At 37.1% G+C, this 72,089-nt stretch overlaps 3 long non-coding RNA genes across 3 annotated transcripts; 2 read left to right on the top strand and 1 right to left on the bottom strand.

Annotated features, from left to right (window-relative positions):
• Window positions 32,863-54,073, top strand: LOC110268072. The gene is made up of 3 exons (XR_002356117.1): window positions 32,863-32,876; window positions 37,483-37,489; window positions 53,891-54,073. It is a non-coding gene; the product is annotated as an uncharacterized LOC110268072 (long non-coding RNA).
• LOC110268071 lies at window positions 49,770-55,639 on the bottom strand. Its single transcript, XR_002356116.1, has 3 exons — window positions 55,447-55,639; window positions 53,104-53,109; window positions 49,770-49,781 (listed from the first exon to the last, which is right to left on the bottom strand). It is a non-coding gene; the product is annotated as an uncharacterized LOC110268071 (long non-coding RNA).
• LOC107624528 lies at window positions 61,156-64,514 on the top strand. Its single transcript, XR_001616922.2, has 3 exons — window positions 61,156-61,414; window positions 61,504-61,739; window positions 64,447-64,514. It is a non-coding gene; the product is annotated as an uncharacterized LOC107624528 (long non-coding RNA).

The raw sequence follows: 72,089 nt of genomic DNA, 5'->3' as shown, positions 1-72,089 counted from the left end.
TTCAGGTGTAATAGGTCAGAATGGCTTGATAAGAGTGAAAGAGAAGCATGCAATTGGGAGAAAACATGAAGAAAACAAAGGAGAAGGACACAGCCAAGTGTGCGTATGCACAACATCCTATGCATACACACAAGACCCTACGTATGACTTCATTAAAAAGTCACATGGCTCGCATTTTGGGAGGCTTTTTGGCCCATTTTTTAAGGCCTTGGAGCATATAAGGAGGGCTAGCAACACCATAGATACCATACAATAAACAACACACATAGGCATATTTTTAAGTAGTTTAGGGTAGTTTAGCTTAGGTTTTCTCTCAATGTTCCATAGGGTTTAGTTAGGGTTTATGCTATAAGTTTTCATTTTCCAATTTTGATTTTGGATTCTAGCTATTTCCATTGTAAGTATTTCTTAATTTTTCCTTTTATTATACTACTTGTTCTACACTTTCTTATAGTTTTAATTCACTTTATCATTACATATATACTTTTGCAATTTTGAGTTCTAGTTAATGAATTTGATGTTTAGCGGTTATTACATGTTATTTGAGTTGCCATTGTTGATTTTGTTCATTGGTTATTCATACTTTTAAGTATTTTTCTAATTTTGCCATGTTTCATGAATATGCCTACCATATGTTTGATGAAATGTCAATTTTAAATATGGAGTAGTGGAAGAAGGTTTTTGTCGGCTAGGAATTTTCACAAAATGATTCCGTTACAAGTATAATCCAAACCAACAAACAACCTTCAATCAAAGTTTAATTTTGTTTTTCACAAGTATAAATCCCAATAAAAATCGAGAGTATTTAAACCTTGGGTCGTCTCACAAGAAATTGCAATGAGGTTCTCAATTATTAGCTATGAAGGAACAAGGGGGGCTTGATTTAGTGATTGACAAGAAAAGTAAATAACAAGAAAGTAAATGACAATTAACTAATAAAGGAAAGGAAAAGAACTCTTGGCTAAGGCATAGAAATTGAGATCACTATCCTTGTCTAACAACCAAATATTGAAAATTATAAGGGACCAAACCCATTAAGTCTACTTCTATGCTTGAAGTATGTCAAATAGGCTTGATCAACACCAACCCATAAGTCCCAATCTAACTACTAATTGGCTTAGTAGTAGATTAGTGTCAATGGGTATCAAATTGACCAACAAGGGTTCTCAAATCACCAATTCAATTAGACCCAATGACTCAAGGTCACCCAAGTCCCTTAGCCTAGGACAAGAGTGTAGAAAACTACTCTATAACTAGTGAAAACATTTTATCAAACACCTAGAGTGTAGTAAAAGTAAACATCACAAAATGCAAGAATTAGTAGAAGCCATAACTAACATAAGCAAGAAATCAACAATAGCAACTAAGATAAACATAAAAAGACATGGATGCATAAAATTGCATTAAAGAAAATAAAAATCTAAAAGGGTTCATGAAAGTAAAAATGGAAACATAAAGAAATGAACAAGAAAACTAAGAAAATTAAGACAATAGAACAATAAAATATAAAGAGAGTTGAACTAAAAACAAGAATTAAAAGTTGGATCTAAGAAAATTTGACCTAAACTACCCTAAATTATAGAGAGAAGGGAGAGCTTCTCTCTCTAGAATTCTAACCTAAAACATGGTGAAAAACTAAACTATGACCACTCCCCCTATTCCCTTCCAATTCTTGGGTTTAAAAGCATTAGAAATGAGTTGGATTTGGGCCTCCTTGAGCTCAGAAATCGCCCAGCGTATTGCCTTTAATGAGGTTATGTGCCGCTTGTCATGCGTACGCATGGGTCACACGTACGCGTCACTGGCAACTTTCCTTGTCACGCGTACGCGTAGGCCACGTACACGCGTCGCTGGCAGATTTCCTTCCCACGCGCACGCGTGGGCCACGTACACGCGTCACTGACAGATTACCAAAATTTCATTTCTTCATGAATTCTCAATTTTTGCATGTATTTTCTTCATTTCTTCAACCCAATCTTTGCCTTCTAAACCTGAAATCACTTAACAAACATATCAAGGCATCGAATGGAATTAAAGTGAATTAAAATTAGGAAATTAAGAGCCTAAAAAGCATGTTTTTAACCATTAAGTACAATTAGGAGAATTTCATGAAACTATGCTATTTCATTGAATAAATGTGAGATAAGTTGATAAAATCTCCTAAATTCAACACAAGATAAACCACAAAATTGTGGTTTATCAAACCTCCCCACACTTAAACTAAGCATGTCCTCATGCTAAACCAAGAAAGACAAGAAATAGGGTATGAACATTTATTTAATGCAAATAAACTATATGCACCTATCTACATGCATGCAACTAAATGCAAAATGTTTCTACCTACTTGGTTAAAAGTAAATCAATCTCCAAGAACACATATGAATATGTAAGGCTAACGTAGTATGATGATTCATGAATTCCACCAATTCAAATATTAAAATGAAGTTCAAATAGACTTTCAAGAAGAAAGCTCATGAAAGCCGGGAAAAAGGAATTGAGCATCGAACCATCATCGGAAGTGTATCCGCTCTAGTCGCTCAAGTGTATAGGGTTGATTCACTCAATTCTCCTCTAATCATGCTTTCCAAGATTTATTTTTCATCTAACAATCAACAATTATTCAATGTATGCATACATTTATCATGAGGACTTATTTACAGGTTGTAATGGGGCTAGGGTAAAGGTAAGGATATATATATGGCTAAGTGAGGTTAAAATTTGCATCTTTGATTAGCCTAAGCTCTCACCAAACACATATAACAACCTATACAATTCTAATACACCAGCTAGCTACCAATGATTCCCACTTTTTTTTTCATATACTCATGCATTCTCTTCAATTCACATTCCATATGCATTGTCATTATTACTTTGCTTTGGGGTATTTTTGTCCCCTTTTTATTGCTTTTCTTTTTCTCTTTTTCTTTTCTTTTATTATTTTTTTCTTTTACTTTTCTTTTTTTTTATTTTTCATACTAAAGTGTATACAAGAGTTTCAATGCACATGGTTTACATAATTAATACATGAGTGTATACCCAATTCCCAAAATCTTCAACAAAAATACATACATACACTTTTATCTCACCCAATATTTCCAATTTTTCCAAACATGAATGATAAACACTCTCACTAGCCTAAGTTAATCAAAGATCCAAATTAAGGACATTTATTTATTTTTTACTTATGGGTAGTGATGTGCTAAAATTAAGAATAAAAGAGGTTTAGCATAGGCTCAAAATTGGCTAACAAAGGTGGATGAAAGGGTAAGGCCATTTGGGTAAGTGAGCTATTTGAAATGAGGGCCTCAATCATATAAATGCATTCATACACAAAATAATAGACATAAAGAATCAAACAAATCAAAAATTGCAATCATAGAAAGGGAATAATATACACAAGAATGAATATAGTAGTTATATGATGTAACCACACAATTAGGCTCAAAATCTCACATGCTTATGTGTTCTTAGCTCAAAAAATATGTTCCAAAATTAATTCTTTCAAGCAAGTTCAACAAATTTTTTTTAATTCAAATTGGTGGGGTGCCCTAAAACAGTTTTCTTGGAAAAGAAATCATCACTTCAACTAAGTAGTCCTAGCAAAAAAGAAGTGGTGGAATATATACAAACTTTAACTATCATGCAACCTATCATGCAATGCAACAACTAGATAACAAAGAAGATTAAGAATTGGTGTTGGAAAAAGAAGTAGTTACCCACGGAGGTCGGTCCTGGACCTCCCCACACTTAAAAAGTGCACCGTCCTCGGTGCATGAAAAGATGAGCAAGGAGTGAGTATGGAAAGTCGGACTCCTCCAAGGTGGGTATTCACAACTGATGAGATTCTACAAAGGATTGTGCAGAGGGACTTTTCGTTCACCCCATTTAGAAGCTTTTTCTTTCCCTCCTTGGTGGCTGACTTAAAAGAAGAGAAAAAGAAAGAAGATTAAGCCCACAAACAAAGATATCAAAACAAATAGAACACAAGTGGTGGCTAATACCAAATAAGAGTGAGGTTCTTAACTATATGGTAGCTACAACATGTGAGTGAGAAAGCAATATAAGCAAAGGGCATATCAACTAACACTTGATGCAAGAGTAAAGTTTAAGCATAAGTAAATGGCATGAAGAGAATACTCGGAAGCATCAAGTTCAAATGGGAAAGAATGGGTAATGAAAGACAATGAAAGAGTGGGTCATGAAAGACAATATGAGGTCATATCAATGCACAAAGAATACAAGAGTTATAAAAGATTAAGCATTGATTTTAAGGTTTCATCACCCAACAATATCAAACAAGTCAAGAAGCACCAAAATAATTCAAGAAATTCTCAACAATTGAGTAGGAAAATTCAACATCAATATTAAAATAAGAAACTTAGAAAAGAAAATAAGAACAAGTTACAAAAACAAAATTAAAATGTAATGAATGAATATATGCAAATGCAATAAACAAAAGAAAATGAAGGATGAGAAAAATAAGAAGTGAAAATTTAAAAAGAGGGAGAAGGAGAAGTGGAGAAAAATGATTGAAAAATGTTGAGAGAAGTGAAAAAAAGAGAGATAAAAGAAATGGGAGAAGGAAAGAAAATAGAAGAAGAAAGGAGAACGAAGAAAGAAGAAAGAAGAAAAAGGAGAGAAGAAAGGAAAAGAAAACAGGGCAGAAACAGGGCGCGAAGATGATGCGCACGCATGGGCTGCGTGTGCGCGCGAAAAGCAAGAAGGGCAAGCGACATGTAAGCGTCAACCACGCGTAAGGTGACGCGTACGCATGGGTGTAAATCGTGCTATTCGCACAAAAGCCCCGCAACTCTAGCACAACTCTATGGTTTTTGTACTAGGAGCTCCAACATTATCATACGACGCGTGCGCGTCATCCACGCTCACGTGTGGGCTACGAAAAACACCGTGACGCGTACACATTAGGCACGCGTACGTGTGAGAGGCCCCCCTTCCCCCGGTTTTTTTAACGCATAAAAAAAGAAATAGGGCACTCCAATCCACTATATATATACTTAAAACCAATCAAAATGCAAAATTAACAAAATCTCTAACTCTTTTTTTGAAAAATTTTTCAAATACTATACTAGGCAATTCAAATAAAAATGCAATTCAAACAACTAACCTACAACTTAAGGCATAAATCTAATCAAACAAACTAACAACCAAAACACTAAAACAAGAATATGCAAAGAAGAAAACTACCTAACAATGGCAACTCAATTCATTCATTGATTATATATATAAGAGAATGGAAAGAGTTTACCATGGTGGGGGTGTCTTCCACCTAGCACTTTTATTTATTGTCCTTAAGTTGGACAATTGGGAGGCTCCTTGTCAAGGTGGTTTATGCTTGTACTCATCCTTGAACTTCCAAGGATGCTTGCTCTTCAAACGGTTGTCAGAATTGCCAACTGACTTCACCAAGCTTGGGTGAAGTTGTTCACAAGATATGAGTTCCCAAAATTGGCATTCATGTTGTGATCCGGGATCCTATATCTTATTTTCACACCCATCTTCAAGTTGATCATCGTGATTCCATCCGGGTGGTAGGCACATAGAATTCTCATTGGAATACCAAATTCTCCTCCTAGATCCATACAATTTAGCATTCCTCCAACCATAGGATCTATGACTTGATGGTTCAACCTTGATGAGCCTAATATTATTCCGTCAACCACTATACAACTCTCCTTTACTCTCCAGTCCACAAAGAGCTCTAAGTTGACCATCCATTTCAAGCAAACCATATTCAAGTGGAAAATTAAAGCTTAGGGATAAGAGAGTTACCCACTTGAATGAAAGGATGGATGATAGTGACTTAGGAAGGGGTGATCCCAATGATCTTGCAAGTTTCACTCCCTTGTGCTCTTCTTTGACTACCTCCACCTCTTGGCAAGCTCCTTTAATTTCAATTCCTTGTTTACCAACTTCTTCTATACATTCTTCATTGTTCAAGTCATGTGTTGGAGGTTGTGCTTTATTCTCCTCAACATCAATTTCACAACATAACGAAAAAGGTTCAACAATCTCAATTAGCACATCAGTTGGTGTGGAATTATCTTCAATGGTATGACTTGTCGCTTGCTCAAACTCTTCTAATCTTTCATCTTCCACAATATGCCTAGGAGGTTGCACATTATCCTCATCAACATCGAATTCATGCTCAATGGAAGAAGGTTCAACAACTTCCACAAAATCATCAACAACATTACTTGGTGTGGAAGTGTTCTCAAGCTTGGAATCCACCTCTTGTTCAACTTCGCTTAGGTGTTCAACCACTTCTTTTTCATCAACAATTTCCATCCTTTCCACTTGTTGCACAACACACTCCATTTTCTTGTTCTCATGTTGAGATTCTAAAATCTCCTTCATGCTCCACTCTTCGGTTGATTTTTCACATTCATCTGTGGAGATGCTTTGTCCATGGTATGAATCCCATTAGTCCAAGTTGGCTTTGATTTTGGCAAGGTTAGCCTCGATAGCTTCGTTCATCCTTTGGGCTTTCTGTTGCTCTTTTTGGTGGATGATTACTTGAAGCCGGTCCATTGCTTCCTTGAAACAATCCCTTGGCTCTTGTTCCACTTGCCTAGCATAAGTAGGATCATGTTACTCTTGGATTGATGGACATGGACACTCTTCAATGGAAGATTGTGGTGGAAAGAAGAATTCATATTGTGGTTGAAAGTTCTTATACATTGGAGGTTGTTCATCTTGGTAGGAATAGTGAGGTGGTGTATATGGAGGTGGTTCTTGGGAGTAATTGTGCTGGAATTGTGATGGCTTTATGTATGGTTCATATGACTTATATGGTTAAGGTATACAAGGTTGGAAATATGATGGAGGTGGGTCATAGGAAGGTATTTGGTGGTATGAGGCTTGTGAGTATGGTAGTTGAGGGCAATGTTGAGGAGGGGGCTTGTAAGAACCAGCTTAACTGCTTTAATAAAATATTAATTTTTAAGTTCCTGGAGTAGATTCAAAATTTAGAAATTTTAATTTGAAAATTTAAAGGTGAAAATTGATTTCAATTAATTTTTCTGAGTTGAAAAATGTATCTTTTTCGAAAATTTTTTGTAAAAATGCGTACTGTTGCTTAAGCCAGTAGTACCGGCTATAGTCTGTTCAGTACCACGTATTTTGGAAAATAAAATTTTGGAAAATTAAATTTATTGTTTTGAAAAGACAAAAATAATTTAGAATCGAAAACCGGGCACTAATCTTAAAGGTTTTGGCCTAAAGTTGGCCAAACGAACCTAAAACGCTAACGAGTTAGACCGGGCCCAAACTGGGCCTAAGGTCCAACATATATAAGTGAGTTAATGAGCCAAATCAGCTCATTTTTCACCCTATATGAGAGAGAGCTGGGATTGAGAGAGAAGAGAGGTGAGGGTTGGTGACACTATTCATCATCACCTTCCGGGAGCCATAACTTGAGCTACGGAGCTCTGATTGACGAGCCGTTTACGGCCACGCAAATCTCTTGATAAGCTTTACGTTTCTTTCTAAGAAAACCTGGTAAGAAATTGTGTCTCAAGCTCCAGTTTCCTGCCCTAGTTTCTGTGCATTTTTGGTTATAGTTTTTGAGTAGATTTTATGATTTTGCTTGTTTAGGTGATCTCTAGTAGTGGGTAATTGTCGGGCTTTACCCCAATCACCATTGGATAAGGTAAGGGACCTCTATATCCTTGTGATTTACTGTAGTGTGAGCTTTAGTTGTTAATACATGGTTATGTTGTATGTATGAAGCTTATTTTTGGAGTTGGTGGTCGCTTTTGGTTTGGCTTTGGTGGTTTGGAGCTTGGTGGAAGCTTGTTGGAATCAAGTTTGGTGTTTGAGCATATTGAAAATCGGCCAAGGTATGGTTTCAGTTTTCTTTATGTAATATGTAATGTTTCTGGACACTTAGGCTAGTTGACCCTAAGATAGGATTGAACGATATTGGTGTATGAATAATTATATGTGAATTGATGTTAATTGTTGGTTGTATTGGATTATTGTGGTTGATGATGATTGTTGGGAATTATTGGTGTTGATGAGTATTGATGGTGATTAGTTATATTGATGAATAATGAGGATTATGAGAATTTAAGGTAATAAGTTAATGTAAAATGTTTGTGATGGTTTGGAATGAAGGATATTGATGATTATGATGTGTGATGACATATGTTGATGATGATTTTAGATTCTGAATCTTGTGGTTGATGTTGTGTTAAGGTTAGTGGATCATTGATGTTGTGTTAAGGTTGGTGTTGGGTGACTATTATGATAATGATGGATGGTAAGTGATGGACTTATGTATGAGAATTATTGATGTGTAATGTTGATGTGTAATGTTTGGAAGCTTAATGATTTGGTTGATGAATTTGGTATGGAAATGATGAAAATGTGAGTTTTAGGTTGTGGAATGAATTGGAGGATATGTGACTACGATTTAGGTACACTAGGGCTATTGAGAATGCAGAATAAGTGATTTTGGATTGAGAGTTTGGTAAAATTGAGGTTTAGACATTTTTGGTAAAAATAAACTTTTAGTAAACTTTGACGAATCATATCTTGAGCTACAATTTTTGAAATTGAATGAGTTTTATATCATATTAAAGATAATTCATAGATCTTTCAAACGGTATAGATTTTTTAGAAATCTAAATTTTGTAGAGAAAGATATGATCATTGAAAGTTGGTGTCTGAAATCTGAATTCTATGAATGCTGCAGAATTTGTGATTTTTGGTTTGTGTGCGCACGCACAGCCTTGTGCGCACGCACACCCTATGGAATTTTAAACCTGTGTGCACGCACGCATGGGGATGTGGCTGCTGTTGGGAGCGCTAGCATGCTCTGTGCGCACACACACCCAATGAAGTATTGCAAGCTGTGCGCACGCACAGTCTTGTGCGCGCGCACACGTTGGAAGATGCAATCTGTTGAGGGCATTCGCATGCATTGTGCGAGTGAACAGAATTGGAAAATTTTACTCCTGTGCGTACACACACCTCTATGCGTACGCACACATCTTGAAAATCCTCCTGGGCGTGCACACGCACACCCCTGTACATACGCACATTGCCCTGTTTTTCAACGAAAACCTTGTTTTTAACTGTTTTACCTTCTTGGAAAGCTTGCAAAATTTCGTAACACTTACTTAAAACCTTTTTACTCGTTTTAGGCTTTAAATCAAGGGAGAAAACAATAAGTGAATAAAAAGGGGGCATTTTAGTTATGAGTTTAGAAGACGGAGACTTAGGTTTACAAAGTTGTGGGTGAACTAGCGAAGTGTTTTATTGGCAATGGCTTGAGAACTAATAATGGTTATTAGTTGTGGAATTAAGAACTGATAATGGTTATTATGAGCTTGTTGGATATTGAAGGAAAGTGTGCCAGGCACTATATCCTTGGAATATTGAGAATTGATAATTGAAAGTGATTTAAGATGAGAAATGGTGATGACTGGTGATGATTTGAGGTGGATGGACTTGTTGGATGTGGAAAGTGTGCCAGGCACTATATCTTTGGAATGATAGTGTGCCAGGCACTATATCCTTGGAATGATTTATGATGAAATAGATGTTGTTGTCATTTCCCATCTCTGCCGCAAGAGTGTGCCTGGCACTATATCCTCGCAATGAATCTTTTCTCCTTTTATATCTAATCCTCATTGATCCAAAATTAAAATTCTAAAACCCTAAAAATTATATTTTATTAATTAAAAAATTAAATTTAAAAACTAAAAAGCCTTTCATGGAACTTGATGACACAGGCCTGGCGTGGCGTTTAGCGCGACCAAAAATAATGCTTTTCACACTTTTCAAGGCACCTGGCGCTAAACGCTGAGTAATGGTGTTTAGCGCCACCTTCGTCGACTTGTTGCATGCTTTATGAGGCTTTCAGTGCTAAACGTCAAGTCATGGCGTGTAGCGCCAGCTTGACAGCAATAATTTGATCCCTTTTCTTCTATCCAAACTCTGTCAAACTCGCCCAAATTTTACTTGTAATAAACAAGATGGCAATACAACTTAAAGTAGCATTCATGATGGTCTAAAATACCAAAATATCATAATAATTCATCAAATCCACATCTAAATTACTAGGAAAATATAGGAAATATGCTCACGTATCAAGGCCACGTTGAACGTGTAGCCTGGCAAGTTGGACGTGGGGCTGAGCATGTTGAACATGAGTACATGCACGTTGGACGTGGGACGGAAAGCAAGCCACTGGAGGTTCCACAAGTGGCACGTTGGATGTGCCTTCCCGTGTGTTGGACTTAGGGAAGAGGGCAGCCCCTAGAGAGTCCCTAGAATCACACGTTGGGCGTGCAAGAAGGCAACTTGAGTGTGGGAATGGAAGGTGGCCAATGGAGGTGTGTTGGAGTGTTCCTAAATTGAACTTAAGTGTTTTCATGTCAAACTTGAGTGTTCCCACGTTGAACTTGAGGTAGGGTCGAGCAATGAGAGTGGCTCCGTTCAATGAAGGAAAAGATGCATTGGACGCAGGTCCACTATAGATAATTATATATTGTCAGAAATCTTTGTACGTGAGCTTTCTGATGCAACTAGAACCACTTCATTTGGACTTTTGTAGCTCAAGTTATGCTTGCTAGAGTATGGAGAGGTTAGGGTTCACAGCATCACTAAGCTTACTAGAAGTTGGTTTTATGGTTGGATTTGAACAGAAGCTTCTTTATTTGGCTCTCTTTTCATCTTTGTTCTTGCTTATTTCCAACACTTTCCTACACATACCAAAGCTCAAATAAACTCCAAGAAACATTGATTAAAGCACAAAAATCTTAATTATAACAAGGAAATCACTAACTTTATTCAAAGAATTAATAAAGAAAACAACTAAAGATACTCATGCATCACAACACCAAACTTAAGATCTTGCTTGTTCTCAAGCAAGAAAAGAACTATGCAAAAAGAAATCCTTTAAATTGGAGTGGTTTGAAGAATTTCTTATCCTTTCAGTGAGTGAAGTGATCAAGTGGCAGTCGGGTGAACTCCGAATTGTGTGATCATGCATGGATTCCAGTGCTTGCTAGGTCTACAATTGAAAGTCTTAGAACCTAGGAATTTCATTCGGATGATATTATCGAGGTCTCTTTATATATTTTCACCTTGAAGACAGCTTTCTCTTTTCTTTTATTGGGTGCTTTGCACATTAAGCCTAGCTGTGACTCTAAATGTTTTGTCTCAAACTTTGCTCGACATAGAAACACCACAAGCACTTAACTGGGGAACTCTTTGGGTATGTGCTTCTTTTTATTCTTTTCAGTCAGTGGTACTCAGAGCCTTTGGCTTCTTTTTTATTTGCACTTGTCTTTGACTCTAAATATTCTATCTCAAGATTTTCTCAACATAGTCACACCACAAGTACTTAACTAGGAAAATAACTCTTTAAGTTTTGGTTCTTTTTACCTTCCTAGCCATGAGTGCTCAGAGCCTTGGGCTTTGCTTTTTGTTTTTGTTTTTCTTTTCTTTTCTTGCTGCTTCTTAGTTTTATAGACTTTTGAGAATTTTCATAATACATTTCTAAACGTCATTCCATATCTTAGAGCTCCCAATTTTCACAAACATGTAACCTCATGACATACTCACATTATTAGAACCTCCACTTTTCTTAATCTTACTTGCCCTAGATTTTAAAAATTTTCTTCAACTTTTTCCATTCAAAAACTCTTTGTTGCATGCTTAAAGATATTGAGTGCAAGTAATTTCAAAAGTCAGGTAGCATGAAATACGAATGAATCATGATTATCAAAACAGATACAAGATATAAGAAATAAAACTCAAGGATAGAGTTACTTCACTCTTCATCATTTTCTAGGCTATGTAGAGCTTCTACGCTAAACTTAGAATGGTTATTTGTCCTCAAGCAAAAATAAAAATAGTGGTGATAGAAATATGAATAATCATAATTATCTAGAGAAAGCAATTAAGTGATGCAAAAGATTATTCAAGTTAAACAAACAAAATTAAAAACAAAATGAAATTAAAGACAAAATAAAAGGTTATCGATGGTTAGGTTGCCTCCCAACAAGCACTCTTTTAACGTCACTAGCTTGACGGTTGGTTCTTGCTAAGGTGGAGGTTGATCATAATGCTTCAATGCCTCCCCTCTCACTGTGAATTTTCATCCTGCTTCTTCATTTATGAGCTCAATATGCTCAAGAGAAATAATTTTTTCACTGTATATGGTTGCAATAGATGAGAAGCCAACATCACTTTCTCCCCTGGTGAGAAGTCTTCAGTAGAGATCTTCTTGTTTCTTCACATCCTGGGATCCTTCTTGAGAGATTTCTTTTCTTCAGTTAGGGATGCATTCCCAACACCAAGTTAGATTTGATGTTAGGGAATTTTTGGAGGTTTGGATAACTTGATTCAACCTTTATACAGTTTTTCTTTTCACTTGAATGATGCATGATTTTGAAAACATGAAAAACCAAGTGTTGATCATGCACCCTCATCATTAATTCACCTTTTTCTACATTAATGAGAGCTCCTCCAGTAGCTAAGAATGATCTCCCTAGAATAATGGAGGCATTCTCATCCTGCTCCATGTCAAGAATTACAAAATCTACTGAGCGAAAAAACTTTTCCATTTTGATCAAAACATTCTTAATTACCCCATGTTTATGTTTTATTGACTGGTCTACAATTTGTAGAGCTATTCTTATGGGCTTTACCTCTTGAATGTGTAGCCTCTTTATCACAGGAAGGGGTATCAAATTGATAGTTGCCCCTAAATCACACAAGACTTTTTCAATGAGTGTGTTTCCAATTGTGTATGGAATTTGGAAGCTCCCTGGATCTTGCATTTTTCTTGGCAAATTTTTTTGAATTATGGCACTACATTCTTTGGTCATTACTATTGTTTTATCTCCTCTCAAAGATCTCTTCTTGGACAATAACTCCTTCAGGAATTTAGCATAAAGAGACATTTTTTCCAAGGCTTTTATGAATAGAATATTGATGTGAAGCTTCTTGAACATCTCCTAAAAATTAGAGAATTATCCATCAAGGTGATGTTGCTTGAACCTTTGAGGAAAAGAATTTCTTGGTTGATAAGAGGCCACTGTTTCTTTTTCTTTAGAGCTTGAATTGTTAGTGCATGAACAGTGCTATCCTTTTCTTGTTTTTTTCCTTTCCATGTGGGCTTCCTTAGATGCCTCTGTTTGAGCTTTGTTTTCTTTGTTAACCACTCTTCCACTTCTGAAACTAATGGCCTTGTATTTTTCTCGTGGATTTCGAATTGTATCACTTAAAAAAATGTTGGAATAGTCTCTCTGTGAGTTTCTTGGCAATTTGTCCTATTTGCACTTTCAAATTTTGAATAGATGCCCTTGATTTTGAAAGTTGGCTCTTGTCTCATCCATGAAACTTTGAGTTTGTTGCATGAATTTGGAGGTGGATTGGGCTATTGTGGTAGTGGCTTGAGATAGTTTTTCAATGGTGGTTTCAAGGAAAGAAAATTTAGTTTCCATAAAAGAGAATTTGGTTTCTAGAGAAGAAAGTATTTAGTGAATTTGTGGTTGTATGGGTTGGGATTGTTGTTGGTGAGGTGTTCTGAAGTTCTTTGGCTCTTGATTTCCCTAACTAAAATTGGGATAGTTCCTCCATCTAGGATTAAAAATTTTTGAGAAGGGGTCATTGGATAGTGGCGTTTGAAATTTTTTCATGTAATTTACTTGCTCCTCCTTGAACAACCCACATTCTTCCTCTTTGTGAGCTCCTCCACATAAGTTACAAACTCACTTGTATAGCCACTATTGAGACTTACATGTGTCCCATTTGCTTTGTGAGTGAGGCAATTCGTTAAAACATCACTTTATTTTGTTCCAAAATAGTATCCAATGTGTTTAGTTCCATCACTCCTCTCTTCATGGTTCTTTCAGAGGAATACAAGTATTGATTGTTGGCCACAATCTCAATCAATTTAAAGACTTCTTTAGTAGTCTTCATATGCATGGATCCTCCAGCTGAAAAATCCAATAAAGTTCTAGAAGCAGGAGTGAGTCCATCATAGGAGATTTGGAGTTACACTAAATCAGCAAATGTATTTTGGGGGTATTTTCTCAACATTTCTTTGTACCTTTCCTGAGCTTTGTAGAGAGATTCTACATCTTTTTGTGTGAAAGTTTGGATATCATGTCTCAGCTTTGCTAATCACTGTAGTGGAAAGAATTTAGTTAAAAATTTATTGACCAAATCATCCCATGCTTTCCTTTGGTTGAGTTTCAAGCCACTGCTTGGCTCGGTCCCTTATTGAGAATGGGAACAACATCAAGTGATAAGCCTCAGTATAGATGTTGTTAGTTTTGACTGTGACACATATATATAGGAAGCTAGATATGAACAAATTAGGATCTTCCTGAGGGCTCCCACTGAATTGGCATTTTTATTGCACCAAGGTGATGAGTTGAGCCTTCAATTCAAAGTTGTTTGCGTCCACAGTGGGTCTCACTATGCTATTCCCACAATTATTGCTTGTAGGGGTAACAAAATTTCCAAGAGTCCTCCTAGCATTGGCATTGTTATTTGCCATGCTTTCTTGCTCAAGCTTTTCTTGAATTTTAGATTTCTTCCTTAATTGATGAAGGATTCTCTCAATTTCTATATCAAATAAGAGAGGTTCCTTCTCTTTGTTTTCCTGGATACAAAAGTAAGGAAAAAACAAAGAGAAAAGATGGAATTTCCAATGTCATAGTGAAGGAAATTTCAGTGAGTAGCTGGTGCGTGAAATTGAACTCCGCACAACTGAACCGGCAAGTGCACCGGGCCGTCCAAGTAATACTTCAGGTGAGTGAGGGTCGAATCCCATGGAGGCTGTTGGATTGAGCAAGCAATGGCTATCTTGTAGATCTTAGTCAGGCGATTAGAAAAGATGGTTGTTTGTTAAGAAGCATAAATGAAAAGTAAAGAACAAAATACCAGATTAGTGTAAAAGCAATGATGGATAATTAGTTAAGGGTTCAGAGATACAAATTCTTTTCGGATTAACTTTTCTTACTGTCTACTTCAACAACTGACGATTCATTCAATGGCAGCCATAACTGACTAACTCATGTAGCATCCTCATCAAGTTAGCCTTTTCTAAACCATAGCAGTCAACAATATCCGAGCAACTCATGTAGCATCCTCATCAAGTTAACTCATGGCTTCCCACCAAAGTCGAAGGTGAAGACCTAAGCAATCCACTCTCCTTCGTGATCCTACTCAAAACGCCACAGAAAAGGTCGGATCTTCCGGATCAAGGAACGCTACATCTCATACTCTAGCCTTGATGCCACAGAAACCTCAGTAACCCACGGTCAATGGGATTATATGTCACATATCCAAAGTCACCCAGGTACGCTCTTGGAATCTGCAGTGCATTCTCTAGCTTGTGGTTCAATGCTATCCGGGCAGGACTCACATGGAACCCATGTAGAACAAGGATGATTGTTACGGGTTATCCTCACTTCATGAGATAAAGAACAAAAATGTACAAGAGAATGGAATCACACGTGTATTGAAATAGAACAGTAATATTATTAATCCATGAGAATCAGCAAAGCTCCTAACCCTAACTTAGGAGGTTTAGTTGCTCATGCTTTATAGAAAGTAATGTAAAAAGTGAAAAGGTAAAGATGAGGCAGAAGATCCTAAACATGGGTGATCTTCTCCTTTTAAATACTAATCTAATGACTAAGAAGTATAAAAAGTATGACAGACTAGACTAGAGGTGCAAAAATCTATCCTTGGGCCCACTTTGGTTTAGTACTTGGGCTGAGTTTGGCGTCCAACTTTGAGGAATGGGTGTTGAACGCCCATTAGGGGGTGATTGGCACTGCCTTGTGTCTTGGTGGGCATTAAACGCAAGGAATGGGGTGGTACTTGGGCGTTCAATGCTGGCTTGTCTCCTTTGGGCGTTGAACGCCATCCAGGGGGTAGCTCCTTGGCATTCAACGCCCAGTATGGGTAGGCTCCTTTGAAGAAAAGTATAGGCCATTATATATTTCTGGAAAGCTCTAGAAGTTAGCTTTCCAACACTGTTGAGAATGTGTTATTTATACCTCTGTAGCTCCAGAATTACTCGTTTGAATACACGAAGATCAGATTCTGACAGCATCTGCTACGCTTTCCTTGCCTCTGAATCAGACATTGCCAAAGCTCCTCAATTTTAGCCATAATTTACCTGAAATCACCATAAAACACAACAACTCAAAGTAGAATCCAAAAATGTGAATTTTTCACTAAAACCTATGAAAACATAATAAAACTTAAACAAAACGTAACTAAAACAGTATGAAATCGATGCCAAAAGTTGTATAAAATATCCGCTCATCAGAAGTAGTCCCTTGGTATGCGCCTGTAGCTAATTATCTAGTTAACCGCACTTTTCCTCCAAACTTTACTAAGCATCAAAGAGACAAGCTGAAAAGCGAGTCTAAATATTATATATGGGATGACCCATATTTATGGAGATGTGGCGCTGACCAGGTAATTAGGCGGTGTGTGCCTCAATCAGAATTCCAGTCCATTTTAGAGGCCTGCCACTCATCTGAGAGTGGAGGACATTTTGGCCCTCAAAGAACAGCTAGAAAAATCTTAGACTGTGGATTCTGGTGGCCTACTCTTTTTAAAGACGCTGCTGAATTTTGTAAATCTTGTTCCCCATGCCAAAGGTTTGGTAATATATCCAAGAGGGATGAGATGCCTCAACAGACTATGCTTTTCTGTGAAATTTTTGATGTTTGGGGCATCGACTTCATGGGTCCATTTCCAAATTCTAATGGTTATTTTTATATATTGTTAGCTGTAGATTACGTTTCTAAATGGGTGGAAGCAATTCCTACCCGCACTGATGATGCTAACACTGTTGTTTCCTTTGTGAGAAACCACATTATTTGTCGCTTTGGATCACCACGAGCAATCGTGAGCGATCAAGGCACCCATTTCTGTAACAGGAGACTAACAGGATTACTAAAGAAGCATGGGATAGTTCACAAAGTGGCAACAGCCTACCATTCCCAGACTAATGGGCAAGCTGAGGTGTCTAACATAGAGATAAAGCGTATATTGCAGAAGATAGTCAAACCTCATAGGAGAGACTGGAGCACCAGGCTACAAGATGCACTCTGGGCATACCGAACTGCATACAAGACGCCCATTGGGATAAGCCCCTTCCGCTTAGTTTATGGAAAGGCCTGCCACCTCCCAGTTAAGGTAGAGCATAAAGCCTTTTGGGAAATAAAGGAGTGCAACATGGGATTTGAAAAAGCCGGAACTGAAAGGAAGTTGCAACTGCAAGAATTGGAAAGCCTTCGCCTGGAAGCTTATGAGAACTCAAGGTTGTAAAAGGAAAAGATGAAGGCTGTACATGATAAGCACATCAAGAGGAGAGAGTTCCAACCTGGGGACTTAGTCCTCCCTTACAACTCTAGACTGAGGCTCATGCCAGGCAAGTTGAGATCAAAATGGGAAGGTCTATATAGAGTAGAGAAGGCTGAGCCATACAGAGTTTTCCACCTGAGTCATCCTTCAAGATCTGAATTCATCAAAGTTAATGGACATCGTTTGAAGCTATATCAAGGTGAGAAGGTGATGAAAAGCAAGGAGTTAGAAATATTCTTCTTGGAAGATCCACTCACAGCAGAAGACTGAGCTAGTGGAGCGTCCAACTTACGGACGTTAAAGTAAAGTGCTAGGTGGGAGACAACCCAACATGGTATGATCGTTCCTTTCTTTATTCTTAGTTTTCTTTTTCAATAACTCTTCTCCTTATTAGCACATTTAGTTTGCATCTGTATTTGCATATTTTTATTTTTATTTTTTTAAAAAAAAAGAGAGGGAGAGCACGCGACGCGACAGCGTCGCCGACGCGTCCGCGTCGCAGGTGGCTCAGAAAGAATAAGAAATCGAACAGAGAGTCACGCGGGAGCGTGGCTGGAGGCGTGCCTTTGGCACCAATCACCCCATGCGTCCACGTCACTCACGCGGACGCGTGACCTGAAATTCGACGTAAGAAAGGGTGCACGACCGAAAGTTGTGCTAGAGTGGTGCTGGACTGGTGCTGAACGCACAAGCCTTACCACGCGGACGCATGGCTCACGCGTCTGCGTCATATCCCAATAATGACCACTCACGCGATCGCGTCGACCACGTGACTGCGTCACCCTGGAATTTGGCAATAATGAGTTTTGAACAGAGAGTTGTGCGAGCGCGAGGCTACCCTCCCGCCAGTAGCACAAAATGCGTCACGCGTCCGCGTGACCGACACGACCGCGTCGATTCATTTAAGCGCCATCCGCGCGAATGCGTACCCCACGCGTCCGCGTCGCTTGCGCCACACAGCTTATCCTAATTTGCCAATATCTTATCTTTCTCTTCCCCAAATCCTACTTTTTCTTTTCCCTCCTCATTATTTTCTTCCCCTTTCTTCCTCCTTCCTTCTTTCTCACTTTTTACTTTCTCTCTCTCACCACCATTATCAAGGTTTTTCTTTTCTTCATCCCTCCTTACTTTTCTATTCTTCTTAATTTATGTTTTCTTCTCCTTTTCTTTTTTCTTTTTACTTGCATTATCCATATTTTCTTTTTCTTTCTTTTTCTTTTAATTGGTGTTAGACATTTCATAGGGTCATTATTATTCCTTATGGTTTGCTTGTGGATTGTTAAGGACTTGTTTGGCAATTATATATTAATTTTTCAGGGTTGCTTGCATGTTCAATTTATTATTTTTATTAGCTTTTTATCATGCATGCTATGTGTTTGTGAAAACGCCCGTATGGCATTGTGCACTATTTTTGGATTTCTTTTAATCTACTACTCTATATGCCTGTTTTTCACAAAACTTTTTTTTATATTTTATTACTTAAATATAATTGTCATTACAAACAAATTATCAGTTCGAAAGGCTTGGTAATCTAACTTGGACATTGAATGCTTGATCTATGCTACTCATGCCTTTGCCTGCATGCCAATAAACACCCAGCATTTAATTGTCCCAATATGCACTTGCTATATTTCCATTGATGATTTTCCACATGTAGTCATGACCATGTGTTAACATCATTCATCTTTTGATGTGCATTGAATACCACTTTTTCCGCCCTCGTCCTTGCTCCAACCCTTGACCTTTTAACATACTTTTCCTTTCTTTCTTTTAGGATGGCCACCAAGAAAGACAAGGAGAAAGCTGCTCCCAAATCAACAGCAAGAAGAGGAACAAAACGAGCATTAGTGGCAGAGCCATCTTCAACTGCAGTTAAACACTCAACAAAAAGAATTAAGAGGATTATAAAGGTTGATGATAAAGAGAAAGCCTTCCCAGCAAAGGACACTGCGCGATTTACCAATCGCTACTGTGAGCAGATGTTCTCCATCCTGGCAGAAAGGAGTTACAACAACGAATACCTTCTTATCCTCCCAAACCATATTGCTGAATTTGTTGAGCCGCTAATTGCACGAAGACAATGGGGTTTCCTACAGAGACAGCCACGGCAGGTTAATCTTTCCTGGGTAGTCGAGTTCTACTCCAATTTCCACCTGCCGATCCTGCAGTCTGTCTATGTCCGTCAGAAGCAAATCCCCATTACAGAAGAGGCCATTCAACGAGCTTTAGATCTTTCCCCTACTCCAGAAGGACTGGACGCAATTCAAGAGGTCGCACTCAAGCGCCAGATGTACCAATTCGACTGGGACGCTGTTCTCAGAGTTATCGCACTACCTGGCAGCAGATGGATCTATGGATACCATCGTTCCTGTCCTAAGGGAATATCAGCTTCCGCACTTACCTTGGAGGCTCGAGTATGGGCACAGATTATGTCCCATTACGTCTTTCTGAGCACCCACGAGTCCTCCTTCACTGCAGACATGGCCGTTCTACTATGGTGCATCCTTACAGATCAACCTCTGAAGCTACCAAGACACATCCAGAATGCCATGGGACACGTACAAATTGCGGGCAACTTACCTTTTCCCGCCTTGGTCTCAGATCTTGTCTCAGCAGTCGGAGTCTCCTACAGAGCTGGGGACACCAAAGCCATGCTTCCACGAGATGATCAGTATGTCTCTAACGGGAAATATATTAGACCTCCAGCAGCTACTACAAGCCAGCCTACTGAACCGGCTGAAGACATTCCTCCTTCAACACCACAAGCACCTACAACAAACCAACTGCTCCATCAGATACTTGAGAGGTTGGATCGGCAGGAACACAAAGCAAAGCTGAGAGAGCGCCGTAACAAGTGCCGATTTACGCACCTCAAGGAGCTACTTAAAGGAAAATACAGAGACTCAGACACCCCGGACTCTACTTCGTTTACCAGCACAGGGAGCCATGATGGTCCCGACTGTGGCGATACTGCTACCAGCCCACCTTTGTTCCTGACAGATGGCACCGAGGACGGTGCAAAGCCTTAAGTGTGGGGAGGTCGGTCAGTACCTGACTTCCGGAGGTAAATTCTCTTCCCTAACACCAATAAAATAGGATATTTAGTTAGTTTTTCTTTTGTAGAATAGGATAGATTGCATAATAATAGATTAGTTGCATGCATGTTCTACTTGATTGAAAAGACAATAAGTTTCTTCTAAGACCCTATTTTTAGAACAAAATTTCACTAATTTTAATTAAAACTTTTATATTAAATTTGCTTGAAGTTGTATTTGGAACATAGTTTTTGAGCTAAAGAACACACAACCTGTGAGACTTTGAGCCTTTATACATGGTTACATTATTTAACCATAATTATTTTGTTCTTGTGTGTTTACCTCTCTATGATTGTAATTTATATTTTGTTTCATCCTATATGTCCAATGTTTAATATATTTATATGCTTGCATATGATTGAGGCCATTATTTGTTTAGCTCACTTATCCCAAATAAGCATACACTTTCAATTACCTTTGTTAGCCACTTTGAGCTTTTAAATCCCATTTGTTCTTTATTTTACCATATTACTAGCCTTAAGCAGAAAAACAATTATATATCCCAATTGAATCTTTGGTTAGCTTAAGATCAAATTGTGTGTCAATTAAGTATGGGAAAATTGTGGGAACAAAAGATAATAAGGGAATGTGTCATGATGATATAATGGGAATTTGGGTACCTACTCATGTGAAACTATAGAAAATTAAAAATCTATATGCATTGATAAACTACGTTTATATTTATTTAAAAAAAAACACAAAAAAAATCCAAAAATATTCAATAATTAAATAAGGGGACAAAATTACCCCAATGTTAAGTTAAGAATTCAAAGATCAATGCATGTATGATAAAATTAAAATAAAAGTTGATACATGAGTATGGAATGTGAAAGAAAAAAATTTGGGTAGCTAGGTATGAAATTTAAGTTACATAGAATATATATGTGTGTGATTAGGTGAAAGCTTGGGTTAATTAAAGATTCAATTTATAAGCTTACTTAGCCATATATATCCTTACCCTTACCTTAGCCCCTGATAAACCACTATTTTATGGTTTATCTTGTGCTCAATTGAGTGGTTTTTATCTACTCTTTACCCACTTATTCATACTATTTGCATGGTTTTACATTTGCCTTCCTAATTATGTGCTTTGATTGAAAACATGCTTCTTTGATCTTATATTTGCTTATTATTAATCCACTCTTATTACTATTAGATGCCTTAATATGTGTGTTAAGTGATTTCAGATATTATAGGGCAGGAATGGCTCAGAGGATAGAAAGGAAGCATGCAAAAGTGGAAGGAATACAAGAAGTTGGAGAAATTGCTAAGCTGTCTAACCTGACCTCTTCGCACTCAAACAGCTATAACTTTAGCTACAGATGTCCAAACGACGCAGTTCCAGTTGCGTTGGAAAGCTAACGTCCGGGGTTTCGATTTGATATATAATATGCTATAGTTCTCCTGACGCTAGGTGACGCGACCGCGTGATCCATGCGGCCGCGTCGCAGTGACGGAAATCCAACGTGGTTGAATACGAGACCAGCGAATTCTGGGCTGTTTCTGACCCAGTTTGCGGCCCAGAAAATACAGATTAGAGGCTATAAAGTGAGGGAATGCATCCATTCAAAAAGGAGGCTCTCATAATTCATAATTTTAGGAGTAGATGTAGTTTTTAGAGAGAGAGGTTCTCTCCTCTCTCTTAGGATTAGGATTTAGGATTTCTCTTAGTTTTAAGAGTGACTCTCAATCCCAGGTTCTTTATTTTTATTTATTTTTCTAATTTAATTTATGAACTTTTCCATGTTATGATTTGAATATTTTATTTAATATAATTTGAGGTATTTCAGACTTATGATTGCTCTCTTTAATTTATTAATGCTCTGTGTTTATCCAAATTATTTTCATTCAAGTAGATTTTCTTCCTTTTGGCTTTGGTTAGGTAATTGGTAACACTTGAGTTGTCAAACTCAGGAGTGGTTGAAATTGGCAGATTTTGCTTTAGCTAGGATTGCTTTAACACTAGTCTCTCCACAGGAGTTAACTAGGACTTGAGAATCAAGCTAATTAGTCCACTTGACTAAACTAAGTGGGATTAAAATCCAATTCTCATCACATCTGATAAGGATAACAAGGACAGGATTTCCGGTTCTCATACCTTGCCAAGAGTTTATTTTACAGTTATTTATTTATTTTTATTGCTCGAAAATATACCTGTGCGCATTGCCCAAACTTCCAAAACCCCCAATTTACAATCTTCATAACCAATAATAAGAACATACTTCCCTGCAATTCCTTGAGAAGACGACCCGAGGTTTGAATACTCGGTTATCAATTTCAAAGGGGTTTGTTACTTATGATAACCAAAACGTTTGTATGAAAGGACTTTTGAAGGTTTAGAAACTATACTTGCAACGAGGATTTATCCCCAAATTTCTAGACCACGCAAAAGTTCCTCTCATCAGCCCCATTACAACCTTGAAAAGACCTCATGATGTTTGCATTGGTATATTAATTGTTGTTGATTGGTTAGGTGAAGAACAAAAATTAGAAAGCATGATTAGAGAAGGATAGAGTGATTACCCTATACACTAGAGAGATTAGAGCATACATACATCATCAGTAAAGGTTCAATGCTTGAGTTCTATGTTCCCTGCTTTCATGAGCTACCTTCTTGCATTTTTATCTATTTTTACTATATAAGAATTGAATTAGTGGAATTTGATTTGTGATTGTCTTGAAGAGCTTATTTACTTTTGACCAAGTGGACAAGAATCATATAGTTGCATTCACATATATAGGTTGCATTGCATTGCATGAGTTTTACATGTTCCTACTCATTTATTTTATCTCCTTCAACTAAGCATGAGGACATGCTAATGACTAAGTGTGGGGAGGTTGATAAACCATTATTTTATGGTTTATATTGTGCTTAATTGTGCGGTTTTATCAAATCTTTACCTACTTATTCATATGGTTAGCATGCATTTATAATTCCTTCCTAAAAATACTTCAGGGTTGAAAACTTGCTTCCTAGAGACTTTTAATTTTGTATTTTTAATTATCCTTTATTCCATTCGATGCCGTGATCTGTGTGTTAAGTGTTTCAGGCTTTATAGGGCATGAATGACTTGGAGATTGGAAAGGAAGCTTGCAAAAATGGAAGGAACACAAGAAATTGAGGAGATGACCAGCGAGAAGTGACGCGGACGCATGGCTCACGTGACCGCGCGACATAGAGGAAATTGCAGTGACGCGGACGCATGGCTCACGCGACTGCACGGATTGGAAACTACACAAGTGACGCGAAGGCGTGGACAACGCGCACGCGTGGCAAGGCAAAACGTTGGATGACGCGAACGCCTGGATGACGCGATCGCGTGATATGCGCGATCTGCAGAATCTGTAGAATTCGCTGGGGGCAATTTTGGGCCCTGTTTTGACCCAGTTTTTGGCCCAGAAAAGCGGATTAGAGCCAGGGAACATGCAGAGACCAAAGAGAACATTCATTCCTCATAGTTTTAGTTTTAGATCTGAATTTACTCCTCCTCTAGGTTTTCTCTCTACATATTTATAGTTCTTAGGATTTTGATTTTATTGCTTTTTAGATTGGGATATTGAGAAGAGTTATTACCTCCGTCAAGACTTCGTCATTCTAGTTTGTTTCCTTACTTGTCACTTACTCTTTCATGTCTTTTATTTACTCAGAGTTACTCTTGGATTATTTCTAGAATTTATTTATACAAGAACTATTTTTATTTTTAATTGATCCTTTTAATTATTATTTATTATGTCTTTTAGTATTTCTCTTCCTTATTTTGTGAAATTTACATTCATAATGAACGAGTAGTTCCATAACTCGATTGGGAGATGATTGAAAGGAAACCTTGAGTTGGATTACTCAAGAGAAAAATTGTAATTGGGTTTATTTTTGGATCGCCCTCTAGTCACTGACACTAGTCCTTCCCAAGGGAGAGGATTAGGACTTGTGAATAGAAATTGCCTTCCAACTTGCTTGACTTTCCTCTACCTAGTAAAGGATAACTAAGCAGAACAACCTTCAATTATCCTTTTAATCTTGGGAGAACTCCATCAAGGATAGGGCTTCCAACTAATCTACTCCCAGTCAAGGTTTTTATTTAAATTACATAATTTCTCTGATTTAATTTCCTGTTTATCAACTCAAACAATTTCTTCGAAAATATCTGATTAATAAAATAGCACATCTTTCTGCAACTTGTTGGGAGACGACCTTGGATTCATACTCCCAGTATTTTAATTTTAATTTTGTGACAACCCCTTCTAAATTGATAAGTGGATTTTTGGCTGGTTAAGAACTGTACTTGCAACGTATCTCTTATAATAAATTCTTCACTCGCCAATTTCTGCCACATCATTGGTGCACATAACAGAGCGCTCAAAGGGGTGCCAAATTGACAAGGCACCAGCACTCAAACAAGGAGCGCTACGTTAACTTTGTTAACGTTTTCGTGGCCCAACCAAAAGAAAAGCAATGCACGACATCAAGAAAAGAGGCAACCAAGGTTCGAACCTATGAACCAAAAGAAGCACGCTACAAGGCTTGGCAAGGAAATTGGCCAAAATGGCTTTACCAAGATTCGACCCATGCACACAAGGCATGGAATGAGCGCTAATCTTCTTGAGGAATGGCTTAAAAATGAACTCACCAAGGCTTGAAAGTGGAAGCCTCACTTACAAGCAAGGGCGCTGCGTTGCATGAGTTCACTGAGCGCTAGTATGAACAAGGAAATGGGCCAAAAGGAGGCCACAATGGTTCGAAGGGGGAGTCCCACCCAAGGCTTGTAGCGCTACATTAAAATAATTAACTGAGCGCTATGAAGGAAGGCTTGGTTCGAAGCTTGGGGCGAGAAAAGTGAGCGCTACGTTTGGTTATGTAACTGAGCGCTCCCCTGGAGGTGTCCCATGGTTCCAATTTTCACTCAAAAGCCAAGTTGGATTCAATTCTTCACCAATTTGAAAAGTCCACTCCAAGTCCTAAAAACCAAGATTAGAAAGTGTATAAATAGGAGTTAGTTTGATTTGTGGAGCAGCTTCTGTCAATTTTAGTTTTATCTTTTGCTCACTTTTACATTTTTACCTTGGAGCTCAATTTTAGTCTTTAGCTTTGCTTTTCATTTTCTTCTACAACTTCTGCTATCTGTTCTTGGAATTTGAATTGAGATTGAAGAGCTTCATTGATTCTAAGTTTGAGAATCATCTTTTACCTCTCTTCTCAATTGTTCTAAGAATTATATTTGAATTTAGTTTTCTGTTTTCATTTTCTTGCTTCAGCATTTCTTACTTTCTATTTCTGAATTTTGGATTGACATTGAAGGAATTCTATTTCAATTCTTGATCTGAAATCCCTCTCTGTTCTTCTTCTGCATAATTCAGTGAAGTGAGAATTTGATCTGACGTTCATTTATTACTTTCATCTTCCTTTCTTTTGCAAATTGTTTTCTGTTGGATCAAGGAAGGAATTGAGATCTAGATCTACTTTCTAGTCTCATTGATCCCCTGAGATCTTCAATTTCTCTTTTAGATTTCATAATTGAGCTAAGTTTACTTTCTATTTTGTTCTTCAAGCAATTTTACCTTTCTGTTTAGACTTTCTGCAACTCATTTCATCTTCTACTTCTCTGATTAATTTCTATTTTCTTTCTCTTGTTGAATTCTAAATCCCAGCACCCAAACCCCTTTTAATCTTCAAGCAATTTACATTTCTCAGCAATTTAGATTCAGTCATTTAGTTTCCTTGTACTTTAAGCTTCAGCCATTTACATTTCTTGCAATCCAAGTTTCAGTCATTTACATTACTTGCACTTTAAGTTTTAGCTCTTTTACTTTCTTGCACTTTAATTTTCATGCAATTTACTCTTCTTTACTATATTTTTCTGTTAATTTCCCCTCTCCCTTTTATTTTCATGCAATTTAGCTTCTGTTAAATCAGTATCACTCAAATCATCCACTATTTGCTTAACAAAATTCATCACCTAACTAAAATTACTCAATCCATCAATCTCTGTGGGATCGACCTCACTCATGTGAGTAATTACTACTTGATGCAACCCGGTACACTTGCCGATGAGTTTTGGTGTGGCATCTGATTTCCACCCATCAAGTTTTTGGCACCGTTGCCGGGGATTGATCTAGATTGACAATGATTAAGTAAGGTGGTGGTCTAGATTAAGCACTTTTTCTTTGTTTTTGTTTATTTTCTTTGTTTTTAATAAGCACACTAACTATTTGAGACTTTGTCTCTACTAACTCTCACTGCACTCAAGCTACAGAGTGCTTTGTGTGTTTCTTGTTGTTGTGGTTGTATGACAGAAGCAAGGAGAGAGATCCATACCTTTTGTGACCAAGACGAGAGAACTCTTAGAAGACTAAGAAGAGAAGGAAGAGGGAAGGGAATTGTTGGAGAAGAGGAATCAGAGGAAGAATACCAAGAAATGGAGGACAATTCAACAAATTCAACAGTGGGAGTGGCCAACAACAATGGTCAGCCCCAGAGGAGAATTTTGGCTTCATATACGTTTGCTAATCCAAGGCATTATGGGAGTAGCATCCTTACCCCAAATGTCAATGCAAACAACTTTGAATTGAAGCCTCAACTCATCACCTTAGTACAAAACAACTGCTCCTATGGAGGAAGTCCATTAGAAGATCCAAATTAGCATTTATCTACTTTCTTGAGGATCTGTGACACAGTGAAGTCTAATGGTGTGCATCCAGACATATACAAATTGTTGCTGTTCCCATTTTCATTGAGGGACAAGGCTGCTCAATGGCTTGAAGCCTTCCCACAAGGAAGTATCACTAGCTGGGAGGATCTAGTGAATAAGTTCCTAGCCAAGTTCTACCCACCTCAAAGGATTATCAGATTAAAGACAGAGGTGCAAACCTTCACACAGATGGATACAAAATCTCTCTATGAGGCATGGGAGAGATACAAGGCCCTGATTAGAAAATATTCCCCTGAAATGTTCAGTGAATGGGACATACTTCAGAACTTTTATGAAGGATTGACTCTGAAAGCTCAAGAAGCACTAGACCATTCAGCAGTAGGCTCATTATAATTAATGAAAACAGCAGAGGAAGCCCAAAACCTCATTGATATGGTGGCAAACAATCAATACTTCTTTGCTCATCAAAGGTAATGCCAACCAGCTCAAAGAAAGGGAGTACTGGAGTTGGAAGGTGTGGACACCATTCTAGCTCAACAGAAGGTGATGCAGCAGCAAATCCAGCAACAATTTGAGCGAATGGCCAAGAGGATTGATAGCTTACAAGTTGCATCAGTGAATGTCACCAATCAACCACCAACTGGGTAGGGACAAAGTGAGAAAAATTGTGAAGTTCAGCAGCAAGAACAAGTGAACTACATGCACAACCAATCCAGCCATAATGAATTTCATGGAGATACATACAACCCCTCTTGGAAGAACCATCCAACCCTAAGATGGGGAGATAACCACACTCAAAACCAGCAGCCTTGGCAGAAGAATTCAAACCAGAATAACTCAAGAAACACAAACAACAACAACCAGCAAAACACTAACCACAATCCATACAGAAAACCCCAAAACAACTACCCCAATTCTAGCTATTATCCGCCCAATAACCCATCCACTAACCAAAATACCTATCATCCACCATCTACACCCCACAACCTGTAACAACCCCGGTTTTCAAGTACGCGAGATCGCTAAAGGAAACACCTCTGATATATGATCAAGCATCTCAATCCTCATTATCATTATGTCATCCTTAAGCTAAAACCTCTCTTTTGAGGCAAGCTCGACAATGCAGCCACGGAGAACCTAGTTTTTGAACCGTATCGGTTAGGAGTTTTGATTCTAGTTTCCGTAAATAGGCTCAGTTTGATGAACCAAACTCGATTCATGAGAGAAGAAAGATAATAGTATAATATTATCATTATATTAGTATTAGAAGTTACTTGAAAGATATTATAAGGTTACCTGGTCTGTTTTAGTTAAAAACAGGAAATCGGTTTAACCGGGTTCACAGTTTACTGGTGCAGCTTAGCACCAGCACTCTCTGATGACTTTAGCAATGCTAAGGCCTCATCATACATGTTCTATTCTTATATTAAATATGTTACTAGTGTCATTTATGCTAGTAGCTCAGAAAATAATTTATAGAGATATTTTTACAAGTGTTCCGATACATCTAGTTTTAGTAGTTATACACCTAAAATATTTTAATATTATTTTAACCCACCTCCAAGCCAACCAATCACAACTCAACCTACACCCCCAAAACCCCCAAGGCAGCCTCATTTGCTCATTGTCACCGAAAATCATCAAGAGAAAAGTTCTTAGTTCCAAATCTTCAAAGCTTGATTTCTGCTGAACTAAAACTCAAATCAAAATTCCAATCCGACCAAAATGATCCTCTCTTCTTTCTCTACATGATCATATGACTTATCAAGGCTGGAATCAAGGTGAGTTGGCTGCACCATCTCCCTTTTGCTTCGGTTTCAAGGAAACATGCTTAAACATGTGTTTTCTTGATGTTCTTCCTTAGGAATCGTGCTTAACTTGACTTGAGGGCCAAGAAATATTAAATTCCAGCAAGTATAAGGTGAGATATCTCTTCCTAACATGCTGAGAGAGATTTGGTCAGTTGAGGGTTTGTGGATTTAAAGTTGTTCTTGATGTGATTTAGGAGGAAAAAGTGCTTAAGGACCACCTGAAAGTATAACCGAATTCGGAGAAGCAAAACTAGGTAGGGTTTGACGAAATTAATCTTTTTTATTTGTGTTTGAGTTGTGTGAATGTTGTATGATTTGTCTGTGCTAAAAATTGGTTGCATATATGATTGATTCTTGGTGAAAATTTGGTGAAATTTTGATGAAATTTGATGAAATTTAAGCGTTAAAGTTCATGTTCTTGGAGCAGCTGGAAAAACAAAAACCTAGGCTTAAATTGCGGTTCAAAATTTGTGTTGAAATCATGTGGAAAAGATGGGGTTTTAGTGGCTGGAAATTTATTATGAATTATGGTAAAAATCGGTTGCTGAAAAGATTGAAAAACGGGTAAAAATAGAGAAAGAATCTGAAGAATTTACGAAGAACACGAAGAACATTTGAGTGTGATGAAGAACATGAAAGAACAGGCCTTAGATCTTAAAAAGGGCAAGGAAGTAAAATTTTTGGTGTTTGTGGGGTTATTTGGTAATTTCCAAAAGTTAGGGTGGTTAAAGTACAAATATTAAAAGTTACAGGTGGTAAAAAATAAATTTTAAAGGTTAAAGGTTAAAGTAAAGTTAATTTTTGAAAATTTAATAATAAAATAATAAATAATAAAAAAATATTAAATAATAATATTTAAATAAAAATAATATTTTAATAAAAATAATAAAATAATACGGAAAAGGCAGTTTTCTGTAAAAGCTTTAGAAAGACAACTTTAAACGCAGAATCTCATAATTACCTTCATAAAACACTTAGGGAGTGGTAAGAACATATTAGTGAGGCAAAGATAAAAGAAAGATAAAGAGTTAAAGAAAAGATAAAAACTAAAAAAAAGTCTGTAAGGTTTTAATAATAGAAAATCAGACAGAGATTAGTGAACGAACTGAGGATCTCTATTTTATTTGTGTATTGATCTCGGGAAAACCCACGAACTGAGGATCTTTGTTTTGTTTGTGTGTTGATCTCGGGGACGCCCACAAATTGAGGATCACTATTTCCCCTTGTGCGTATATTATGGGGTCGAGCTTTGTGCCGACTGCTGGTAGTCACGAAGGAGTGGTATTCTTACCACTGACACGTATGCACTAAGGACACAAAGGGAAACCATATCTGGAACTTGTTCCTAGGTAATGTCGGGATGCAGGGTGTAAACCAACACGTGAGCTCATGGCCTGCATAGGACAGACATGCATCATACTTGGTTGTGCATTTCCTCTGTTATGATTGTTGAATGAATGTATGCTTTGTTTGTTTGTATTCTATTCTTTGTATTTGTGTTTTATTTTCTTGTATTCTTTTGTTTACGTTCTGCTTTCTATTTTTTTTTCTATTTTCTCTATTTATCTATCTTCTGTTAACTATTTCTCTATATTTTGTTATTCGTCTGCCAAACAACACGGAATTAACGAACTTAACTAATAATCCCGGCCCTACTAAGAACTCCCTAGTTTTTACCCCTTCTCTCTCCCTTCCCCCTTCAGATGGAAGCATGAGTACCCTTCCGTAGTTCGCTGAGGACCGTTCACAAGAAGAGGATTCCACTCTAGGTAGTGTTCTGAGTCTAGGGTGAATCTCGTTCTCTGTTTATATGTATATACTGTGAGACCAGCCAATGTCTGCATCCCGTTTATACGTGAACCTTAACCTAAATTTTGTGTACGAGACTCTTGTTATGTGGCTACTTGATGAGGTACCAGAGAGACGTCATATGGCGATGTCTAATCGTGCAGAGGAGTAGTAGATGATGTTCCACCTTTCGATGACGTTCCACCTGACTTGAGTTTTAAAGACTTAGAATGTACTTTCCGTCGCTTTAGTGGTTTTGAGTGACTAGGTGAGTATAGACTCTAGGTTTGCCTGGGTGCCAGCTTAAGGACTTCTTGAACAGGTCAGGGCCTGGGATGTTGTATGTAGATATATGTATATACTTATTATTTTGCTATATCTATGAGTGTTCTAACTAAAGATTCTTTACTCTAATAAAGGCTGAATCACCGAATGTTATTAACTGTTGAGATGTATATAAGTGTGGTTATTTATAACTGTTGTATCTGTTATCATTTGTGAATTGATCTAAATGAATCCATCTATTAATCCAAACATTTTCAAAATAAAGTACCTCGCAAAATAAGTACGTTTTTAACAGCGAATCAGGCTCATATAATAAATAATAGATAATAATTAGGAAGACTAGTTGGTAACGCTCAGTTTCGGGTATGAGCTAGACATACTAAAAAGTGGGTCGTTACAATTTGGTATCTGAGTAGTTCGTTTCTAGTAGAGCCTGGGGAATGGACTGACTATGCTTCATTGCATACTCTGGTTGTCTGTCTCATGCTGTTAGGGTATCTTTAAGATACATTTGGCATGAATGTCTATGAGCACTCATTTTGGGAATATTCATGCTTAACTTGAGATATTAAGACTGATCACCTTAATATTGATTGTTTGGTATGGATAAGACCTCAATGACTGTGAATAGGCATAGTTTAATCGAGCTCCAAACGACGAATCGATGTGAGCCACAATTATCGTCATAGCTGTTATGATCTCCATGGCTATGACTATGTGAGATTTGGGTGCCGTAAGGAACGTACCGATCTCTTTATCAGGATGGCTTGAAGGAAATACACTGCCTGAAGATGGATTCCGAACATGGCTAAAATTTTGAGGGCAAAATTTTCTTTAAGGAGGGTAGAATGTAACAATCCCGATTTTCTAGTACGCGAGATCTTTTCTACAGGCACGGATTTCTCCGGAAGATCACAAAAGGAAACACCTCTGATATATCATTAAGCATCTCAATCCTCATTATCATTATGTCATCGTTAAGCTAGAACCTCTCTTTTGAGGCAAGCTCGACAACTTATTCACGGAGAACCTAGTTTTTGAACCGTATCGGTTAGGAGTTTTGATTCTAGTTTCCGTAAATAGGCTTCGTTTGATGAACCGGACTCGATTCATGAGAGAAGAAAGATAATAGTATAATATTATCATTATATTAGTATTAGAAGTTGCTTGAAAGATATTATAAGGTTACCTGGTCTGTTTTAGTTAAAAACAAGAAATCGGTTTAACCGGGTTCACAGTTTACTGGTGCAGCTTATCATCAGCACTCTCTGATGACTTTAGCAATGCTAAGGCCTCATCATACATGTTCTATTCTTATATTAAAAATGTTACTAGTGTCATTTATGCTAGTAGCTCAGAAAATAAGTTTTAGAGATGTTTTTACAAGTGTTCTGATACATCTAGTTTTAGTAGTTATACACTTGAAATATTTTAATATTATTTTAACCCACCTCCAAGCCAACCAAGCACAACTCACGCTACACCCCCAAAACCCCCAAGGCTGCCTCATTTTCTCATTGTGGCCGAAAATCATCAAGAGAAAAGTTCTTAGTTCCAAATCTTCAAAGCTTGATTTCTGTTGAACTAAAACTCAAATCAAAATTCCAATCCGACCAAAATGATCCTCTCTTCTTTCTCTACATGATCATATGACTTATCAAGGCTGGAATCGAGGTGAGTTTGCTGCACCATCTCCCTTTTGCTTAGGTTTCAAGGAAACATGCTTAAACATGTATTTTCTTGATGTTCTTCCTTAGGAATCGTGCTTAACTTGACTTGAGGGCCAAGAAACGTTAAATTCCAGAAAGTCTAAGGTGAGATATCTTTTTCTAACAAGCTGAGAGAGATTTGGTCAGTTGAGGGTTTGTGGATTTAAAGTTGTTCTTGATGTGATTTAGGAGGAAAAAGTGCTTAAGGACCACCTGAAAGTATAACCGAATTCGGAGCAGCAAAACCAGGTAGGGTTTAACGAAATTAATCTTTTTTATTTGTGTTTGAGTTGTGTGAATGTTGTATGATTCGGCTTTTCTAAAAATTGGTTGCATATATGATTGATTCTTGGTGAAAATTTGGTGAAATTTTGATGAAATTTGATGAAATTCAAGCTTTAAAGTTCATGTTCTTGGAGCAGCTGGAAAAACGAAAACCTAGGCTTAAATTGTAGTTCAATTTTTTTTGTAATCATGTGGAAAATATGGGGTTTTAGTGGCTGGGAATTTATTATGAATTATGGTAAAAATCGGTTGCAGAAAAGATTGAAAAACGGGTAAAATCATGGAAAGAATCTGAAGAATTTACGAAGAACACAAAGAACACTTTGAGTGTGATGAAGAACAGACCTTAGATCTTAAAAAGGGCAAGGAAGTAAAATTTTTGGTGTTTGTGGGGTTATTTGGTAATTTCCAAAAGTTAGGGTGGTTAAAGTAGAGATATTGAAAGTTACGGGTGGTAAAAAGTAAATTTTAAAGGTTAAAGGTTAAAGTAAAGTTAATTTTTGAAAATTTAATAATAAAATAATAAATAATAATAAAATATTAAATAATAATATTTAATTAAAAATAATATTTTAATAAAAATAATAAATAATACGGAAAAGGTAGTTTTCTTTAAAAGCTTTAGAAAGACAACTTTAAGCGCATAATCTTATAATTACCTTCATAAAACACTTACGGAGTGGTAAGAATATATTAGTGAAGCAAAGATAAAAGAAAGAGAAAGAGTTAAAGAAAAGATAAAAACTAAAGAAAAGTCTGTGAAGTTTTAATAACAGAAAATCAGACAAAGATTAGTCAACAATCTGAGGATCTCTATTTTATTTGTGTATTGATCTCGGGGAAACCCACGAACTAAGGATCTTTGTTTTGTTTGTGTATTGATCTCAGGGACACCCACAAACTGAGGATCAATATTTCCCCTTGTGCGTATATTTTGGGGTCGAGCTTTGTGCCGACTGCTGGTAGTCACGAAGGAGTGGTATTCTTACCACCGACACGTATGCACTAAGGACACAAAGGGAAACCATATCTGAGACTTGTTCCAAGGTAATGTCGGGATGCAGGGTGTAAACCGACACGTGAGCTCATGGCCTGCATAGGACAGACATGCATCATACTTGGTTGTGCATTTCCTCTGTTATGATTGTTGAATGAATGTATGCTTTGTTTGGTTGTATTCTATTCTTTGTATTTGTGTTTTATTTTCTTTTTGTTTGCCTTCTGCTTTCTGTTTTTTTTTTCTATTTTCTCTATTTATATATCTTCTGTTAACTATTTCTCAATATTCAGTTATTCGTCTGCCAAACAACACGGAATTAATGAACTTAACTAATAACCCCGGCCCTACTAAGAACTCCCCAGTTCTTACCCCTTCTCTCTCCCTTCCCCCTTTAGATGGAAGCATGAGTACCTTTCTGTAGTTCGCTAACGACCGTTCGCAAGAAGAGGATTCCGCTCTAGGTAGTCTTCTGAGTCTGGGGTGAATCTCGTTCTCTGTTTATATATATATATACTGTGAGACCAGCCAATGTCTGCATCCCGTTTATACGTGAACCTTAACCTAAATCTTGTGTACGAGACTCTTGTTATGTGGCTACTTGATGAGGTACCAGAGAGACGTCATATGGCGATGTCTGATCGTGTAGAGGAGTAGTAGATAATGTTCCACCTTTTGATGACGTTCCACCTGACTTGAGTTTTGAAGACTTAGAATGTACTTTCCCTCGCTTTAGTGGTTTTGAGGGACTAGGTGAGTATAGACTCTAGGTTTGCCTGGGTGCCAGCTTAAGGACTTCTTGAACAGGTCAGGGCCTGGGATGTTGTATGTGGATATATGTATATACTTATTATTTCGCTATATCTAGGAGTGTTCTAACTAAAGATTCTTTACTCTAATAAAGGCTGAATCACCGAATGTTATTAACTGTTGAGATGTATATAAGTGTGGTTGTTTATAACTGTTGTATCTGTTATCATTTGTAAATTGATCTGAATGAATCCATATATTAATCCAAACATTTTCAAAAAAAAGTACCTCGCAAAATAAGTACGTTTTTAACAGCGAATCAGGCTCATATAATAAATAATAGATAATAATTAGGAAGACAAATTGGTAACGCTCAGTTTCCGGTATGAGCTAGACATACTAAAAAGTGGGTCATTACAATTTGGTATCTGAGTAGTTCGTTTCCAGTAGAGCCTGGGGAATGGACTGACTATGCTTCATTGCATACTCTGGTTGTCTGTCTCATGCTGTTAGGGTATCTTTTAGATACATTTGGCATGGATGTCTATGAGCACTCATTTTGGGAATATTCATGCTTAACTTGAGATATTAAGACTGATCACTCTAATATTGATTGTTTGGTATGGATAAGACCTCAATGACTGTGAATAAGCATAGTTTAATCAAGCTCCAAACGACGAATCAATGTGAGCCACAATTATCGTCATAGATGTTATGATCTCCATGGCTATGACTATGTGAGATTCGGGTGCCGTAAGGAACGGACCGATCTCTTTATCAGGATGGCTTAAAGGAAATACACTGCCTGGAGATGGATTCCGAACATGGCTAAAATTTTGAGGGCGAAATTTTCTTTAAGGAGGGTAGAATGTAACAATCCCGATTTTCTAGTACGCGAAATCTTTTCTACAGGCACGGATTTTTCCGGAAGATCACAAAAGGAAACACCTCTGATATATCATTAAGCATCTCAATCCTCATTATCATTATGTCATCGTTAAGCTAGAACCTCTCTTTTGAGGCAAGCTCGACAACGCGTTCACGGAGAACCTAGTTTTTGAACCGTATCGGTTAGGAGTTTTGATTCTAGTTTTCGTAAATAGGCTTCGTTTGATGAACTGGACTCGATTCATGAGAGAAGAAAGATAATAGTATAATATTATCATTATATTAGTATTAGAAGTTGCTTGAAAGATATTATAAGGTTATCTGGTCTGTTTTAGTTAAAAACAAGAAATCGGTTTAACCGGGTTCACAGTTTACTGGTGCAGCTTATCACCAGCACTCTCTGATGACTTTAGCAATGCTAAGGCCTCATCATACATGTTCTATTCTTATATTAAAAATGTTACTAGTGTCATTTATGCTAGTAGCTCAGAAAATAAGTTTTAGAGATGTTTTTAGAAGTGTTCCGATACATCTAGTTTTAGTAGTTATACACCTGAAATATTTTAATATTATTTTAACCCACCTTCAAGCCAACTAATCACAACTCACGCTACATCCCCAAAACCCCCAAGGCTGCCTCATTTGCTCATTGTGGCCGAAAATCATCAAGAGAAAAGTTCTTAGTTCCAAATCTTCAAAGCTTGATTTCTGTTGAACTAAAACTCAAATCAAAATTCCAATCCGACCAAAATGATCCTCTCTTCTTTCTCTACATGATCATATGACTTATCAAGGCTGGAATCGAGGTGAGTTTGCTGCACCATCTCCCTTTTGCTTAGGTTTCAAGGAAACATGCTTAAACATGTATTTTCTTGATGTTCTTCCTTAGGAATCGTACTTAACTTGACTTGAGGGCTAAGATACGTTAAATTCCAGCAAGTCTAAGGTGAGATATCTTTTCCTAACGTACTGAGAGAGATTTGGTCAGTTGAGGGTTTGTGGATTTAAAGTTGTTCTTGATGTGATTTAGGAGGAAAAAGTGCTTAAGGACCACCAGAAAGTATAACCGAATTCGGAGCAGCAAAACCAGGTAGGGTTTAACGAAATTAATCTTTTTTATTTGTGTTTGAGTTGTGTGAATGTTGTATGATTCGGCTGTGCTAAAAATTGGTTGCATATATGATTGATTCTTGGTGAAAATTTGGTGAAATTTTGATGAAATTTGATGAAATTCAAGCTTTAAAGTTCATGTTCTTGGAGCAGTTGGAAAAACGAAAACCTAGGCTTAAATTGCAGTTCAATTTGTGTTGTAATCATGTGGAAAATATGGGGTTTTAGTGGCTGGGAATTTATTATGAATTATGGTAAAAATCGGTTGCTGAAAAGATTGAAAAACGGGTAAAAACAGGGAAAGAATTTGAAGAATTTACGAAGAACACGAAGAACACTTTGAGTGTGATGAAGAACATGGAAGAACAGACCTTAGATCTTAAAAAGGGCAAGGAAGTAAAATTTTTGGTGTTTGTGGGGTTATGTGGTAATTTCCAAAAGTTAGGGTGGTTAAAGTAGAGATATTAAAAGTTACGGGTGGTAAAAAGTAAATTTTAAAGGTTAAAGGTTAAAGTAAAGTTAATTTTTGAAAATTTAATAATAAAATAATAAATAATAATAAAATATTAAATAATAATATTTAATTAAAAATAATATTTTAATAAAAATAATAAATAATAGGGATAAGGTAGTTTTCTTTAAAAGCTTTAGAAAGACAACTTTAAGCGCATAATCTTATAATTACCTTCATAAAACACTTACGGAGTGGTAAGAATATATTAGTGAAGCAAAGATAAAAGAAAGATAAAGAGTTAAAGAAAAGATAAAAACTAAAGAAAAGTCTATGAAGTTTTAATAACAGAAAATCAGACAAAGATTAGTCAACAAACTGAGGATCTCTATTTTATTTGTGTATTGATCTCGGGGAAACCCACGAACTAAGGATCTTTGTTTTGTTCGTGTATTGATCTCTGGGAGACCCACAAACTGAGGATCACTGTTTTCCCTTGTGCGTATATTTTGGGGTCGAGCTTTGTGCCGACTACTGGTAGTCACGAAGGAGTGGTATTCTTACCACCGACACGTATGCACTAAGGACACAAAGGGAAACCATATCTGAGACTTGTTCCAAGGTAATGTCAGGATATAGGGTGTAAACCGACACGTGAGCTCATGGTTTACATAGGACAGACATGCATCATACTTGGTTGTGCATTTTCTCTGTTATGATTGTTGAATGAATGTATGCTTTGTTTGTTTGTATTCTATTCTTTGTATTTGTGTTTTATTTTCTTGTATTCTTTTGTTTGCCTTCTTCTTTCTATTTTTTTTTTCTATTTTCTCTATTTATATATCTTCTGTTAACTATTTCTCTATATTCTGTTATTTGTCTGCCAAACAACACGGAATTAATGAACTTAACTAATAACCCCGGCCCTACTAAGAACTCCCCAGTTCTTACCCCTTCTCTCTCCCTTCCCCCTTTAGATGGAAGCATGAGTACCCTTCCGTAGTTCGCTAACGACCGTTCGCAAGAAGAGGATTCCGCTCTAGGTAGTCTTCTGAGTCTGGGGTGAATCTCGTTCTCTGTTTATATATATATATACTGTGAGACCAGCCAATGTCTGCACCCCGTTTATACGTGAACCTTAACCTAAATCTTGTGTACGAGACTCTTGTTATGTGGCTACTTGATGAGGTACCAGAGAGACGTTATATGGCGATGTCTGATCGTGCAGAGGAGTAGTAGATGATGTTCCACCTTTTGATGACGTTCCACCCGACTTGAGTTTTGAAGACTTAGAATGTACTTTCCCTCGCTTTAGTGGTTTAGAGGGACTAGGTGAGTATAGACTCTAGGTTAGCCTGGGTGCCTGATAAACCTCCATTTCATGGTTTATCTTGTACTCAATTGAGTGGATTTTACCAACTCTTTACCCACTTATTCATACTATTTGTGTGGTTTTACATTTGCCTTCCTAATTATGTGCTTTGATTGAAAACATGCTTCTTTGGCCTTTATATTGCTAATATTAATCCTCTCTTATTACCATTAGATGCCTTGATATGTGTGTTAAGTGTTTTCAGAGATTATATGGCAGGAATGGCTCAGAGGATGAAAAGGAAGCATGCAAAAGTGGAAGGAATACAATAAGTTGGAGAAATTGCTAAGCTGTCCAGCCTGACCTGTTCGCACTGAAACGGCTATAACTTCAGCTACAGAGGTCCAAATGACGCGGTTTTAGTTGCGTTGGAAAGCTAACGTCCGGTGCTTCGATTTGATATATAATTTGCCATAGTTACCCCGTTGCCATGTGATGCGAACGCGTGGGTCACGCGGACACGTGACCTGGCCAACACCCAATCCGCGCGGCCGCATGGACGACGCAGCCGCGTCACCTTTCTGCGACCTGAACGTAACAGAAATCACAGTGACGGAAATCAGCGTGTTTGAATTCTTCTCCAGTGATTTTCGGGCTGTTTTCGACCTAGTTCGCGGCCCAGAAAACACAGATTAGAGGCTATAAAATGGGAGATTGCATCCATTCATGAGGAGGCTCATATAATTCACTTCTCATGATTTAGATTAGTTATTAGAGAGGTTTTCTCCTCTCTCTCTTAGGATTTAGGATTTCTCTTAGTTTTAGGAGTGACTCTCAATCCCAGGTTCTTTATTTTTATTTAATTTATGAACTCTTCCATGTTACATATAATTTTCTTAATTAATGTTATTTGAGGTATTTCAGTTCATGATTGCTTTCTTTTATTTACATGATTATTGCTTCCCATCTGAAGACATTTTTATTCCAGTAGATTTACTTTTCCCCTTTTGGTTGTGGTTAAGAAATCAGTAACTCAGGAGTTATCCAATTCAACAGCATAATTGTTAATTGTTATCTTGCCAATTGAGTTGAACTTCAATAATCATAACTTTTTCTTAGGAAATAAATAGGATTCGAAGATCAAACCAAATTTTCCCTTGACTTTCCTTTGCTTTAGTAAAGGTTAACTAAGTGGAATTAAGATTCAACTTTCATTGTTGTTGATAAGAATAACTAAGTCTGGACTTCCAAATTCTCATAACTTGCCAAAAGTTTGCCTTGCAGCTATTTATTTATTTTTAATTACCATTTAAATTATTTGTCATATAACATATTCCCACCTTACTTCCAAAACCCCAATTTACAAACTCATAACCAATAATAAGAACATACCTCCCTGCAATTTCTTGAGAAGACGCCCCGAGGTTTGAATACCCGGTTATCAATTTAAAAGGGATTTGTTACTTGTGACAACCAAAACGTTTGTACGAAGGGATTTCTGTCGGTTTAGAGACTATATCTACAACGCGATTGTTTTTAAGAAATTCTTTACTCGCAAAAATCCTAACGTCAAAATGGTGCCGTTGTCGGGAAATTGCAAACGTGTGCCTTATTATTGGTTATTGTAAATATTTAAAAAAAATTTCAGAATTTTTATTTTAAAAATTTTTATCTTGCCTTATCTTAGTTTTAATTTTAAAAATTCAAATCTTTTTCAAAAAAATCAAATTTCAAATTTCAATATTTAAATTTCAAATTTCAAATTTCAAATTTTAAAATTAAATTTCAAAATTTAAATTTCAAAAATTTAATTTTCAATTTCAAAACTTAAATTTCGAAAACCTTTTATTTACTTTATTTTATTTTATTTTGCTTATTTGTTTTTCTTTTTGTTTTTAATTTTTATTTGCTACTATGAACTCTCACCCCTTTGGCTATGAGTCTGGTTACAATAATGTTGCAGGAAGAAGAAATTACAATGAGAACAGGCATCAAGGTTGGAACAATCAAAGATGGGAGGAGCCACAAGGATTTGATCAACCCTCATGGCAACAACCACCTCCAATGGACTATCAACAACCACCACTATATGCCTATGAATCCTTTCCTCAACATGACTTTGGACCACCATACTCACAAGCCCCATTTCCGCCATTCACCTCCATATGACCCTAACCCTCAACCACCATACCAACCACCTTATGAGCCATATGAACCATATATAGAACCACCCCAATTCCAACCCAATTACTCACAAGAACCACCACTTCAATATTCACCATCTCCATATCCATCAATCCAAGAGCACTATGATCCTATTTATGAAAGCCAAGTGCATCAAGAGACAAAGGATCGTTTCAAGGAAACAGTGGATCGATTTCATGCAACCATTCGTCAATTGGAGCAAGCGATAATTCAATTAGTTTCCCGACGTTCGGACACTCAAGGAACCCCCATGGCTTCATGTGGACAATCTAATGAAGAACGTAGCATGAAGGAGATACTAGAAACTCCAGTGAACAGTACGGAGCATGAACAAGTGGAGGAAGCCGGAATTATTGAAGAAGAAGAAGTGGTTGAAGACTTAGGAGATGCAGAACCTCCATGGGAAAGTCCAGTCATAGAACCCCCTTCCAAGTTGTTTGAAATTGATGCGGAGGAGGGTGTACAACCTCCAAGGCATATCACAGTTAAAGACTTGGAAGAGGTTGATCAAGAGATGGAGATTCAAGAAGAAGAAGCACAACCTCCCATGCCCTTGGAAAGTAATGAAGAGAAGATTGAATTGGAAGAAAGCTACCAAGAGGAAGAGGTTGAAATTGAAGAAGCATGCAAAGAGGTGGTAATTATCAGAGAAGAACACAAGGGAGTGGAGCTTGCAATTTCATTAAAAACACCTCCCCCTAAGTTGCCATCATCCTTCACAACATTCAAGTGGGTAAAATTCATATCCCTTAGCTTTCTAATTCCACTTGAATATGGGCTATTGGAGACGGATGGTCAACTTAGAGCTCTTTGTGGCATTAAGAGTAAGAGGAAGATGGTCAGTAGTAAGAATTGTCCTGCAAGGTTTATTATGGTTGGAAGCTTAAAGTTTAAATGCAAAGGTTGGTGTAAAGCTCAACTGAATGGGTCTAGGAAGTTGTTTGACCGCTTACGTGAGAATTCAGACTGCTTGCCACCCGGATGGAACAATATTGCTCAACCAAAAGACGGGTGCAAGGGCAAGGTCTGGGACCCCGGAATTCATTCTATCAATAACCACTCTTGGGGCCTGGTCACTTGCTTTAACTTACTTGAAGGCTTTCTGCGCCTAGTTTGGGATCCCGGAGGTTACTGGAGATACAAACATTGGTGGAGATTCCTGGATGAGTTCAAGCACAAGCCACCATAACAGAAAGCTCACCAAATGTCCAACTTAAGGACTCTAACTAAAAGTGCTAGGTGGGAGACAACCCACCATGGTATAATCATTCCTTTCTCAATTTTAATTTTATTTAGTTTTGTTTGTTTTTGAAATTTTATTTTATTTTATTATATTGAACCTGGAGTTTCGCATCACATTCATATTAACACTGCATTCTGCATCTTTTCAGATTAAAAAAAAAAAGCGAGCACGCGACGCGACCGCATCAGCGACGCGTCCGCGTTGCAAGGAGATGAGAGACAATATTAATATGAACAGAGAGTTTCGCAGGAGCAGCGCTGGAAGCGTGCTAATGGCACAATTTGATCCACGCGACCGCGTCGCTGACGCGGCTGCGTCATTTGGAAAAATAGCTTCCCACGCGATCGCGTCACCCACGTGATCGTGTGGCTCTGAGAAGTCGACGTAAATGGGTGTATGGCAGAAAGTTGATCTGGAGTTGGGCTGGAATCGTGCTGGAAGCCCAAGCCTCACCACACGAACGCGTGCCCCACGCGTCCGCGTCGTTTTTAAAAGATGGCCATTCACGCGATCGCATGCCCCACGCGATCGCGTCACCCAGAATTTTGGCAAAAAGAGTTTCGAACAGAGAGTTGCGCGACCGCGAGGCTGCACTCGCGCCAATCGCACAAAACAGGCCACGCGATCACGTGACCCACGTGTCCGCGTCACCTGACCTTATCGCGAACCACGCGACCGCGTCACTCACGCGTCCGCGTCACAAGCGGCGCACAGAATATCCAGATCAGCCAAATTTCTTATCTTTTCTTTTCTAATCCTTATTTTTTTTATCTTTTCTTATTTCTTTCTTCTTCCTTTCTTATGTTCTTTCACCTCCATTTTATTTCACTTAATTTATTTGCATATTTCATTCATTGCATCTTAATTTTGTGCATATTTTTATTTTCTTTTCTAAAATTAACTATTTCTCCTTTGGTGTTAAAATTTTCTTACTTAACTATTGCATTTTCTCTTGAATTATTTTGGGTGCTTCATGACTTGTTTTATTCTGATTGGGTAATATTGTTTAAATCAATGCTAATTTTTATATTATTGATATTCCTTTTGCATTGACATGAACTTACATTGTCTTTCATTACCCACTCTCTTCCCCATTGTTGCAAATTTTGCACCACTGGTATGCCATGGCTTCTATTGTTTTCTCACGTACATGTTGAAGCTTCCATGTAAATGAGACCCTTATCATTTGGCATTAACACCCATATTTTATTTATTTTCTATCTTTTGGGTTACTTTTCTTCTTTTTCTCTTCTTTTAGGCTGGCCACCGAAGACGACAAAAGGGAGACACTTCTAAAAGGGGAGACAAACAAGTCCATCTGCACATTCTTTGAAGAAAAGCATCAGTTGGAACAACCCGTCCACCTGCATATCTCAGCATGCACCGAAGACGGTGCAATTTTTAAGTGTGGAGAGGTCGATACCGATCTCCATGGGTTAGTATTTTCTTTTCAACACCATTGTTTTATTTTCTTTGTTTGTTCATTATTGCATCTGCATATTTAATTGCATGTTTGTTTGATTTTATGCATTTAGCTATTGCTTGGTTGAGAAATAATAAGTTTCTTTTTAAAGACCCTATTTTTGAAAAATTTTCACTAATTTAAAATCAAAATTTTTGTGTTAAACTTATCAGAAGTTGTATTTGGAACATGATTTTTGAGCCAAAGAACACACAACCTGTGAGATTTTGAGCTTATTTACATGGTTACATTATTTAACCATAAATTATTTCCTGTGTGTTTCCTTCTCTATGATTGTAATCTATATTTTGTTCTAATCTATATGTCCATTATTTAGTGTATTTACATGCTTGCATATGATTGAGGCCATTGTTTGATTTTAGCTCACTTATCCCAAATAAGCCTACCCTTTAAATCACCCTTGTCAGCCACTTTGAGCCTTTTTAATCCCCATTTGTTCTGTATTTTACCACATCACTAGCCTTAAAACAGAAAAACAATTAATAGATCACTTATAGATCACTTATACCTCATGATGTTTGCATTTGTATGCTAAATATTTGTTGATTAGTTAGATGAAGAACAAAGTTTTAGAAAGCATTATTAGAGAAGACTAGAGTGAATTACCCTATACACTTGAGAGATTAGAGTAATATACACTTCCAGTGAGGGTTCAACGCTTAAATTCTATGTTCCCTGCTTTCATGAGCTGTCTTCTTACAAGTTTACTTGCTTTTTATTGTATGATTTGAATTAGTGGAAATTGGTTTGTATTTGTCTTGGAGAACTTATTTACTCTTAACCAAGTAGGTAGAAACATTTTGCATGTAGTTGTATTCATATAGATAGGTTGCATTTCATACATTCTACCATTCCTCTTCATTCTTTATAGTTTCTCTTGAGCTTAGCATGAGGACATGCTATTGTTTAAGTGTGGGGAGGTTGATAAACCTCTATTTCATGGTTTATCTTGTGCTCAATTGAGTGGATTTTACCAACTCTTTACCCACTTGTTCATACTATTTGCATGGTTTTACATTTGCCTTCCTAATTATGTGCTTAGATTGAAAACATGCTTCTTTGGCCTTTATATTGCTAATATTAATCCTCTCTTATTACCATTAGATGCCTTGATATGTGTGTTAAGTGTTTTCAGAGATTATAGGGCAGGAATGGCTCAGAGGAAGGAAAGGAAGCATGCAAAAGTGGAAGGAATACAATAAGTTGGAGAAATTGCTAGCTGTCCAACCTGACCTCTTCGCACTCAAACAGATATAACTTCAGCTATAGAGGTCCAAATAATGCGGTTCTAGTTGCGTTGGAAAGCTAACATCCGGGGCTTCGATTTGATATATAATTTGCCATAGTTACTCCGATGCCAGGCGACGCGAACGCGTGGGTCACGCGGACGCGTGACCTGGCCAACACCCAATCCGCGCGGCCGCATGGACGACGCGGCCGCGTCACCTTTCCGCGACCTGAACGTAACAGAAATCGCAGTGACGGAAATCAGTGTGTTTGAATTCTTCTCCAGCGATTTCCGGGCTATTTTTGACCCAGTTCGCGGCCCAGAAAACACAGATTAGAGGCTATAAAGTGGGGGATTGCATCCATTCATGAGGAGGCTCATATAATTCACTTCTCATGATTTAGATTAGTTTTGAGAGAGGTTCTCTCCTCTCTCTCTTAGGATTTAGGATTTCTCTTAGTTTTAGGAGTGACTATCAATCCGAGGTTCTTTATTTTTATTTAATTTATGAACTCTTCCATGTTACATATAATTTTCTTAATTAATGTTATTTGAGGTATTTCAATTCATGATTGTTTTCTTTTATTTACATGATTACTGCTTCCCATCTGAAGACATTTTTATTCCAGTAGATTTACTTTTCCCCTTTTGGTTTTGTTTAAGAAATCAGTAACTCAGGAGTTATCCAATTCAACAGCATAATTGTTAATTGTTATCTTGCCAATTGAGTTGAACTTCAATAATCCCAACTTTTTCTTTGGAAATAAATAGGATTCGAAGATCAAACCAAATTGTCCCTTGACTTTCCTTTGCTTCAGTAAAGGTTAACTAAGTGGAATTAAGATTCAACTTTCATTCTTGTTGATAAGAATAACTAAGTCTGGACTTCCAAATTCTCATACCTTGCCAAAAGTTTGCCTTGCAGCTATTTATTTATTTTTAATTACCATTTAAATTATTTGTCATATAACATATTCCCACCTTACTTCCAAAACCCCAATTTACAAACTCATAACCAATAATAAGAACATACCTCCCTGTAATTTCTTGAGAAGATGACCCGAGGTTTGAATACTCGGTTATCAATTTAAAAGGGGTTTGTTACTTGTGACAACCAAAACGTTTGTACGAAGGGATTTCTGTCGGTTTAGAGACAATATCTACAACGCGACTGTTTTTATGAAATTCTTTACTGGCAAAAATCCTAACGTCAGTGCCAGCTTAGGGACTTCTTGAACAGGTCAGGGCCTGGGATGTTGTATGTATATATATGTATATAGTTATTATTTAGCTATATCTAGGGGTGTTCTAACTACAGATTCTTTACTCTAATAAAGGCTGAATCACCGAATGTTATTAACTGTTGAGATGTATATAAGTGTGGTTGTTTATAACTGTTGTATCTGTTATCATTTGTGAATTGATTCTAAATGAATATTAATCCAAACATTTTCAAAAAAAAAATACCTCGCAAAATAACTATGTTTTTAATAGCGAATCAGGCTCATATAATAAATAATAGATAATAATTAGGAAGGCAAGTTGGTAACGCTCAGTTTTCGATATGAGCTAGACATACTGAAAAGTGGGTCGTTACAATTTGGTATCAGAGCAGTTCATTCCCAGTAGAGCCTGGGGAATGGACTGACTATGCTTCATTGCATACTCTAGTTGTGTGTCTCATGCTGTTAGGGTATCTTTAAGATACAATTGCCATGAATGTCTATGAGCACTTATTTTGGGAATGTTCGTGCTTAACTTGAGATATTAAGACTGATCACCTTAATATTGATGGTTTGGTACAGATAAGACCTCAATGATTGTGAATAGGCACAGTTTAATCGAGTTCCAAACGACGAATCGATGTGAGCCACAATTATCTTCATTGCTGTTATGATCTCCATGGCTATGACTATGTGTGATTTGGGTGCCGTAAGGAACGGACCGATCTCTTTATCAGGATGGCTTGAAGGAAATACACTGCCTGAAGATGGATTCCAAACGTGGCTGAAATTTTGAGGGCAAAATTTTCTTTAAGGAGGGTAGAATGTAACAACCCCGATTTTCGAGTACGCGAGAACTTTTCTACAGTTACGGATATCTCCGGAAGATCACTGAAGGAAACATTTCTGATATATCATCAAGCATCTCAATCCTCATTATCATTATGTCATCCTTAAGCTAGAACCTCTCTTTTTAGGCAAGCTCGACAACGCGGCCACGGAGAACCTAGTTTTTGAACCGTATCGGTTAGGAGTTTTGATTCTAGTTACCGTAAATAGGCTTAGTTTGACGAACCGGACTCGATTCATGAGAGAAGAAAGACAATAGTATAATATTATCATTATATTAGTATTAGAAGTTTCTTGAAAGATATCATAAGGTTACCTGGTCTGTTTTAGTTAAAAACAGGAAATCGGTTTAACCGGGTTCACAGTTTACTGGTGCAGCTTAGCACCAGCACTCTCTGATGACTTTAGCAATGCTAATGCCTCATCATACATGTTCTATTCTTATATTAAATATGTTACTAGTGTCATTTATGCTAGTAGCTCAGAAAATAATTTTTAGAGATGTTTTTTCAAGTGTTCCGATACATCTAGTTTTTGTAGTTATACACCTGAAATATTTTAATATTATTTTAACCCACCTCTAATCCAACCAATCACAACTCACCCTACACCCCCAAAACCCCCAAAGCTGCCTCATTTGCTCATTGTAGCTGAAAATCATCAAGAGAAAAAGGAGAGAAAAATTCTTAGTTCCAAATCTTCAAAGCTTGATTTCTGCTGAACTAAAACTCAAATCAAAATTCCAATCCGACCAAAATGATCCTCTCTTTTTTCTCTACATGATCATATGACTTATCTAGTCTGGAATCAAGGTGAGTTGGCTGCACCATCTCCCTTTTGCTTCAGTTTCAAGGAAGAGTATTCTTCAGATTCTATAATCTTCAACCAGGCATTCAAGGGAACCTCTATGGTCTCCTTATGAGTTCTGGTTTCTTTTAGTTCTTCAACAAGGTAGTCCTCAGTGGGTGTTGAATGCTCAGCTACTCCTATTGTGGTGTTTAATAGCAGGAGTTGTCCTTTTTGGGCGTTGAACGCCGAGTCTCTATGATATGGGGAATTATACCAGTTCGGAATTTAGCAAAATAATTTTGTTGTGAGCATAGCCCAAACCGATAATCAATCCTCAAATCAAAGTTTAATAATTGGTTGTCACAAGTCCAACCCAATAAAAATAACCGAGAGTATTAGTCCCGGGTTATCTTCTCAAGGAATTGTAGTGAAGTATGCGTATTATTGGTTATGGTATCGAAGGGGTGGGTTGGTAAAAAGGGGCAAGAAAATATACCGAGCAATCTAAAAATAACAACTACTAAAAAGAGGGATTCATGGCAAGGATTGAGAATCTAGGCTTTCTATCCTAGTCATTAATTATCATACAATGATTAACAAGAATTTATCCTATTTAGTCAACTCCAACAATGGAAGAAAGTACAATGTTATCTTCACACGAGAAAAAGTCAAATATGACTAGTTAATCTCAATCTAAAAGTCATAATCAACTTACTAATTGAATTAGCAAGAGATTAGAATCAATGGAAATAATATTAACTAACAACTCTATATTACCAATTTAAATTGGGTATTAATGACTCAAGATTACACAATTTCTCTTTCCAAGCCAAGAATGCTAAAAAAGCTACTCTAACATCCAACCAAGCATTTTGTCAAACACTTGGAAGGCATAAAAAGAAAGCATCATAAAATTGCAAGAATAATAAAATCTACAACTAACTAATTACAAAGAAACAATAACAACTACTCAATCAAGCAACAATGAACAAAGAAACATCAAATTACATTAAAGAAAACCCAAATCCAACAAAGAGTTCATCAAGAAATTATAAAGAAAACAAGATGAAAACAAGAATTTAACCTAGATCTAAGAGAAATTAACCTAATCCTAACCTAATTCTAGAGAGAAGAGGGAGCTTCTCTCTCTTGAAACTAACTAAGACATGCTTCCTACACTAACTAATTGCTCCCACCTTGTCCAATCTTCAATTCTGCATGAAATAGCTTCAGAAACGAGTGGGATTTGGGCCTGGGAAGCTCAGAAATCGCCCCCAGCATTTTTACTTTAATGAGGTCACGTGCCTACTATGACGCGGACGCGTGGGTCACGCATACGCGTTGTCTAGCATTTTCTTCTCACGTGTGCGCGCTCCAAATGCTCTAAATCCTTGTTTTTCTATGAATTCTCCACTTTGCATGCTTTTCTCTTCACTTCTTCCATCCAATTCTTGCCTTATGAATCTGAAATCACTCAACAAACATATCAAGGCATCGAATGGAATTAAAGTGAATTAAATTTAGCTATTTTAAGACCTAAAAAGCATGTTTTCACACTTAATCACAAAATTAGGGAGAATCACAAAACCATGCTATTTCGTTGAATAAATGTGAGATAAGTTGATAAAATTCCCTAAATTAAGCACAAGATAAACCACAAAATTGGGGTTTATCAAACCTCTCCACACTTAAACTAATCATGTCCTCATGATAAACCAATAAAAAGACAAAGGATATCAACATTTATTCAATGCAAATGAACTATCTACATGCAATCTATCTAAATGAATGCATCTACTTAGTCAAAATAAATCAATTCCCAAGAAAGCATATATGAACATAAGGGCTAAAGGTATTAACAACCAATTCAAATCCACAATTGATTTGAATTATTGAAAAGAATTTACAAACTTGCAAGAAAATAGATGATCATAGGTGGAAACACGTAATTGAGCAATCGAACCCTCACCGGATGTGTATTCGCTCTAGTCACCCAAGTGTATAGGGTTGTTCACTCAATTCTTCCCTAAACATGCTTTCTAAGATTTGTTTTTTATCTAACAATCTACAATTATTTCATGCATGCATACAAATATCATGAGGACTTTTCCATAGGTTGTAATGGGGCTAGGGTCAAGGTGAGATTGTATTTGGTCAAGTGGGCTTGAAATTTGAATATTTGATTAACCTAAGCTTCCCACCTAACCTATATAACAACCTATACAATTCTAAACAAACCTAACTACCCATTCTTCACTTTCTCACACACCCATGCATTCTCTTTTTGATCACCACACATATGCATTGATTTTTATTGAACTTTACTTTGGGGCATTTTGTCCCCTTTTTATTGGTTTCTTTTTCTTTTCTTTTTCTTTTTCTATTTATTACTTTTTTTCTTTTTTATTTTTTTCTTTTTATTTTTCCTTTGTTTTTCTTTAAATTTTTTTTCAACTGAAATATATACAAGAACATCAATGCATATGGTTTATACATTTAATGCATGAGTATGTACCCAATTCCCAAAATTTTCAATAAAACTACAAAATACACTTTTATCTCTACCCAATGTTCCCAACTCTCCCAAAATTAAATGATAAACACTCTCACTAGCCTAAGCTAATTAAAGATCTAAACAAAGGACATTTATTATTTTTCACCTTAAGGCTTTTAATGTGCTAAAATTAAGAACAAATGGGGTTTAGCATAGGCTCAAAGTTGGCTAACAATGGAAGATAAAAGGTAGGCTATTTGGGTAAGTGAGCTAATTGAAACAATGGCCTCAATCATATAAGTGCATTCATACACAAAATAATGGACATAAAGAATCAAACAAATCAAATATTACAATCATAGAAAGAGAATAATACACACAATTAGGCTCAAAACTCACATGCTTATGTGTTCTTAGCTCAAAAATCATGTTCCACAATGCATAATTCAAGCAAGTTCTAAAAAAATTTTTTTACTCAACTCAATTGGGGTGCCTTATAGATAAAATCCTTGGAAATTTTCATTATTTTGGCTAAGCTTATTATATACATATGCAAAATAAGAAAAGGCAACTAAAAATCCTAAAAGACCTAAAAAACTGAAATGCGAAAGTGTTGGGATTAGAAATTGTCACCCAAAAATGGCCAATCGGTCGGACGACCTCCCCGCACTTAAAAGTTTACACCGTCCTCGGTGCATTCAAAGATGAGCAATGGGGTATGGCGACTTTCCAGGTTGCCACGTTCAGCTGGTGGATCAACTGGTTACTGCATGTTCTTCCTTTCCACTTCTGTCGTTGCTTATGATGACTCACCCTTGAAAAATAGAAAATAGCACAGTAAGATGAGAGAATACAAAAGTAAGGAAGCGTAAATTGTTGGAATGAGGTAAATTACTAAAATTGAGTGAGTGAATTAGTGTGACATTAAGGAAGAATAGTGTGTGGGTTCTAAGTTGTGCGTGGTTTAGAACACACACACACACTAACATAAAGAGCTATGTCACAAGTACACAAAAGAAAGCATACACTTTACTAATTCGAGTGTGCTTGAAATACTTTAAAAGACTTGTAAGTTAAGATACAAACAAGTAGTAAAGAGGCATGAAAGCACCCAAGCAAATATTCAAATTGTGAATTGGATAGTGAATGGACATTGATTGATGTGTAAGTGAACTTGGTGAACCAATTGAAATATAAAGCTCACACATCAAAGATTGACACTTGTTGAAGTTGTTGGAACACCTAAGTGATATGGAGGTGGAACACATGGGTACTATGGAACTTAGGAAAAAGAAGATAGAAATTAAACTCAATCACATAGCAAGCATGGTCCACAAAGCTTTACAAAGCTCAAAAATATGTCACTAGGTAAGCTTTCGATCCAATTTCACAATTCCAAAATCTCAATGCATGAAATAGGTGATATGAGTAAGGGTCAATCATAAATAAGCATCACCTAACAAAAAATGCATTGACAATACACAAATGCCTAACAATGAATGATGAAATCAAATCACATACTAGCTAGCTACAACATGTAATTCAATAGATGAAAAAAAAAACTTTGAAGGCAATGTCCTACGTACTTGGTATTAAAAAATGTTAAGCATGAAGAGTTCAAAACCAAGTAACAAAAGGTAACCTTAATAAAAGAAGTCCAACAATGAAAAGTAACAACAATGTTGTTAACATGACATCTTATCAATAATCAGTAGCAATAGATAGCAAACAAGATTAATAATCCAACACTTATAATAAAAAATAGAAAAATAAACATAAGTCAACTAACTAACTAATCAACTAACTAACTAAAAGAAATGGTGATAGATGGTGATTGGTAGTTTTGGATAATGGTTGAAAAGAAGGAAGAAAAAAATAAGAGAAGAGAAGGGAAGGAAAGAACACTACAAGAAAAACACTCATTCAGGTACACTTGAAAAGTGTAGCTAAAAGTGAAAAAAAATGATGCGTTAGGCTACGGCTATGCTTTCTAGGCTACAGCTATGCTTTTTGGGGTGATTCCCATTCGGCTGTTGCCTATTCTCAAAGTTTGGGAATAGGCTACAGCTATGTTTGGGAATAGGGTGCGCTTTTCAAGTGATGCTGTCCAGGACCAAAGGCTACGCTTTTCAGCTTCCATTTTCGCCAGAATAGGCTACGCTTTTCGACGCTATTGCATCACCTGTAAAGCATAACCACATTGTATCCCATGGCTTCTTTTTATAAGTGTAGCCTTAGGTCCCTTATTTTTTTTTATACTATAGCTACTGTATATAAGTGTAGTCTTAGGTCTCGTTTTTTTTTATATATATATATATATATATCTAATAATTATTAATACAACATAATAGTTAATATGATTACATGTATAAATGAGTTGAATATTACAAATTTATAATAATGATCCAAAAGTACTAGAATGAAGTTAATTGTAAAAATTCATACATCTCACACTAAAGTAAGCATAGCCATATAAAAATAACCATAGTATCACTTAGAATTTACTACTAATACTCTACAAAAAACCATATCCTACATACATAACTATCTTCTAATAAAAGTCATTAGTCAACCATACATGTAAAGATTCTAAACAGTACTCTATCTTAGCCAATAAACCACAATAATAATCAGCTTAATCTTCATTGCTTAATCTTCATTGTGACCCTGCATAATTATATAGAAAAGTAATTAGAAAAATATTCATAATGACATTCGTAATTATAAAAATTAAAGAATCAAACTCAAAATTATCAATGACTAATATCATTAATTCACCAAGACATACAAGACTCTCAACACAAGATTAAAGGAAAAAGAAACGGAGAGAGAGAGAGAAGCAAAAGATAATGTTTCAGAAAATGATACGGCCAAAAAGATAAAGGAAGCAGCAAAATTGTCCCAAGCCATCCCATATTTTGGTTCTGACGGTGGGGAATCCAAGAAGCATGAGAGAGAAAGTGATAGTAAGAGTTTGTTTAATTTAAATGGAAGCTTGTGGTTCTCTACATCTACTACTAAACCACAACCAGCAGAGTACTCATGGAATTTTTGTTACCTCTGCAACCAACTACAACCCATGCTTGACAATGTTCTGATCTCTTAGCAGTAAATTCAAGAGAAGGAAGCAACTTAGTGTAATCATTAAATAAAACCTACATGGATGTAGCACGTGAGTTCTCACACTTAATAAAAGAAACTTATGCTAAATATAACCTTAAAAAATTATGATAACATATCCAATTACTAATTCCATGTTTCATTAATGGCTTAAAATCTCATATTCCTAGGGAGGTTTTCTGTAAAATCCAAAATCTATGTTGAAAGCTTGGTTTAGTGGAAGGCCGTTTGAAATGAAAATTGAAGCTGTAGAGCAACCATATCCAGAAATTCAAATGAAAATGTAACAACAAAGCCAAAGTCCAGGTTCAAAATCAGCAACAATATCAACCCAGCCAAAGCATTCCAAATTTTAAATAATCACAAACAAACTAACAAATCATGAAAATAAAAACTATAGATATTCAATTGGAGCACTCAAATCTGGAGGCAACAATCCTCAACAATTTGATCAAGACAGTCACAATCTAATCACAATTAAGCCACAAAAGCACAAAGAATAACAGGACAACAGCACATTTACCATGAATAATCACAAACAGCAGAAAGAGCTAATCAACAATCAATGAATAAAAAACTGAAAACACAAATCATTTTCAAAGATTAATAACCCTTATGAATAGAGCAAAAAAATGAATAACAATGTGATTACACTATTACAATGAGCCACGAACAGAGCATTGACCTTTGAAGATGGTAAGCTGGCAGCAAACACAGCAACGGACAACGGGCGAAGAGCTGTGAAACATGAGAAGAATACTAATCTAAGTATTAGCCATCATGTGATTATTATCAAGCAATTTCATGTAGCTCCACCTCTTGAGCACAAAAAATGATAACTTTCATCACTATTCTTAATATCTTATATTCAAATAGTTTCCATATAGAGTTGTGTTAATCTCATGCAATGGCTCTACAAGATAAATATGAGTACATAAAATATTTTTTATGCTAAAATCAGACTTGATCAGTAGCCATTGAGAGCATAATTTGAGAGCATAATTGGGACAAGTAAAAAATAAATCATCCTTGAATCATGGCAATTACAGAATGATATTTTCACATTCTAATGACTCAAATTATGAACTGATCCTCCATTACTAATAAGTACTAAATCTCTGATGAATTAGTGATGCCCATTTTACTAAAACAATCAAAGACAATAATTGGATTTACCTTATAATAAGAGAAACTATCTAGAAGTCTCTTAGATATGAATGCCACAAATGTAGAAAAAATCTAAATAACTAAAATACATAGTAACTAGCTGCCACATGTAAAGTATGTTAGTATAAGTTAGAATTCTAGGAGTAGCTATAGCCAACCAGCTTTCATATTTGTTACATCTCTCACAACTATAACCAAACTTCACAAATTACTGAATGATCATAGTGTTGCAATTCATTTTGTTTAAAAAATTAGAGTCTAACTGATTTTCACTAATTCACTAAACTGTATCTAAATCTGATTTTAGAAGTTACGGAAGAAGACCACTAAATCCTTTTTTACTCTTTTGTTTTAAAGTATAAAGAAAAAGAATACTGATAAATTTATTATAACCTGTCGGTTTTTCCAGTTCCAAGTTGTTTCTGTACATGACGAAGAAAATGTAATTAATTATTATTATATAAATCTAAATGTATTATGTACTGTATCCTACTTACTAATCAGTACAATTTTGTGCATGCTTTCCTAGTTGTCTTATCACATTCACGACAAGGATCAAATAAACAATATAATGGAATTCAAAGCTTATTCAGAACAGAACTGAACTGAACTCAAATAAACACCAACTAATGATTTTATTTTCAGAACAAAACTAAGATTTTCAAGAAAAGAATGAGTTAATTTTTAAGATAAATCAGCCTCAAGTCCTGTCTCTATTGATTTTATATTAATTTTGCCAATCCAATCAACAGCAGGAACTGGAATTATTCTGAATAAAAGCTGATAATATTCTCGTCTCCATTAGAATCAGTTTTTTAACACCCTTAGCTTTATGATCTTACAACAAAGCATATTAACAAGGGTCATATCCAGTAGGTATGACACGAGAAAGCTAAAACCCCCAATTCATCACAAATTGAATAAAGAACAAAACTAGAATTCAACACTAATAATAACAAGCAATGCTCAAATGAGACACGAAAAAGCTTCTAACACAGACAGCACGACAAAAATTGAACCAGACATAGAAAAATCCTAATTAAAAACGAAATTGTGATATAGGAACCCTAATTAAATTTAACATAGGCTAGTGGGAATTAGGAACCCTAATTGCCTAAATCAGGAAAAAAAGTTAAAAGCCTACCTATCGTGGATGAGAGAGCGAATTGAGCAGGGATAGACGGAGTAGAGGCGGCACGATTAGCAAAGGAGACGCGGAGCAAAGCAGAAGAGCACGGCGAGGAGGTGGTGCAATGTAAGAGAGCTGCGGCGTCGTTGCGAAGTAGTAGAGCTGCGGCGGCGGTGCGGTGTAACAGAGCCGCAGTGGTGGCGTGGCGTGGCGTGGCGTAGCAGAGCCGTGTGAGGATGTGGTGCAAGGAGAAGAGCCATGTGATGGCGTAGTAGAGCTATGAACTATTAGCTTTGTGCGAAACGATGATAGCGCGGGGCAAAGGGGGAAGAGGGGGAAAAAATTCACTGGGTGTTATGTGCTTTGGGGGAAGAGGGGACAAAATTCACTAAGTGTCAAGCATTTCGCCCTAGATACGTATGGTTTTCGATCTTCGTGATGGCTGGTGAAGGTTTTCGATCTTCTTTGAAAGGGTTTTTTTTCGTGCTTTGGAGGTGAGTGATGACGAGCTTTGGAGGGAATGGGTAAAAATTTCACTAAGTGTGTGAGCTGAGTGTGCGTGCTTATGGGAAAAAATTCAGTAAGTGTCAAGTTTTTGGCTTTAGATACATTAGGCATCACTTCTAAAATGCACCCAAAACTTAATAAATAGGCTACCCTCTAAAAACGTCGTCTTTAATATGAAAAATGAACCCATAGATATCAACCTACAGCTACGCTTTATAAGTGATTTCTATAATAACTAAGGCTACACTTTTTAAATGATGCCACAATTGTGTATCTTTTTCTCTTATAAAAAGGCAACACGGAGAAAAGTGTAGCCTATTCATAGAATAGACTATGCTTTTCAAATGTAGCTTAAAAAGATGTAGCTGAATGGGTATTTTTGTAGTGGAAATGGAAATAGGAGAAGAAAAGAAGGGAGTGAAACAGGGCAGGGGTGTCACGCGTATGCGTCATGTCACGCGTATACATGATGGACATATCAGAGAGGCGACGCGTACGTGTGAGGGACGCGTACGCATGGGTGAACATTGTGCTAGAAGCACAATTCCAGCCCAAAACGTGCGCAACTCTCTAAAATTTATATGGGTGCATGAAAATTTGGTGGTCACGCGTACGCGTGGGTGATCGAAAAACTTGGGTTCATGCGTACACGTGGGTGACGCGTACGCGTGGTATGGTGCTCTGTTTTTCAAAATTTTTCCAAGTTCTTGCACCAAACCAAGCATTCCAAACCTCCAAACAGCTACCAAAACACCATAAAATCTTATTTAACATACTAGTCTCCCAATTAAACTCAAAAAACTAAACTAAACATGAAATTAAACCTATTTTACTAATATTTACAAAGAGAAAAATGAAAAGATTTTACCGTAGTGGGGTGTCTCCCACCTAGCACTTTTATTTATTGTCCTTAAGTTGGACTTATGGGGAGCTCTCATCTAGGTGGCTTGTGCTTGAATCCATCCTTGAACATCCACCAATGCTTGGTCTTCCATTGTGCTCCAATGTTCTCAATTGATTTCACCAAATGTTGATGGAGTTCTTCACAAGCTTGGAGCTCCCATGGTTGATCCTCATATTGTAATCCGGGATCCCAAATCTTATTTTCAAACCCATCTTCAAGTTGATCATGGTGGTTTCCTCTAGGTGGTTTAGCCTTGGAATTCTCATTTAGGCACCAAAACAACCTCCTAGACCCATGCAAATTGGTTCTATACCAACCATTGTTCTTAAACCTTGAGCTTCCAACCATAATCAATGGTGCACGAAATCGTGATCATTCATTCCTTGGTAACGGTGCTAAAAACTTCATGCGCACGTTCATAATTTTAGTTCTTTGTCACAACTTCGCACAACTAACCAGCAAGTGCACTGGGTCGTCCAAGTAATAAACCTTACGTGAGTAAGGGTCGATCCCACGGAGATTGTCGGCTTGAAGCAAGCTATGGTCACCTTGTAAATCTCAGTCAGGCAGATTGAATTGATAATTAAAATATAATTAAAATATAAAATAGGATAGAGATACTTATGCAATTCATTGGTGAGAGTTTCAGATAAGTGTATAGAGATGCTTTTGCGTCTATCACTACGCCCAGCACTCGCGAGTTTGAAGCTCGTCACAGCCATCCCTTCCCAGATCCTACTCGGAATACCACAGACAAGGTTTAGACTTTTCGGATCTCAAGAATGGCCGCCAATAATTCTAGCCTATACCACGAAGACTCTGATCTCATGATCAGGAGGCTAAGAGATACGCATTCAAGCTTATTTGCATGTGGAACGGAAGTGTTTGTCAGGCACGCGTTCATAAGTGAGAATGATGATGAACGTCACATAATCATCACATTCATCATGTTCTTGTGTGTGAATGGATATCTTAGAGAAGAAATAGGCTTGAGTTGAGTAGAAAAACAATAGTACTTTGCATTAATTCATGAGGAACAGCAGAGCTCCACACCTTAATCTATGGTGTGTAGAAACTCTACCGTTGAAAATATATAAGTGATGAAAGTCCAGGCATGGCCAAATGGCCAGCCTCCATAAAGGTCTAAGATAGCAAAAGACTAATCAAAGATTTCAAATACAATAGTAAAAAGTTCTATTTATACTAAACTAGTTACTAGGGTTTACAGAAATGGGTAAATGATGCAGAAATCCACTTCCGGGCCCACTTGGTGTGTGCTTGGGCTGACTAAAGCTTTCACATGTAGAGGTCTTCGTTGGAGTTAAACACCAGTTTGTAACCTATTTCTGGCGTTTAACTCTGCCTTGCAACCTGTTTCTGGCGTTTAACTCCAGAATAGGACAGAAAGCTGGCGTTAAACGCCAGTTTGTGTCCTCTAAACTCGGGCAAAGTATGAACTATTATATATTGCTGGAAAGCCCTGGATGTCTACTTTCCAACACAATTGAGAGCGCGCCATTTGGATACCTGTAACCCCATAAAATCCACTTTGAGTGCAGGAAGGTCAGAATCCAATAGCATCTGCAGTCCTTCTTCAGCCTCTGAATCAGATTTTTGCTCAAGTCCCTCAATTTCAGCCAGAAAGTACCTGAAATCACAGAAAAACACAAAAACTCATAGTAAAGTCCAGAAATGTGATTTTTAATTAAAAACTAATAAAAATATACCAAAAAATAACTAAATCATACTAAAAACTATGTAAAAACAATGCCAAAAAGCGTATAAATTATCCGCTCATCACAACACCAAACTTAAATTGTTGCTTGTCCCCAAGCAACTGAAAATCAAATAGGATAAAAAGAAGAGAATATACTATAAATTCCAAAATATCAATGAAACTTAACTCCAACTAGATGAGCGAGACTAATAGCTTTTTGCCTCTTGAATAGTTTTGGCATCTCACTTTATCCATTGAAGTTCAGAATGATTGGCATCTATAGGAACTCAGAATTCAGATAGTGTTATTGGTTCTCCTAGTTCAGTATGTTGATTCTTGAACACAGCTACTTTATGAGTCTTGGCCGTGGCCCTAAGCACTTTGTTTTCCAGCTTGCTCTTGCCTTTTGGTTTAAAGAGCTTTTGGCTTTTTCTGCTTGCTTTTTCTTTTTCTTTCTCTTTTTTTTTGCCATTTTTCTTTTCTTTTTCTTTTTTCGCAAGCTTTTGTATTCACTGCTTTTTCTTGCTTCAAGAATCAATTTTATGATTTTTCAGATTATCAAGAACATTTCTCCTTTTCATCATTCTTTCAAGAGCCAACATATTTAATATTCATAAACAACAATATCAAAAGACATATGCACTGTTCAAGCATTCATTCAGAAAGTAAAAAGAATTGTCACCACATCAAAATAATTAAACTAATTTCAAGGATGAATTCAAAATTCATGTACTTCTTGTTCTTTTGTAATTAAAGCATTTTTTATTTAAGAAAGGTGATGGATTCATAGGACATTCATAGCTTTAAGAATAGACTCTTAAATACTAATGATCATGTAATAAGACACAAACATAAAGCATAGTAAACAAAAAATAGGAAAATAAGAACAAGGAGATTAAGGAACGGGTCCACCTTAGTGAGGGTGACGTCTTCCTCTTCTTGAAGAACCAATGGTGCTCTTAAGCTCCTATATGTCTCTTCCTTGTCTTTGTTGCTCCTCCCTCATAGCTCTTTGATCTTCTCTAATCACATGGAGAATGATGGAGTGCTCTTGGTGTTCCATCCTTAGTTGTCCTATGTTGGAACTTAATTCTCCTAGGGAGGTGTTGATTTGCTCCCAATAGTTCTGTGGAGGGAAGTGCATCCCTTGAGGTATCTCAGGGATTTCATGGTGAGTAATTTTCTCATGCTCTTTTTGAGGTCCATGATCTCTTGTTTGCTCCATCCTTTTCTTGGTGATGGGCTTGTTGTAACATTCCGCATTTTTGAAAAATCTAAATATAAATAAATTGTGATTTTACCTTATTGAGTTTGAACTTTATAATTTTAGAAATTATTTTATTAGAAATAATTAAATAGATTCGGAGATAGTTTTATTTTGAATCAATTAATATTTTTAAGTAATTTTATTATAATAGAATATTTTGTATAATTTTAGTAATTGAAAAATAAGAAAGAATTGTATAATTTAATTCAAGTAACTTTTATTCTGAAAAGGTTATGATTTATTTTATTAATTTGATATCTTATTTTATAAATTAATCAATTAAGAGAAATTAAATTAGTTTTATTAATATTTAGAGTTAAGTTAATTAATATTTTTGTGTACATTCTTATAATTGGTTATTTTATATAATTTCAAATTAGAATTCAGTAATGAAGGTGTTATATAATTAAATTTAAGAAATTTCTATTATGAATAAATTATGATTTATTTTATTAGTTTGAACTCCTAGAAATTATTTTATTAGAAATGATTAGATTGATATTTATAAATACTTTAAGTTTAAGTCAATTAATATTTATGTACAATTTATATTATAGTAAATTATTTTATAAATTGAAATTAAAGTTTCAGAGATAGAAATATAATAGAGATTTGTATGATTTAATCTAGAAAATTGATATTTGAATTTAAATTGTACTTTACAAAATATAATTAACTTGTTCATTTTATAATTTAAATTAGAAATAATTGATTGAACTTAGCAATATGTTGATAAATAATGTTCCTAAATATTTTTAATAGAGTATATTTGATTCTAAAATTACTCTACTATTCAATTTTATCAAAATATCTATTCATACCTATCCTTATTATTTTATAAAATTCCTAATTTCTAACCCTAATTCCCAAATCCCAGAAATCCTAACCCTAATTTTCCCCCATTTTCCCAGCCCCTGAACGCAGCCCCCACCCACTTTCTTCCTAAACCTAACGCTGAAACGGAATCAGAGAGGGAGAGAGGGAGGAAATCAGAGTGTGATCTAAGCAGCCACCGTTCAGTCGCCAGAGCCACCGCTGGGGGGTCCTTCGCCGTCACTGTCGTCGCCATCCACGCGAGTTGCAGCATTGCGAAGTCCAACCATTGTGACCTTCGTGGAGCCCGCGTTGCTGCCACCCCGGCTGTTCCCACCGCCGCTGGGTCCGTCGCGCGTCGTCGTCTGAGGAGCCACCGCCACCGTTACTTGTTGTCCCCCTTAGGGCCGTCACCGTCGCTGGAGCCAGCCGCCTTCGTCGCCGTCCATCCTTGTCGTCGTCATCGCCGCTCTGTGGAGGCCGCAGAGAGGAGCGCGAACCAGGAGCCATAGCGCCGCCACCGCCTTCGTCGCCGCTGCTGCCAAGGTTTGTGGAAGAGAGTGTCATCATCACCGTGAGTGGAGTCCACCGTCCGAGCCGCCACTAGAGAGCGCCGCTGCTACCATGTTTACAGAAAAGAGGAGCATCGCGAGAATCAAGGGAAGAAGATGTTCTGCCTCTGCCTCTGGGTTCTGTGAGTTGCCGGAGCTCTCTGCCACCAGGAGCCAACATTCGAGCTGCCCAGGAAACAACCAATAGAACCACTACTGTTTTTGTAAGCTCTGCCCCTGTTTCTGCTTCCTTGTCCTACCAAATTGTTTCTACTTTGAAGCTTGTTTCTGAAACTGCTTGTATTGTATAAAGAGATTATTGTAAAATTACCTTGCCGCCGCCGTTACTGGAGGCAGCTGCCGGCTCTATTTGGAGATTGCTAGTGCCATTGGAGTCGCCGAGAACCAATGTTGGAGCCGCTCTTGATGATTCTGATGCTGCTACATAGGTCCCGAGCTGCTGTGTTGTTGCTAGAGGAAGGGAACTCATAGGAAAAACGTCACCGAGGCTGCTGCTTGGTTTAATTGCGTTGTTAATGCGACATTGAGGTAGGGGGTTTAAAATGATTTTAATTTAGGAATGACTACAAGGTTTATTGAATAACTGCAAATAGATTTAATATCTGTGAGTAATTGATTGACTATGTGAATATTGAATTGTGGCTGAAATTGTGATTGGAATGGTTGAGATTGTTATTTGGAATTGTTGATTAGTGATATTGATTGATTACACTTAGCCATATGTTGATAAATAATGTTCCTAAATATTTTTAATAGAGTATATTTGATTCTAAAATTACTCTGCTATTCAATTTTATCAAAATATCTATTCATACCTATCCTTATTATTTTATAAAATCCCTAATTTCTAACCCTAATTCCCAAATTGAATCAGAAACCCTAATTCTCAAAGTTTTGAGGGGTTTTGAAGGGTTGAATTTTGAATACTAAATAGATTGCTGAAAAACTGATTTTTGAAATTAAAAGGTGACTTTGGAAGTGAATCCGTTATTCAATGATAATCGAAATGATATAAGAGCAAAGGCTGAGTAAAGTATAGTAAAAGTTGTTGTTGGGACTCAATTTTGAGAAGTTTGAATTAACTATAGAACTAGTTATGCTTTTTCAAAGTTAAAATGTAAAACTTGATTTTCTGCATTATTTTTAAAGGAAGCCGGAAACTTTAAAAAACTATAACTATTTCTGTGATTATCGGAATTGCGTGGGACCAAGTCTGAATTGAGCTTGGGGATATAGGGAACTGGACTGCTGAATTTGAGACTTTTTCACTAAGTTTATGATTTATGGTGAATTTTTGAATCACGGATGTCAAAACTGGTTTTTCTGCAGAACGTTTAACGCAGCAGCAACTTGATTCCTCTATTGGAAATTCTGCAGTTGGAATTTTGAAATGGAACCAGTTTTAAATGAAACTTTGGTCTTATTACTTTAATTTCATAAAAATTTAGAATTGTTAGAGTTGTGGTTTTAAAGATTTGGATTTTCAAAGAAAGATGTTTTATGCAGTAAAAGTCAGGCTTTGTTTTCTAAGTTAGTAACTTTGAGATTTTATAATTTTTAACTCTGAAGTGATATTGAGATGCAACCAATTGGAGGTGAAAGTTGAGTATGTTTAGTATATATGATTCAAATTTCAGGGTTTTCCATGTTTTAATAAGTGAGTTATGGGACTTGGAAGAGGTTGTGTTCAATGATTTGTAAAACAGATTTCTGCAGAGGATTACCTAACTTCCAAGCTACGTAACTCCTTCATTAAAAATGGTATAACCCTAGAACCAATTTAGAAAGAAATTTGGATGAGTTATGTTTAACCACATTAATTTTTAAGGTGGTTGGATTTAATTTGGATTTTATATGAAATTTCAAATGTTGTATGGTGCTGCTGTCTTATTGATTTAAAATACTGCAGATCAGTCACGGTTTTGCTTATATTCCCGAAGCTAGAGACAACGAAAAATTATGATTTTTGATTTAATAGAAAGTTTAATCCGAGACGGTCGCATGGATTTAAAGTTTGCGTAATTCCGAGTTTATTTGATATTTTAAAAACAAAATGGAAATCAGGCTGCCAAGTTGTGTTCGTAATTATTTTGGATATGGAATTTAAGAAATAGATTTTCTATTATCAAATGTTTTTGAGAATATATTGCTGTGGCAAATGCTGAAAGAGGCTGATGAATTGTTGAGAAAGAAGGAACCCGTAAGGGTGGATAAGTCCTATTTTTAAAGGAGATTATGTCCAAATTTTATAAAAAAATATAAGGACTTGATCAAAATAAATATTTAAGGCTTATTTAATGATAATAACTTCAATGGTTCTTTTGAGAAAAGAATATTTGGTTTATGAGATTGTTGGTAGGGGCGTGGGTCTAGTCCCGCTTGCTCAGTGCGTAAACCATTATGCAGGGATGGTGGTTTTGTCCCGCCTGCAGTGAGGACGGTGGTTTTATCCCGCTCACGTATTGATAAATTGTTCAGCAAGGACGGTGGTGTGATCCCGCTTGCGTATTATTTTATGTATCCAGTAAGGATGGTGGTTTAATCCCGCTTACTGTGGAGGCAAGGATGGTGGTTTAATCCCGCTTGCGTGTTCCGGGCAAGGATGGTGGTTTAATTCCCGCTTGTCTATGGAACCTACGGATAAGGATGGTGGTCTAATCCCGCTTATCCGAGTCGGGTCTGGCAACATAACCGACACATGACCTCATGGCCAGTAGGACAGGCATGCATCATATGCATCTATGTGACATTGTTTGGGTGTGTATATTGTAATTGGTTTGCCTAAGTGAATAATTCTGTTTAACTGCTAGTTGCTATACTTGATGTAATTGCTCTTGATTGTGTTTGAACCTCATTACTTGTGTTTGTAACTGATTGGCTGGATTGTGGTAAATTGGGTGTTGATTGAGTTGTTTGGGCCTAAGGCCGTGACTGGTACGTTTGAAGTCTATTTTTGTATAAAGTATCTGACTGATTCAGCATAGACTTAATGAACCTATGACTGGGACAGGTTGGTCATTCATACAGTCTAGGAAACTTTTAAAAGTTTTACAAGAAAAATATGGATTTAGAATATTGAGTAATTAACTAATGCCTTTAAAGAAAGTTAGTTTCCTTTTAGATGTCTATGAATGCAGTTAACTATTTGCGCTTTATTCTTTACTTTCACGGCATTCTCGACCTCTACTGAGAACATGTGGTTTGGTTCTCACCCCCAAATTTTCCACCCTTTCAGCGACAGGTTTGAAGACGCAATTTGAAGCTGCGAGCGATCAATAGGCTTTCTTTATGGTTTTAATTGCTTTCATAGAGTCCCTCGCTATTGTCCTTTGAGATTTTATTTTACATAGAGGGGTAGGTTTAGTATATTGTATTTGAGTTTTTTTTGGTCTCTTTTGTATAAGAATTATTATCAATAATATTTATGTGATTATTATTATTTGTGAATGTTTGAATTATGACTTTAATGAATAAAAAAAACAAAATTTTGTGGAATTTTCTTAAAACTGAAACGCGAACTCGATACAAAGGCTCGATAATTAAGTAGTTAATACTAGAGAAGGTTACGTAATGTTCTTTCTAGTGGAAATACCCTGACTTAAGCAAGGTATTTTGCGGGACGAGACGTTACACTTGTCCTCATCAATGAGGATGTCTCCCTCTATGTCAATTCCAGCTGAATTGTAGAGGTGACAAATAAGGTGAGAAAAGGCTAACCTTGCCAAAGTGGAGGACTTGTCAGCCACCTTGTAAAGTTCTTGAGGTATAATCTCATGAACTTCCACTTCCTCCCCAATCATGATACTATGGATCATGATGGCCCGGTCTACAGTAACTTCAGACTTAAGGTTCGGTCTTCTCAATTGAACCGGCTTGCCTCTTGAGTCAACTTTCCATTGAGCTCTTTCTACACATATGTCCATGAGTACTTGGTCCAACCTTTGATCAAAGTTGACCCTTCTAGTGTAGGGGCTTGCGTTTTCTTGCATCATTGGCAAGTTGAACGCCAGCCTTACATTTTCCGGACTGAAATCTAAGTATTTCCCCCGAACCATGGTAAGCCAATTCTTTGGATTCGGGTTCACACTTTGATCATGGTTCCTAGTGATCCATGTGTTTGCCTAGAACTCTTGAACCATTATGATCCCGACTTCTTGAATGGGGTTGGTGAGAACTTCCCAACCTCTTCTTCGGATCTCATGTCGGATCTCCGGATACTCATTCTTTTTGAGCTTGAAAGGAACCTCAGGGATCACTTTCTTCTTGGCCACAACTTCATAGAAATAGTCTTGATGGACCTTTGAGATGAATCTCTCCATCTCCCATGACTCAGAGGTGGAAGCAATTGCCTTCCCTTTCCTCTTTCTTGAGGTTTCTCTAGCCTTAGGTACCATTAATGGTTATGGAAAAACAAAAAGCAATGCTTTTACCACACCAAACTTAAAATGTTTGCTCGTCCTCAAGCAAAAGAAGAAAGGAAGAAGGAAAAGAAGAAGAAAAATGGAGGAGAGGGAGAGAGGTGTGTATTCGGCCAAGGGGAGGAGGAAAGGGTTGTGTTGTGTGAAAATGAAGAAGGAATGAGGGGTTTATATAGGAGTGGGGGGGTTTAGGGTTCGGTCATGGGGTTGGGTTTGGGAGGGAAAGGAATTTGAATTTTGGAGGTAGGTGGGGTTTTTGGGGAAGAGTGGATGGATGTGAGTGGTTAAGGGTATTTGGGGAAGAGGTATGGAGGTGAATGGTGAAGGGTATTTGGGGAAGAGGGTTATGAAAAAGTGTGAAGAGGAGAGAAGAAGAGGTGGGGTAGGTAGGGATCCTGTGGGATCCACAGATCCTATGGGGTCTATAGATCCAGTGGGGTCAAGAACTTAACATCCCTGCTCCAATTAGGCGTGTAAAACGCCCTTAGCATGCATGTCTGGCGTTAAACGCTAGTTTGCTGCTTGTGTTTGGGGTTAAACGCCCAAATATAGCCTGTTTCTGGCATTTAACGCCAGGTTGATGCTTGTTTCTTGCGTTAAACGACAGCTTGGTGCTTGTTTCTGGCGTTAAACGCCAGACAGATGCTTGTTTCTAGCGTTTTAGCGCCAGAGTGCTCTTTGATGCCAGGGCATCTTGGCTAGTTTTACTAGCCATTTTTTGTATGTTTTAGGTTGGTTTCATGCATTTTCTTAGGCAATAAGTAAGTATTTGGATGAGAAAAAGAAAAACAAAGGACAAGCCCAAGGCTCTGAGCATCAATTACTAGGAAGAAAAAAGAAAGAAACAAGAACTCAAAGAGTTATTGTCCTAGTTAAATACTTGTGGTGGATTTGTGTCAAAGAGAAAGGCTTCAGCAAGTAAATCCTAAGGGGTGCTTCAACACCTAACACTTTAGACCAACTGGTTTGGGCGTATTGATTGAAAGCTTATCTAAAAAGCCGCTTTGAGACGTGACACTTAGAGTCGAGGTCAAAATCCAAAGAGAAAAATGCTAGAAAATAAGTGCTGCTTCAAGGTGATTATCTATAAAGAGACTTCCATAATATCATTTGAATGAAAGTCCTAAGATCTAAGACTTCCAAAACGTAAGGACTAATGAGCACTGGAATCCTTGTATAAGCATATAAATTGGAGTTCACCCCACTATCACTTAATCACTTCATCCACTAAAGCATCATGAGCAATTCTTCAATATATTCCAATTAAGAGAATTCTTTGTGCATAGTTCTTTTCTTGCTTGGAAACAAGCAAGATTTAAGTTTGGTGTTGTGATGCCAGGGCATCTTGGCTAGTTTTACTAGCCATTTTTTGTATGTTTTAGGTTGGTTTCATGCATTTTCTTAGGTAATAAGTAAGTATTTGGATGTAAGGAGGAAGTCACCAAGGGTGTTGCCAACTCTAGAAGGACATTGCCAACGCCAATGTGTGAAGCAATGAAGTGAGGAAGCCCTGGATGATAAGAGGCAGAGTGCACGTTGCCAACTTGGGGGAAGGAAGGCGTGTTTGCCAGCAACGCCAGCAAGCTTGGCAGCCTTGGAAGGCAATCCACGTTGCCAACGTGAGGAAGAGGAAGGCGTGTTTTCCAGCAACGCCAGCAAGCTCCAGCCCTGGAAGGAGGCATGCACGTTGCCAACTTGGGAAGCAAGGTTAGCAACGCCACTTTTGGGTTTCTTGGCAGCCTGACCTTGTCTTCTTCAAACAAAGATAACTCGAGCTACAAAGCTTCAATTGAGGTGATTCCAATGGCATTGGAAAGTAGGGATCAAGAGCTTTTCAAACATATATAGTACTACATGGTGGACACTAAATTTGAGGGAGAAACTCGGCCCGAAAGTGCATAGATGAACATGGTATCAACCTGTAGTAAGGCCAGCTAACCTCTTCATCTTCCATGGAGTATATCTTGAGCTATAGAGCTTTAAATGATGAAGTCTCAACGGAATTGGAAAGTAGACATTCATAACTTTCCAACAATATATCATAGGATGGGTTTGACATACTTTTGGAGCTTCAAAAGCTGGCTTCATTTGGAGCCTCAGAAATGAGCACGTTGCCAATGTGGGTTCTATAGGCGTGTTCAATGGCAACGTGGGAAGCAATGTTTGGAGCTAGGAAAGAGCATCGAGCATGTTGCCAACTCAAGAAAGCATTGGCATGTTTGGCAACAACGCTAGGAAGCTTTGGATGGTGAAGAATGGAGGTAGCACGTTGGCAACTTGGAAATACAAGGGAGTGTTTGCCAAAAACGCTGGTGAGCTTGGCAACCTGACCTTACCTCCTTCAATGGAGTATATCTTGAGCTACAAAGCTCCAAATGAAGTGATTTTAACGGCGTTGGAAAGTAGACATCTAGAGATTTCCAACCATATATCATAGTATGGGTTTGACATTCGTTTAAAGCTTCAAAATCGGGCTTCATTTAGAGCTTCAGAATCTGAAGGCGTTGGCAACTTGAAAATACAAAGGCGTGTTTGCCAAAAACGCCTGTGATTTTAGTAGCCTGACCATGTCCCCTTCAATGGAGTATAACTTGAGCTACAAAAATCCAATTGAGGTGCTTCCAATTGCGTTGGAAAGCTGACATTCAGAGCTTTCCAACGATATATAAGAGTCTATAGTGAAGCATAAAATTGAAGCTCAAATCATGGTTATCTTTAAGCCCCAAGAACAAGAGCAAAGACTTGGACCTCCAGGGAACTAACACACACGTTGCTAACTTGGGCTTGTGAAGGCGTTATTGCCACTAACGCCCAAGTGACCACTGGAGCTTGGTTTTGGTTCAATTAAATTACTTCAAGGTCCATCCAACCTCAAGCAAGCAAAGCCCATAAATCTCAACCAATCAAGGCCACAAGAATGATCTAGAATAGTGAATTTTCATTTTGATTGTAATTTGCTTTTAATTTCATTTCAATTTGCAATTTAGGAAAGCCTATATAAAGGCATTAGTTTCATAGAATTAGAGAGGCGAAAAAGGCTGGATACGGAGGAGACCAATTTGGAATTCTGTGAATTGGCACACTCCATTAGGAGTGGGTCTTCGGACCCCTCCCCTCAAACACTCTTCTTCCCTTCCTCTTCTTTTCTTCTTTAGTAGTAGTTTAGTTTACTTTGTAATTTTTATTTATGAATTCTTAAATTTTCAATTTCTGTTTTGAATTCTCACTCTTTATTTTCATGCACTTTAATTTCATGCAATTTAGTTTTCATTTGAGAGCAATGATCACTTAATTTCCTTTGCATTTGGGAAAGGAGCTCTGTTTCAATTTTGATTGAATTGATTTTTATTTCTCCTTCTCTTCTTCACTCTATCTTCATACTTGGATATCTATTAGAATCCTTGAAAGATAGTTTTGTTCTTCAAAGATCCTTGGATCTATTAGAATCCTATTGCGAACCTTGAGAGAGGGATCATAGGATTCAGTTTGAGCTCTCTTGGCATAATGAAGTTGATTTTGATTTAGAGTTGGTATTGTGACATGTAACCTCTCTAATATTATATTGGGGTCTTTGGATTTATGTAGTATGAGATTAGAAATCATGTTTGTTTTTCTAAGAAAGAGCTTTTGTGCTTCAAAGATTCAATCACCACCGAGAGGGGGATTTAGTCTACTTGAATTTCATGTGAGCCTCGAGAGAGGGATCATGGAATTCAATTTGAGGCTCTTCTCTCATAATCCTCTTCATCAACACACTCTTAGTTGGTACGTGACATATAACCTCTTTGAGTTGAGGTCTTGAGGGTTGTGTGGCTTTTGGATTAGAAATTGAACTTCACCTCTTCTCATGAGCAATTAGATCAAGAGATTGGCAATTGATTATATGAAGAAAAATTAAATCACCAAGAGATTGGGGTTTAATTACTCATAATCCGCCATGGATCTATCTTACATGATTGAGAAGGAGTGAGACCCATTGATTCAAGAGGAATCAACATCTCCAATCCCTTATGTTTTCCATCTTTCTTTCTGTCATTTACTTTCTAGCAATTTACGTTCATGCACTTTACTTTCTTGTACTTTTCTATTCCTTGCAATTTATTTTTCCAGTACTTTACTTTTACGTCATTTACTTTCCTTGCACTTTATTGCTTTCTTTTAATTTCTAGCCACTTACATTTATTGTTTGCTCATCACTCCAAAATGATTGTCTAACTAGAATAATCAACTAACTATTGATTGCTTAATCCGTTAATCCTCGTGGGATCGACCTCACTCTTAGTGAGTTTTATTACTTGATGCGACCCGGTATACTTGCCGGTAGTTATACGTAAAAAATAATTTTTTTTGCATATCACTCTTCCTCCAGGGTGTGCTGTTTCTAATGCTATTTTTCATTTTATTTTTGATTTTTCAGTGTTTTTTGTGACTTCACATGATCATCAACCTAATAAAACACGAAATAATAATAAAAATAAAATAAGATATAATTAAATAACATTGGGTTACCTCCCAACAAGCGCTTCTTTAATGTCAATAGCTTGACAGTGAGCTCTCATGGAGCCTCATAGATGTTCAAAGCATTGTTGGAACCTCCCAACACCAAACTTAGAGTTTGACCGTGGGGGCTTTGGTTGACTCTGCAGTGAGAGAAGCTTTTCATGCTTCCTCTCCATGGTTACAGAAGGAGAACCTTGAGTCTTAAACACAAGGTAGTCCTCATTCAGTTGAAGGACCAACTCTCCTCTGTCCACATCAATCACAGCTTTTGCTGTGGCTAGAAAGGGTCTTCCAAGGATGATGGATTCATCCTCATCCTTCCCAGTGTCTAGGATTATGAAATCAGCAGGGATGTAAAGGCCTTCAACCTTTACTAACACATCCTCTACTTGTCTATAAGCCTGTTTTCTTGAGTTGTCTGCCATCTCTAATGAGATTCTGGCAGCTTGCACCTCAAAGATTATTAGTTTCTCCATTACAGAGAGTGGCATAAGGTTAATGCCTGACCCTAGGTCACACAGAGTCTTCTCAAAGGTCATGGTGCCTATGTTACAGGGAATTAGGAATTTACCAGGATCCTATTTCTTTTGAGGTAATTTCTGCCTATCCAATGCATTTAGTTCATTGGTGAGCAAGGGAGATTCATCTTCCCAAGTCTCATTACTAAATAATTTGACATTCAGCTTCATGATTGCACCAAGGTACTTAGCAACTTGCTCTTCAGTAGTGTCTTCATCCTCTTCAGAAGATGAATACTCATCAGAGCTCATGAAGGGCAGAAGCAAGTTGAATGGAATCTCTATTGTCTCTGTATGAGCCTCAGATTTCTTCAGGTCCTCATTGAGGAACCCCTTATTGGTCAGTGAACGTCCCAGGAGGTCTTCTTCACTAGGATTTACGTCCCCCTCCTCCTCTCTGGGTTCGGCCACACCAAGTAAGGCTATGGCCTTGCACACTCTTTTTGGATTCTCTTCTGTATTGCTTGGAAGAGTACTAGGAGGAGTTTCAGTGATTCTTTTACTCAGCTGGCCCACTTGTGCCTCCAAATTTCTAATGGAGGACCTTGTTTCATTCATGAAACTTAGAGTGGCTTTAGATAGATCAAAGACTATATTTGCTAAGCTAGATGGATTCTGCTCAGAATTCTCTGTCTGTTGCTGAGTGGATGATGGAAAAGGCTTGCTATTGCTAAACCTGTTTCTTCCACCATTATTAAAGCCTTGTTGAGGCTTTTGTTGATCCTTCCATGAGAAATTTGGATGATTTCTCCATGAAGGATTATAGGTGTGATAAACCACTATTTCATGGTTTATCTTGTGCTCAATTGAGTAGTTTTTATCAAGTCTTTGCACACTTATTCATACTATTTGCATGATTTTACATTCTCCTTCCTGATTTTGTGCTATGATTGAAAACATGCTTCTTTGGCCTTTAAATTGCTAATTATTAATTCTCCTTTACCCTTCGATGCCTTGATATGTATGTTAAGTGTTTTCAGAGATTATAGGGCAGGAATGGCTTAGAGGAAGCATGCAAAAGTGGAAGGCATACAAGAGGTTGAAGGAACTGCAAAGCTGTCAACCTGACCCTCTCGCACTAAAATGGTCATAACTTGAGCTACAGAGGTCCAAACGATACGGTTCCAGTTGCGTTGGAAAACTAACGTCCGGGGCTTCGATTTGATATATAATTTGTCATAGCTGCCTCGACGCCAGATGGTGCGAACGCGTGGAAAACGCGGACGCGTGACCTGGCAGAAACGCAATCCACGCAAATGCATGGACGACGCCTCCGCGTCACTTTGCCGTGACCTGAACGTAACAGGCGATTTCTGGGATGTTTTTTACCTAATTTTCAGCCCTGAAAACACAAATTAGAGGCTATAAAGTGGGAGAATGTATCCTTTCATCATCATACTTTCAAATACACAATTTTAGGAGTAGATGTAGTTTTTAGAGAG

The sequence above is a fragment of the Arachis ipaensis genome, chromosome B10 (assembly GCF_000816755.2).
Source record: "Arachis ipaensis cultivar K30076 chromosome B10, Araip1.1, whole genome shotgun sequence".
Taxonomy (NCBI): domain Eukaryota; kingdom Viridiplantae; phylum Streptophyta; class Magnoliopsida; order Fabales; family Fabaceae; genus Arachis; species Arachis ipaensis.
Note: the sequence above shows the minus strand (reverse complement) of the source record. Positions and strands in the feature narration are given on the sequence as shown.